We start from the raw sequence: 70,316 nt of genomic DNA, 5'->3' as shown, positions 1-70,316 counted from the left end.
ATGCCTAAAGACTACTCCTTAAACCTGCAGCTAGTTCAGATTGGAAGTTACTATGGCTCGGAGATGCCAGACTATTGGAATGTTCCCCTTAAAGCCTGTGGGCAACATAAATTAGAGCAGCCTTCAGATCTGCACTGGTTGCCCCAGGATCTGAGACCACAAAAGTATCTGGAGGCCACTTTTGTCCATCAACCACAGCTTGGTCAGACCAAATAGTCTGGTCAGGTGTTTCACAATTGACTGGTGCCTCTCAAGGGGTGTCACAAACTGAAATCGTGGAAAATTTACTTCTATTTTGAGTGCAGACATACCCACACACTCTGGTTTTCTACTGTTGCTTGTGCATAAAGGTCTGCTACCATTTTTAAAGAAAATACCATAAAAGTATTTATTGAGATGGTAATTTAGATTGTTAGAGTTTACTTATTAGGGAGTGTCCTCTGTGAGGCTAAGTAATCTGTGTGTATGAATACGTTATAATTACAGAAGTCAAACTTCATTTGATTTCTATCTTAATGTTCTTCAGTGAATTTTCAACAAAAGAGAGATTGTGAAAATGTGCATATCTGAATAAAGGTGAGATATGATAGAATATTACAATCATGCTTCTACTATTAATATTCATATTACTATACAAATACACAAACATCATAATAATCTTCATGATAATATAAATTCATAATACAAATGCCATCCAGAGGATTCATTTGGCACTGGACAATAAAGAGACATAAAAAAGGGTACAGTAGTGAAGACAAAAGAGGAGCCTGCACCAGACTTTTGGCAGCCAAATAGAAATATAAAACTAGAAAGAAACCTTGTGGGAAAAGAAGCAACAGATTTAGACACAAAGTGGAATGTGAGGCAAGAGTAAAAGATGTTAAAGATGACCGAAGTTATGGGCCTCATTGTCAGCAAAGATCAATGCTCTCACACCAGTAAAAAAGCAAAGGGAGGGAAGAAGGTTTAGCAGGAAAGAGGCCCCTCTTCTCCACATCTAACCATTGTGTTGCAGATATTTCTCAGCACTAATGTGCCTGATCCTGCAATGATTTACTCAAATGAGTTTTCCTTGGCAGAAGAGTCCATCAACTCAGGCCCTTAATTCATAATTCTAAAAATACAAAAAAATTCAAGGAATAAATAGCATAACTCTTTACTGCTCTTGGTGTTATACCTCTCTCAGTTTACTATAGCAGTTAGTGAGACTGTAGAGCTTCACTCTAATAGCCCTATCCTGAAATATTTGGGCTTACAACCATGTGCAGAAAATTTGTTATGTATGTGGCAGATTGTGTTTCATCCTGTACACATGTGCATGGGAGGATCTTCCCTGCACGAGTGTACAGGAGAAGCCATAAGTACATAAAAGGTTGTTACAAGGAGGAAGAAAAATTATTCTCCTTAACCTTAGAGGCTAGGACAAGAAATGAGGGTCTCATATTGTAGCAAGGACGATTTAGTTTGTACATTAGGTAAAACTTCCTAACACTCTGGGTGTATCTAGACTACAGAGTTTTATCGACAAAAGTGGACTTTTGTCGACAAAACTATACCTGCGTCTACACTACCACTGAGTTCTGTCAACATAACGTCGACAGAACTCAGTAGTTTTGTCGACGCTGGTAAACCTCATTTTATGAGGCATAACGCCTTCTGTCGACAGAGTTCTGTCGACAGAAGGTGTTATTGCATGTAGGGTTGTGTCTAGACTACAGGGTTTTGTCAACAAAGCAGCTTGCTTTGTCGACAGAACTGAATGTAGTCTAGACCCTCTTTGTCGACAGAAGCTTTGTCGACAGTATCTGTTGACAAAACTTCTGTCGACAAAAGCCTGTAGTCTAGACGTACCCTCAGAGTGGTTAATCGCTGGGATAAATTGCCTTGGGAAGTTGTGGAATCTCTGTCATTGACAATTTTTAAGGGCAGATGAGACAAACACCTGTCGGGTATGGTCTAGATCAGTGTTTTTCAACCAGTGGCACGAGTATCCTTAGGCGTACTCGAGTATCCTTAGGCGTACTCTTGGGGGTATGTCAACACGACAGAAATTTGGAGAAAATTGAATTTTTGTTTTAAGTTTTACAGAGCGTTATTATTTTTGTATTTTTTACACCCAAAAATTTCATCACCCACCCGGCTACAATTAAGTCATTTAAACAAATATGTTGCAATGGCAGAAAAAAAAAGTGTGTGTACCGGGGGTACTTTTTTTTAAAAGAGGTACATTATAAAAAAGGTTGAGAACCACTGGTCTAGATAGTATTTATACAAACTACTAGTGTATTGATAATTTAAAATAATTTTACTCAGTCATTTCAGGCACATGATGATTTCCTTGAAATCTTTTTTGTAGCAACAAACAATTCTTGAAGACCTCAGTCTAAACATTTTATTTATTTATAAATATTGAAGTACATAACAATATTTAATCTTTATTTCACAGCTAATACCTTTATTACATGTATTAATAGCAAGCATATGTTAACATCTTACATTAAATTAGGATGAAAAGTCTAATTTTGCTATTATTTCTCATTAATGTACAATAAAGATTTAGAGAACACACAAAGAATGCTCCACAAGTTAATCTTTAACTAGAGGAACGTGTAATTGACATGGTGTTAACCTGGCACCACATCCTTAAAGCCTTGCCTCCTCAACTTTCATGGCTTAAACAAGAAGAGAGAATTTGTCACTTGGACTGAAGAGGTGATGAGAAAGATGAGATGAGAGCATCACAAAGAGGATAATCCTGTTACTGTAATTAGGGAATCATCACATATCATTTCATCTGTAAATAAAGCCCTTTGTTTTCATGTTATATCTTCTGTGATCAAGTCTCAGAGGGATAGCTGTGCTAGTCTGTAACTTTAAAAACAATGAGTAGTCCTGTGGTACCTTAGAGACTAACACAAGCTTTCATGAGTAAGATCCACTTCATTGGATGAGTTGGAGTAGAAATAACAGAATCCAAGATATGTATAACAGCAAAAGAAGTTCTGTTATCCTCTGTATGTAAACCACAATCAATGCACACAAGGCTCTTTTTTCTTGTTAGCTAAGTTTTATTATATAACATCTGTAATAGAATAGATTATTTTTAAAGGCTATTAAAATGGATGCTTATACAAATTGATATGTACATTTTATAAGCAAAACAGCGTTTCTTATATGATATATTATTTGCACAAGAGGCACCAAATTGTCTGAAATCTGTTATCGTAAAACAAATGGTTAATTCTCAAATCCATGAGTAGTCAAACAGTCCCCTTTGTGGGGGACATGCCAATTCCCAGCTCTCTGCAGCGTTATGCATCTGCCAATGGCTTTGACTCATGTCCAAAGGATTGGAACATTATAACATCCAGGCTATGGGGCTTTATTGTCAAAATAAATGTGCATACCTTTTTCCAATCATTTTTTCGTAAGAGACTTTTCCAAAATTTGACCCATCTACACTGGGCCAAATTTCAGAAATAATCACTCTTTCGGAAGAGCCCTTCTTCCTCGTGGGAGGAGGAAGACAGGGCTTCCAAAAGAGCATGTCTGCTGTTCCTCAAAAAAAAAAGCAGAAGAGCAAACACGTTTCCCTGGATGTGGCAGAATTTTTCTGGTATCCCGGAAAACCCCATAGTCTAGACATAGCCTCAGAGTTGGAACACCTGACTTTAGCTGCCTAGAAAATCACTGGAAGAACAGTGGACCAGACAGGACTAGAGTTAAGCACTTAGGCTCTCTATACAATCCAAAAAGGAGAGAGACATTTATAAGAATGGGATCCAAAAAAGCTATTACATTAGGTGTGGAGCTGCCTAAGGCAGCCAATTGAAGCAGCTGATGAGACAGGCATTTCCAAAGGACAATCCCTGTCTCTGAGTTCAGTACCTAGTTCCAGGCAGCAGGGTGGTGCTTATATCTGGCAAGCAAACCACAACCACAAACCCTTCTCCTGCAAACAGGTCAATTAGGCCACTAAAACACTTCTTGTGAGAATGAGTTAGCCACCTGCCTAAGTCCACATCAACTGACCAGGGAAGGATTGTCTTCCTTGTAACCTTCTTCTCTGTGGTTAGGGTTTTTACCTAAGATGTCAGTTTTCCTTGTTCAATTACCTTCTCTGAATCAGGAGAAGAAAGGCTGCAAACAGTGATCTCCCACCTCTGAGGTGAATGCCCTAACTACTGAGCTTTAGAGAGGCTTTCACTCTTTGGCCCAATTAATTCTTAATTATTCAATTACAGCTTCATCAAGGGGAATCCAGGAGAGCCCTCAAACAGAATGTCCCAGAAATCAATGAGATTGCTTAAATCCTTCTCTTCAAGCAAAAAGGTGAACTGAACCAAGATTTCACACACTCAGGTGTGTACCTCCCACTCCTAAATCTAGACTTCAAGTACCCATCTTCCTGTGAGGATTTGAGCCTGGATGCTTTGCTGAAGCCATCTAACCCATATTTGTATAGCTTCTGTACATATAGTAAAAGTCACACATTTAAAGCAGAAACAACTGAGTTCAATATAAACCCACTTAAACTATAGTATTTTATCAATTTTATTTGTAACTCTTCCTTCCCTCCATCAAAGGGGAAAAAAGATTATGGATCAAAAGAAAATGATCCAAAGCAAAAGTCAGTAGAACAAACAACTGGATAGTTAATTTACTTTTAGGATTTTTCTGTAACTGTGTAGTCTTCAGTTACAATATTAATAAAATGCTTATACAGACAACAGAAATTAATATTTCTACTGTTCAGCAATCTTGAATTCTTTCCTTTGCATATTTAATCAGTATAAAGATCATGGTGATGAAATTATGCCCCTAGTCATGGTGCAGCCCCATTGTCATAGAGGTATGTCACAGCAACCCTTGTCCAATTTTACTGCCTTCATTTGGTTTGTGCAGATGTAATGGAGGTGCCTTGTTGCTGCAATTTAGTAAACAATTCTTTTGATTTAAAAGAAGGAATAAAACTCAGTTTATTCTTAGTTTTGCAGATCTCCTGGAGTAATATAAAACTCTTACTTCAGTCCCTAAACTGTTTATTTTGAATATAAACAAAATCTTACAGAGTTAGAAGGAGCTATATTCATAGTCTATTTCCAGATTAATTCCAATTGATTCCCTCAGGGGATGTCTATACATCAAAGTTATTTTGAAATAACAGATGTTATTTCAAAATAACTTTCCTAGCATCTACACAACCCAACCGCTATTTCGAAATTAAATCGAAATAGCAGAGGGCTTATTTTGAAATTGTTAAACCTCATTCCATGAGGAATAACACCAATTTTGAAATTGCTATTTCGAAATAAGTGCTGTGTAGACACTTATTTCGAAATAGGGGGCATCCAGCTCTTCCCAGAGTGCCCTGGTGGCTACTCTGGCCTCAACCAAGAACACTCTTCTCCCTCCTCCCCTCCCCAGAGCCCATAAAGGAGTAGACTCTGGCCACAGTGCCTGTGCCAGCTCCAAGCCTGCCAGACCCAGTGGCCCCAAAACATGAACCACCAACCCACTGGCAGCCAGCCCTCCACTGCTCCCCAGGAGCAGTCTGCCAGCTCCCAGGAGCCTGCCAGGGGCTGGAGAAGGTGGGTGCCTTCCTGGTCCAGGCCAGAGATCATAGACCTTATTCAGGTTTGGGGGGGGGGATGCCCCTAACGTCCATGATCTCCTCACAAGATGTGGGAACGTGGCCATCTATGGCCAGATAGCTGCCAGCCTGGCCACCAAAGGCCACATGCAAACCCAGGAGCAGGTTCGCATGAAAATCAAGTTGCTCCAGCAAGACCCCCAACCCTGAGCTTCCCCTCCCCCTTCTTCCCCTTGCTTCTCCCTTCCAGCTCCCTTCTCCCAGGTTTCCCCCTCCCCTCTCCCATCCTCTCTCTTCCCCACTCCTGGGGAACTGATGTCAGGGTGTTCTCTGAATTTGATTTTTAACTAGCTTCTGAAAAGGGTATTCTGCTTTGGGACCCAGTTTTCCCTTTGGTCCACTAAATCCTGTATTTGGGAAGTCTGCAGGACCCATCTGTTTACTTAGGGTATGGAAGATGGGGTAGGCTGAGGATTTTGTGGATGAATATGAAAGCCTTCATTTGCATATTTTGTTAATTTATGGGACAGGTCTACAGAGCCAGAGCTGGGCATATAGAGACACTTTTTAGGACCACTAAGAAATAACAGTAATGTTGTAGGGATAACATATTAATGTATTGAAAATGATTCCTCCAAATGGAAGTGACTCCCCATAATTTGTTCCCCACAACTTAAAGTGTTTAGATTTATTATTAATTCTCCTTATTATTATTATTATTTGTTAAGATTGTTAAATGTTTAGATTTATTATTATTATTGCCCCTTTAGAATATAATGTATTAGGTCATGTAACTTAGAACTGTTAAGAATATAATCCTATGTAGCCAGAAACAGCCCCCCCTCTGTGCCCCAAGGCATGCTCAAGCTTGTGCAAGGGGCTGCTTGAAATTGACATTGCAGAGATACATTGTAACAATGCATTGTCAAGGCACTAACTCTGCTATGGGAGCCAAGCCCTGTAATTGACTAAGGGCATTGTTACATAATTGACGCCCATTCTCTTTAAAACATTGTAACTTTACTCAGCACTCAGAGAATGTTTTAAGCAATACCACCCAGAAACTTTTGTAACTACAACTTTTATATTATACAAAATACTGTATGGGAAACATTAATTAGAGAATGTATGTAAGAGAGAGAGAGAGTGCTTGGATGATGAATGAATGGTTCTGAGAGGTGCCAGCCTGAGAATACAGCAACAAAGGGCTGAAGAAGGCGTCAGGTGCCAGTGCAACCAAAAGGTGTCAAGTGGAGAAAACCAAGTACTGGAGGTCCACCTGATGAGATCACTGACGAGCACCTGGCAGCCACCCTGGAGACATCAGCATGATGCAGCAATTTCCATAGACTGGCATAGGAAAAAATTCCTATAAGAACTGGACTAAAAAAATATGGAATCAGAGTCCAAGGTTCTGCTGCCAGCCTACCAGGAGCTTCAGATGCGCATCTGATCACGACTTTGCTCTCCACTACCATCACTTGTGTACAGAGTACCTGACCAGTATTCTGTCACAAGCAACTTCCAGGCTGGTTACTATAACAAATACACAGAACCTGAATGAATGGATGAATGAATGTTTATATGTATATGGGTTAAGTAGTTAAACAACGTTGTTTGCTTCTATCTTTTCTTTATTTTTTTTTATTATTATCTTTACAATAAATGTGGCTTTTTGCCTTATCCCCCTCATAAGATCCTGCTTGCTTTTATTGGTACAACAATGTTGATAACATAGTATGGTGGAGGAGGGGTTCATTCTCCAACTAGATATAGATTTCTGATAGGTAGTCTATTCAGCTACCCACAGGAAATAGCACTTACTTCTTATCTTGCTTGTGGAGTTTTATGCATAATGAAACAACAGTTTTCCTTCAAGGAAAACTAAGTGAGCTGGATATACAAGTCAAGGCTGAAGTAAATGCATCTCAGTGTCCATTGTAAAACCATGAGGATTTGCAAAGCTCCAGTTTGCAACAGCCTGCCAATAAAAATAGGTATCTGAAAACTACAAAGAAAGAATAGTTAAAAATCAAATGTAACATCTACACATTTCAGCCATAACTTATCAGTGTTCCTCAAAGGTTTTCCCCTTTCACATCAAATTTCAGTAGAAAGATTATGATGTGGACCACATCCTCTATCATTGGTTCTTACAAAAGCCACTCATTTGCTAGTCACAGGCTCATAATCTTCCTGTGGCTAACACAGAAATTGTATACTTGGAAAAACAGGAATGTATGCTTAGCTGCCATTTGATGCAAGCTGGCAGCAGGAGGAGAGGAACTGTCTGCTGCCTTCATACACAGGAAAATTTTTGTGCTATTCTAATCAGGATGTTGTGGTTTTGCTTCATCGAATGAATGAATTCATAATGAATATGAATCTTCATATCTTTTAGAAATTGATTTCTAAATAAACAGACAACTTCTTAAAGACATATTGCAATTTAAATAATATGCGACTGTCTCTTCAAAATCACAAAGCCCCAATTTCTTTGTTTAGGCTGGCCTTCCATTATGAGAAGGGGAAAGATTTGTCCTTAAAAGGGTTTACAAGTTTTAGGGGCTCTCTTTTTAGGGCCCTTTTGTTTGCAGAGTTATTTATACCTGATACAAATCAGTGTGAGACTTCACCAGATCAAAACGGTTGGTTGGCACAAGGGAATAGAAATTTGTGGCCTCAATGTTTGGCACTGCCAGTTCCCCTATCAAATTCTGTGTTACAGGTAGCTGTGAGTGCCCTCTGGTTATTTTACTGTTAAGACTCTCATTTTCCTTTGGTATACTAACTGTACTGTTTAAAAAACACAAAGGCTACGTCTACATTGGCATCCCTTTCCGGAAAAGGGATGCTAATGTGAGGAGTCGGAATTGCAAATCTGCGGGGGATTTAAATATCCCCCGCAGCATTTGCATTTACATGGCTGCCGCTTTTTTCCGGCTTGGGGATAAGCCGGAGAAAAGCGCCAGTCTGGACGCGATTCTCCAGAAAATAAGCCCTTTTCCGGAGGATTTCTTATTCCTACTTGAAAGGAGGAATAAGAAATCCTCCGGAAAAGAGCTTATTTTCCGGAAAATCGCGTCTAGACTGGCACTTTTCTCCGGCTTATCCCCAAGCCGGAAAAAAGCGGCAGCCTTGTAAATGCAAATGCCGCGGGGGAAATTTAAATCCCCCGCGGATTTGCAATTCTGACTCCTCACATTAGCATCCCTTTTCCAGAAAGGGATGCCAATGATGACACAGCCAAACAGTATACATTTTTATTTAAACACCTTTCTCCAATTCATTTAAAGGTAGAACTAAAAAGGAAGAAAAAGTACATAGCATGTAAAAGACACTAAAATATATGTTACACAACAGCAACATGCACTGAATATATGATACAAATGCACAAGGCTAATACAAGTCACATTTTACTTTTTTGACCCGCACCCACCCACTCCCACTGAACTGAAGCAAGGTTAAGCACTGAAGATGACGGAAATAGACAAAAAACACTGAATACAGTGGAGCCAGGATGTCCCCTCTTCTCTAATACCATTTGTTTTAGACACAAAAAGTTTTGTGTAATCATATCATCTCAGGAATTACAACTACATACTATACCTGTGGCAATTTTAGGTACCTATCCTGTGATGTACTGAACTTTAATGGGAGTTTAGGGTGCATCTTGCAAACTAAGATTCATATACCCAGATATTATTCAAAATACATTTTTTATCTACTATGGAAGCAATATTGTCAGACTGCAGTTTCTACAGATTGAACTTCCCAAATCCAGGACTCTCCGATCCAGCAAGGAGATGGATGTTGCTGGACCAGAGCCCCAGGAGCGGGAGCCAGCTGGGAGAATAAGGGGTCTGCGGAGTCCCAGCATCAGCGGGGCAGGTGGCCAGAGAGCCCCTGGCAGCGGGGCTGGCAGCAGCCGGGGAATCCCAGGAACCCCCAATGACAACAGGACTGGGATGGCTGAGCAGCCCTGACCAGGAAACACATGGTGGCAATGGGGCCAGGCAGTGGCCCAGGAGCTCCAGCTGGGGAACCCCAACAGTGGGGTCAGGCAGCAGCCCCAGGCCCAGCCCCAGCTGGGGAATCCCTGGTGGCAGTGGGGCTGGCCTGGCAGCCCTGGCTGGAGAACCCCAGGAACCCTGGCAAACCCCCAGCAACCTCCAAAGGTAGCAGGGATGGTGGCGGCAGGGCAGCCCTGCCTGGGGAACACCTGGGAACTCCCAGCATAGCCAGCAGGCAGGTGCCCCAGGCCAGCTTTATTGGGGTAGTGGCAGGGTGGGGAGCCTCACAGAAAGGGAGCTGGCAACGGGGCAGCCAGCAGGAGAGCATTATCCTCCCCGGGTCTGGCAAACTCCTTGGTCCGGGACAGCTCAGGGCTTGAGGGTACTGGACCAGGGAGGTCCAACTTGCATTTGGAAAAAAATGGAGAGACTAGAAATATCAATTTTCTCTTCCTTAATGCATAGAATACTAGAATATTTCATTTGAAGATTACCTGAATTCTAGCAATTTTAGAGGGGAGGCATCTAGCTAGAAGGGAGAGATGTTCTGGATCCTCTCATGTTACTTGCAAGCAGGATAGTCACAGACTCGCCGTGCTGCTGGGGAAGGGAGTGGGCCCCAATCCCATACCCCCAGAAGGGACAGGATCCCAGGCAAAAGGGGCTGCTGAAAGTGCATGTCCCCTCTCCCCAACCCCAGCACTGCTCAGGTCTCTGCAGCATATTGCACAGGGCACCAGCAGCAATTTAAAGGTCCCAAAGCTCAGGGTTCTGCCCACCAGCGGCAGGCCTGCTTGCAATTCACCTTAATCCATAGGGCCTGCCCACAGCCCTCTGCGTCACTGCATTTTAACAAATTAGGTCTATATGTCCACATTATCCCCTCTCTAATATTACTTTGTATATTTGTATCACATTGCCTCTCTCTTATTCATTTCCTCCCTAAGGTAAACAATCCCAGTCTTTTCAGCATCCCTTCATGTGAAAATTTACCATGTAGCTAATTATCCTCATCACCCTCTCTTCTCTCTCTATTTCTGCTCTATTTTAAAGAGGCTGATTCTTTATGATATAAGATTGAAAGAGTTGCCAGTCCATCATGACTATTTCATGAACTCAGAATACAGGTGAAACAAAATATGAAGGATAAGAACAATCACCAATTAAAAGCACATAATAGGAACATAGATGAATTACTGTGGATTGGTTTAATTTTTTCCTACAAGGGCCGTTGCCATTTAGACAGTCTGAAATACAATGTCCTAAGAGTTCAAACTTATACTTTAAAAATTCAATGTATTTTGCTGCTAGATTTAAGTGCCATTTTTAATTGCTGATGAAATGCATTGACCCGTTCTTTCTGAGCTGGCCAATCCAAGATGCAGCGAGATTTGAACATTCCTCTTCTCAAGCAAAGTGCATGATTCAGCTTGTAATCTGGAATGTCATGAAGAAAGATCAGTATGATGGAATCCCGACTTTGCTCAATAGCTTGCTGGACAGCATGATACACCTTGAACCTTAAACAAAATTAGAACAATTAATGTCTCAAAACTACATGATATAAACGTACACAGAGCTAATAGGAATGAGTGACATCCAATAATTTTCTGTGATAGTTCCACAAAGGTCAGTGCAGAATTAGGTCTTTAATTTATATATAGTTAACATTTAACCTTTAAGATAATGCTGTTATTACATAAATACATCACTATTTTTTTTAAATTAAACTAAAAAAAAAAAAATCTGCCTTCCAAGTCAACTGTCTCAATTTTAGTTTCACTTAGTAAATACTGTAATCTTTCTGTCAGCCACACAAATTGGTAGCAGTAAGGCCCTGTCTCAAAAAATTATCTTTGTAAGTTAACCTCATCAATCACTCTCATCTCAAACCTCTATTTTTAGGGAAGATCATCTGAGGAGCAATGATGGTGTGATTTACTAGACAATTAGGTACATTATGAACCAAATTCTGCTTTCATTTACACTGAGGTACATCTGGAGTACACTTAAACCTCATTAATCTGGCAACCCTGGGAAACAGGGTACACCAGACTAAAGAATTTGCTAGGCCTGGGAGGGCACTGTGGGATATTTATGTGGTGCCTCACTAGCAGGGCTCCACTCCCACTGCCTGAAGCTATGGGAGCATCTGGGCAAAGCCTCAGGGGAAGCACATCACTATGTTGCTGTTGCCCCAGCTTTGGGGTAGGGGAAACAGCAGCACACAGAGCCGCTTCCTCCTCACCTATCAGGGTCCGTACCACAGGTGTTCCCGGATTAGGGACACCCAGAGTACAGAGGTTCATGTGTACTGCCATTACATTTCAGAGCATCTACCCCACAGTCACACTCGTGTCACAAAATATAATTTCCCTTGCGTTTTCTGTTTTAAAGAAAGTTAACCACTGTCTTAGAGATGACTGTATTAAAGATTTTCTGAACAAGTGTTATTCATGTACACACAGCATACTCACTTTTTGCACCAGGGATCTTTTAGGAGATGTTCAGTGACAACAAAGATAATCTTTCGACTTCTTTTTATACTATTAATAGTGGCTTCAAATTTAGATATGCCTGCTTCAAAATCTCGTTCCTCTAAACAAAACCTAATTTGAGACTGATCGTTTTTTTCCAGAGGAATGAAGTTCTTGGACACCCACTTCCTGTCTCTTCTTGCATGAATAATGTAGGCATCATAATCAAATTCTTCCTGTTGCCTGTCTATTTCTGTAAAACCAAGTACTCGATTCACTGACACAGTCCAGTAAAAAGCTATCCTCCAGCCTTCAAAATGGATGAGAATGACAATGAAAATGAGGAGCATTATCAAAGTGGTGCTTATTATATACAATAGTTTAAAAGGGGCACTATCTTTGCAGGGTGAAATGTCAAAATGCATCACCAGAGTACTATGATACTTAGATGGGGTATTGCAAAGATAATGGGTATCTAATCCAGGTATGTTTGTTTGGGTCACATTAAGCCAATTAACAAACCAGGAGATGCTTTCACAGGTACAATCAAATGGATTGGAATCCATCTCTAGTTCTTTCAGGTTCTTGAAAACTATCCCAAACACTTTTTCTTCAATAGATGTTATAAGATTTTTCTGAAGGATTAATGAATTCAGAGATTTCTGATCATCAAACAAAGATGCTGGAAGCAAGTTCAAATTATTTAATCCTAAATCCAGGATTCTTAATTGAAACAAACCCTTGAAAACTTGTACTGGAATCTCATCAAAACCATTAGACTTCAAATTAAGTACATGAAGGTTAAGAAGATCTTTTAAAAAAAGGACAGGACTTCCTGGATTGGCATGTTTCCAAAGTCGAGCCAAATTATTATGTTGCAAATCCAAAATTTCAAGTCTGTGAAGTCCATCAAACAAATCATCTTTTAGGTTAGCTAGATTGTTGTTGCTGATATCCAGGATGGTTAGATTCTGTAGAGGGTGAAAAGGTGACGGAGAGATGTCCAGACTGCTACAAGCTACCTTCCGTAGCATAAGTTTTCTAAGGCTTGGAACAAAAGCAAATGATTTGCTTGTCAAAGTCAACTGTTTATTGTAGGAAAGGTAGATAACCTCAATATTTTGCAGACCTTTAAACTCATGACCTGTGAGAACTTGGTTAATTTCATTGAGTCCCAAATCAAGAATTCTTAGGTGTCCCAACCAAGAAAATGCTCCACTTTCTATTTTTGTGATTCTACTTTTTGTAACGTTAAGAAACTGCAGAGTAGAATTAGCAAGTGATGAAAACGTTTTATTAGTTATTATTTGTAAGCCATTGGTCCAGTTACATAGACTCAAATATTTCAGATTGTCCAAGCCTGTAAACATATTAGGAGTAATTTCTTGAAAACTATTACCATCTAGAAGAAGCTCCTCTAAATGGCTTAGCCAATGAAATGCAAAATCATCAATTTTTCTGACATGCGATCTTCTCAGATTCAAATACTTGACACTGGACAATCCATACAATGAATGAGAAGTCAAGTTATAAATCTTATTATCCTCTAGATTTAAATATTCTAAGTTTGAAAGCCCGGCAAAGGACTCATTTTCTATTGTGAGCAAATAATTTTTGGAAAGGTTTAAAGATGTGAGATTTGTTGTTTGCAGTCCTTGGAAGGTTGACTTGTAAATACAAGAAAGCTGGACCTGGCTCAGCGAAAGATTCTGAATTCTTGTGCCTGATAATTCTAAACAAAGTTTCTCTGTGTCATTTTCACTAAGTTTCATGTTGTTCAGCACAAGGCCATACAGATTTCCAATTGCACGTAAACAGCCTGTGTGAAACTAGAAGGGAAAAAAATGAATGATTTTGACATTTAAAGAAAATTCACTTTAAAAAGTTGTTTCACAAAGCCAAAACTTGAAAAGTTCTTCAAATCACTACCAGAGACAAGCAACACAATTTAAAATAACTTGTAGATTTTCAATAAATTCCACAGGACTTAACCAAATTGTATTTGAAAATGTGTTATATTTCTATAGTAATGGTTCAAAATACTGTAATAATGCCATTAAAATGTAATAATTTGTGTAAGTACTGAAAAGTAATTTAGGTTTTTTTCATTAAAGACATGAAAACTAATGGAATTTAGTGTCTAATTCTTATGTAACTCTGAATCTTTACATGTAACCTGGAAATATATGTAACAAATCTCTGTGCCATGTATTTCCTGTGAGTTTTTTTTTACTGATCTATTGTCAAGAAGTGGCAATATGACACTAAATCAAAGGGAACATGAATATACTTTGGCATGCAGGAAAAAAAGTATTTAGACCTACAATAAAAGCCAAGATGAACACAGCGACCTTTTTTTTGCTCATAGTGTGCGCTCATTAAACTAGAGTCCATACATTTGCTTCTACATAATGAATGACAGACACACATAAAAATATTTGTCCTCTTTCTTGATTTGTTAACAGAATCGATGAGTGATAGGCACAAGTATTCATTTGTGCCAGTAATTCAAATACATAAGCCAGAAAGAACTGTTTAACTTTCAGATCCTCCACTGTGTTTGGGGGAGGATGCAGGGGAACAGAAGCCAAAAAAAAAAAGAAAACAAAAAAAAAATCCAATTCTGCTTTACCTGGGAAATGAGTACATTTAACCTGAAAGTCGGTGAGGGTGCATCTACACTAGCCCCTTAGTTTGAACTAGGGAGGCTAATGAGGGCGACTGAAATTGCAAATGAAGTGCGGGATATTTAAATATCCCGCGCTTCATTAGCATGTTCCCAGGTGGTTGCCATTTTGGAAACTGACTAGCCCAGAATAACTGCCCGCATCTACACGCGGCAGAGAAATGGGAGTTCGAAGTAAACCCCTTAACTCAAATTAGCTGTTAAACCTCATTCCACGAGGAGTAACAGCTAATTCGAGTTAGGGGTTTACTTTGAACTCCCGTTTCTCTGCTGCGTGTAGATGCGGGCAGTTATTCCGGGCTAGTCAGTTTCCAAAATGGTGACCACCTGGGAACATGCTAATGAAGCGCAGGATATTTAAATCCTGCGCCACATTTGCAATTTTGGTCACCCTCATTAGCCTCCCTAGTTCGAACTAGGGGGCTAGTGTAGACATACCCCGAGAGAGAAATTTAGAACTCTTGTAATATCATTTTTTAAATCACTTTTTAGAGCAGAAACATATTTTAATGCTGTAATGATTGTAGTGTGCATGTATAGTACATAAAATAGCAGGGAATAAACCTGAATAGCAGCAGCGCAGGGGAGCAGGTGGCTCCATGGGAGCCAGTGCTTGTGGGGAGCCGACTTAAAAGCCAGCTCCCCTGCAAGCACCAGCTTCCTCCTACTGCCTCCCCACCCCCTGTCTCTGATAACGAAGCAGCAGAGGGAAGGCCTTTACGTATATATCCATGAGGGCTAACCAATGAGCCCAAGCTCATCGGTTAACTGTTTAAACAAATACACCAACACATTCCTAGTCTACACTACATTTTAAAATCCAAAGCAGTAAGTTTTAGAGGCCTGGACTATAGACTCAAGTTCACAGGGCTCTACTTAAGGAACTAAAAGCAGCTGTGCAGAGGCTATGACTTGGACTAGATCAGTGGTTCCCAACCTATGGTCCGTGGACCCCTGGGGATTTGTGGCAGTACAGTAGGAGGTCCGTGTGGAGCCTCTTGCAGCCAGCACATCCTGCAACCCGCATTGCTTCCCACAGCTCAGGAAGCAGTGCAGGCTGAGGGACACGCAGGCTGCAGGCACAGCTATATTGTTTTGGGGGGAGAGGGTCCATAAAATTATAACTGATTGTAAAGGGGTCTGTATCCTTGAAAAGGTTGGGAGCCACTGGACTACAGCCCAGGCTCTGAAGCCCTCCCTCACCCAGTCTTCTGACCCTGAACCCTTTGTCTAAAGGTAGCATAAGTCCATTTGTAGACCTGGATTCCGAGACTCACTGCTGCAAGTTTACAATGTAGATGTAGTTTTGGTTACTAATTGTGAACCAGTCCTGTTCCCATTTATTTCAGAAGCCGAATTATGCCCTTCACTTCTACTCTTACTCCATTTACATAATAAACCAACTCACAATATCAAGTAAAAAGTAATACGTATTTTATTACAAGAGAACAGTATTATCTCTGACCAAATTAATACTATTTTTTTCAGTGACTGGCATATAGAAAACATATAGGTCGCATCATCAGCTAGTGTAAATCATTTGTAGCAGGTGAGGATGTGGTCTTGTATTTCTTACCTTGTTTAATGGATTTGATGATAAATCAAGCCTAGTTAAGGAAGTGTTGCTAAGAAAATCTAGTTCTTCTCTTTTTAACTCAGTGATTCGATTCTCTGACAGCACAAGCTCACGAAGGTTCTCCAACTGGGTTTGAGATCCTAATTTTGTTGAAAGCAAACGATTATGGGATAAATCCAGTATGCTCAAATTCTGAAGAAAATAAAAAACAGGTGAGAATACAGTCACAAGTTAGATACCTTTGGAACTATGTGAGCCAGTCTGACATTGAAAATTGGTCATATAACCAGAATCAGGCGAGCAACAGAACAGAAGTTGTAACATGGAGTAACACACACATTGGAAGGCAATAGTCTGTCTACATCAGATGTTACCTATAATGGGAATCCTTAAACTAGATCAATGGTGCGCAACGTGTGGCTCATGACCCCCTTGGCAGGAGAGCGGACTGGCACTTTAAATTAAGGGTTAAAGGGGCTGCAACAAAATGTTCCCAGCGTTTTTTTTTTTTTTTTTTTTTTTTGCGCTACAAAAATTTTCCCAGCCCCTCAAAAGGTTGAGCACCACTGATCTAGATGACCAATCTGGCAGCAGACTGCTGACCTCCAGTACCCTGTAGAAGAGAGCCAAAGGGATATTACACAAAGGGAAAAGGAACAGTTACGTCCAGCCTCAATCACAAGGGGCTCATCTAGACTTCGCTAGAGTGTCGAAAGAGGATATGCAAATTCCGTGGGAATTTGCAAATCTTCTTCCAATTTCACTTTCAAAAGCAGCCATACTGAGTCAGACCAAAGGTCCATCCAGCCCAGGACCCTGTCAGCTGACAGTGGCCAATGCCAGGTGTCCCAGAGGGAGTGAACTGAATAGGTAATGATCAAGCGATCTCTCTCCTGCCATCCATCTCTGACCAACAGAGGCTAGGGACACCATTCCTTACCCATACTGGCTAATAGCCATTAATGGACTTAACTTCCCTTTAACTGCCCTTTTCTGATGTGCCACATCTTTTTTCTGAGAATGTTTATCCTCTGATCTGGCCCATACTTTATCCTTTTCTATCCTCTCCTCCTGACTAAAACCTAGGAAATCTCTATCAATAGACTCTCCTCTAAGAGACGTCTCTGTCCAATCCACGTGCTCCTCTGCATCAATCGGCTTTCCCCCATCTCTTAGTTTTAACAACTGCTCTGCGACCTTTTTAATGTTAAGTACCAGCATTCTGGATCCACCTGTCCCAGCTCTGAGCCATCCCAAACCCAGAGCCACTTCCTGCACGCCAAGCCCCTCATCCCAAACTCCACCCAAAAGCCCATACACACAAGTCCACAGCCATTACCTCCTCCTGCACCAAACCCCAGCCCAAAGCCTGTACTCTCTTGTAACCAATCCCCAGACGTGTGCCCCTCCCAAACTTGGAGCCCCCTCTTGCATCCCAAACTGCTCATCTCTGGGACCACCTACAAGCCTGCACCCCCAACCCAGAGCCATCCCCTCAGTTCCTTGCTCCAGACCAAGTACCCCAACTACTTGCTCCAGCCTGGAGTCCCCTCCTGCATCTTGAGCCCAAACCCCTATTTAGAGCTCTCACGCTCTCCCACACCCTTTCCCCTGTGCAAGTCCAGTGAAATTGAGTGTGGGGGAGAGTGAGCCACTGAGGAAGGAGGAATGTAATGAGTGGGGATAGGGCCTCTGGGAAGGGCAGGGCTAGGGTGCTCAGTTTGGTGCCAATAGAAAGTTGGTGACTACCAGTTGGCACTGTATTTTAATATATTAAACATTGGCACTCAGTCAGAGGCCCAAAGATATTAACAAGGTCACAAGTTATCAGAATCAAAGTCTATTTCCTCAAATAAAAACTGGGAATTACAATACTTTGCCAACCTCACACTATTAATTCAGGCTAGACTGTCATCCTCTAGTGGCAATAGTCACAAAACCTATTTATCTAAATAACCACGTATCTCCACACTCTAGGGGTATGTCTAGACTACAGGCTTTTGTCGACAAAAGTTTTGTCGACAGATACTGTCGACAAAACTTCTGTCGACAAAGAGCGTCTACACTACATTCAGTTCTGTCGACAAAGCAAGCTGCTTTGTCGACATGGTAGTGTAGACGTAAAGGACAGTTTACATGCAGTAACACCTTCTGTCGACAGAAACTCTGTCGACAGAAGGCGTTATGCCTCGTAAAATGAGGTTTACCAGCGTCGACAAAACTGCTGAGTTCTGTCGATGTTATGTCGACAGAACTCAGCGGTAGTGTAGACGCAGGTATAGTTTTGTCGACAAAAGTCCACTTTTGTCGACAAAACTCTGTAGTCTAGACACACCCTAGGATAATCACCAAGTAGCACAGGGGGAATGCCAGGAACATAGCCAAAGGAAATTGTTCTGATGATTTCTCAATTGCTAAGAGAAAGCTTAGCTTGTCAGGGTAACCAAAACACTCCCTTGAGCTATTGTAGATCAGTTTACAGATGAATAAACTGTGGTTACTTTGATCTTTCACAACTACCCAAGGCAGAAGAATGCTGACAAATTCTAAGCAGATGACCATGTTGACTAGCAGCTATCAATTCATATTAACCCCAAAAGCTCATAGAAGCCTGAAAAAGGAAGGAAATTAAGCCCTACAGCTTGGTAAAGAAAGTCACAATTGTGCACATCTGGAATATGAACAGTTGACACACAAAACATAGTACAGGCAGTCCCCGGGTTACGTACAAAATAGGGACTGTAGGTTTGTTCTTAAGTTGAATTTGTACATAAGTCGGGTACCCCAGGTGTCCCCGATTCAGCTGCTGCTGAAACTGACCAGCAGCTGACTACAGGAAGCCCGAGGCAGAGCTGCTTTGCCCCCGGCTTCCTGGAATCAGCCACTGATCAGTTTCAGCAGCAGCTGACTTGGGGACACCTGGGATAGAGCAACTGGGGTGCTGCCAGGTTGGTCCCCGCAGCGCCGAGGTGCGGCGCTGCGGGGACCAACCCGGCAGTGCCCCAGCTGCTCTGTCCCAGGCATCCAGATTCAGCCGCTGTTGAAACTGACCAGCAACGGCTGAATCAGACACGCCTGGGGCAGAGCAGCTGGAGTGCTGCTTGGTTGGTCTGGTAGCGCTGACCCTTGGCGCGGCAGGACCAACCCAGCAGCACCCCAGCTGCTCTTGGGGACGCCTGGGGCAGAGCAGCTGGGGTGCTGCTGGGTTGGTCCAGTAGCGCTGGACTAACCCGGCAGCCCCCCAGCTGCTCTACCCCAGGCTTCGGTGAGAAAAGCCTGGTCTGCTGGGAAGGGGGGGCGCACTAGCTGCGCCCCCTCCCCCCCCAGAAGACCAGGGAGACGCGGAGCGGCTTTTCTCACCGTGGAGGACGAGGGCAGCGGGACCGCAGCGTGTTTCGACGGTCCCGCCACCCGCGTCCTCCGCAGCGAGAAAAGCGTGGTCTGCTGGGGGGGGTGCACTAGCTGCGCCCCCCCCCAGCAGACCAGGGAGACGCAGGCGGCGGGACCGCCGAGACGCACTGTGGTCTCGCTGCCCGCGTCCTCCGTGGCTTTGCTCCGCTTCTCCCTGGTCTGCTGGGGGACTTAAAAAAGTTTTGCGCAAAAGGGACTTTTGCCCGAACAGGAGCAGCATAGTATTTCCACAAAAAGCACTGACTTCTTACAGTAGGAAGTCAGTGCTTTTGCGGAAATTCAAGCAGCCAGTGTAGACAGCTGGCAAGTTTTTCCGGAAAAGCGGCTGGTTTTCCGGAAAAACTGGCCAGTCTAGACACAGCCATGTCGTATTATTTCCTCTCATTTTTACAGGGCCTGATAGGGAATGATATATAACCTCAAGCTTTGCCTCTACCATTTCTCCAAACCTGCCCACTTCCCATCATGGATCTTAGACCCTATATACAGAGAGGTCTCAATACAGGAATAAAGGGATGTAAGGAAGGATGCCACAGAAGTCACAGAAACCCCACAGCACTGACCCAGTGGACCTTCTCTGTTCAATTTTTTTGGAAAATATAAGGGCTGAAGAAGTTAATACTAACAATAGGTTGTTTCTTCTCCAGAGAATAAAGAAGAGTATATTTAGTTTTGGAAGGCAAAACTATTGATCCATAAATGATGGTAAACATTGATTTCACTGTACATTCAAACAGATAGAAAATACTTCCATCAATTATAATAAAAATTTACAGATAGCCAAAGAAAGCAAAATGTTGTTTGAGTTTGATATTAGGCTATTTATCTTGTATATTTTGACATATGAAGTTAACAAATTGTGTTTTAACAGTTATAATGTTGAACTTTTTGAATCTCAACATCTACTGTTAAATTGTCTGGACCCACCCATAATTTCCCATAGCTGCAAACATTCAAAATGATTAAAATAATAAAATATTAAACATCAATATTAGCTGACAAAATTGTTTCAATTGTAATTGTTACAATTGTAACAATTAAAAATTGAATTTTGTGCAAGCCTAAGTGTATTGGACCTTCACAGAGGGGACCCAGGACCTGCTCTGGAGATGCACTGGATTTTAATTCAGTAATTTATTCTCTTCTCCTTTTCTCTTTTAAAGAATGAAGAGCAATATTTCTATATCTTACCTTCAGGTTTTTAAAGGGATTGTTTTTTATTTTTATTATGTTGTACCCTAAATTGAGCTCCATCAGGCTGGAACAGGAAGAAAAAACATTGTCAGTGAGCTCATACAACTGATTATGTTGAAGCTTCAAAACTTTTAACAAGGGCAGGATTTGACACAGTTCTGGATGCAATTTAGAGAGTGTGTTGGATCCTGCATTCAGGTAAGTAAGCTGGCTGTACTTTGTAAAATTTTCAGGTGGTAGTTTGTTCAGCTGGTTATGAGAAATGTCCAACGCTGTTATATTAATTGGGAGATCTGAAGGAATTTGCTTCAGCTTTAGATGACTGCAGTCCGCCACCTGATTTCTGATTTTACATTGGTTCTCAGTTGTTACACAGAGCCAGGAGCAGGTCAACAGGCTTAAAGACAAGCAGGCCCAACTGGAAAGGGTAGCTCTCATTGTTCTATCTACAAAAAGAAAAATGGTAAAATATGTACATTGACACTTACTGTAAAGTAAGCCAGGCTTATAATCAAGTACTTTCAACTATGCTAGATACACTACAAAACAAATCTGATAATTTTAAGTTACCTAAAACATTTACACTCCCCTCCCCATACAGTAGCACTTCTCTGTTAAAAAAAAATAAACTCAGTCACATCCCCAAAACTTTGTTTTTGCTGTGTCAAATCTAATTGGAAATGTTTTAACTTCTTTATTTCAGAGAAAACAGGGTGTTTTAAAAATACCAATTTAAACATGGCCCAAAATTAAAATCCATAAAATCAAGATGTTACAGAGTGGTATTAGCCCCAAATAAAGGAAGAAGCTATTGCACCTGTGATTCACCAGCTGCCTTCTAAGTACGCCTAGGTTCCATAAATAAGAGGTCCCAGAAAGGTCTGTCAGGACAGGTGAGAAGTTGAACTTTTTAGGGACCCCGAAAGATGTTAGTTAGTGTCTCAAGCTAGGTGAGTAACAAGAGCGGTGAAATGTTTGTTCCTAAGTGAAAAATCCAGGATTGGGGAGAGTTTAAGGACAGAGAGACTTGCCTGTGACTTCTAAGGCAGAGGATGGAAGGCAGCGGAACAGCAGAGGGTTTTACCTGTTGGTGTCTCCATGCATAGAGAGCTGGGCCTAGATGACCAATAAGAGGGTATGGGGAAGTGAAGGATGCTGCTTGAGTGAGGATGAACTCTCATTCCAGAGAGGCTGAGGGGATTTCTCCTGAGAACAGTAGGGTTGTACTTTAGCTTGAAGGGATGGGGAGACTATTATGGTGACAGGAGAGGACTGAAGAAGATCTTGTGTGTGTGGTGGAGGATGCTGGAGTGTGCTATGAGGAGGGACTAGTGACTATAACATTTTCATAACTATATCACTGGGAGGGAGAAATGGCCTACATGTGGCTTTTGCTGTGGATTATTTGAACTATGTTTTAATAACGCTGCTCTCCTCACCCAGGCTATTAGTGTATCAATTACACTTGTTTGGTGTACTGGGGACTCTGAAGGAACAATGCTGAAGAAGGGGCACTTGTTGGCTGCGTCTAGACTGGCATGATTTTGCAGAAATACTTTTAACGGAAAAGATTGGCACGGATGCTTTTGCGCAAAAAATGCTTTTGGTCAAAAGCATCCGTGCCCAGTATAGACGCGCTTTTGCGCAAGAAAGCTCCAATGGCCATTTTAGCCATCGGGCTTTCTTGTGCAAAAAATTAAGGTGCCTGTCTACACTGGCCCTCTTGCGCAAGTATTCTTGCGCAAGAGGGCTTATCTCTGAGTGGGAGCATCAAAGTATTTGTGCAAGAAGCACTGAATTCTTACATTAGAATGTCAGTGCTCTTGTGCAAATTCAAGCAGCCAGTGTAGATGGCTGGCAAGTTTTTATGCAAAAGCGCTTGCTTTTGCGCAAAATCTTGCCAGTGTAGACGCACCCGTTCTGTTGCAACCTGATGCTGAAGGGTGTTTTGGGAGGGGTCACCCTGCCACATGGGGATTGTTAATAAAACCTAAACCAACTGAAATCTTTCAGCATCTTAAATATCACTCTTCAAACAGCTCTTTTTACAAAACAAGCACTTCCCCCATGGTCTTTGAAACCTCAACTTTAAAAATCCAGTAGTGAAACTGACTTAATTCTCTCGGTCCCATCTGAGAGAAATATAAAACACAAGTTAAAATGATGGGCATGTTGGATTGTTAACATTCTTCCATTTTTTATATTCTAATGTTTTAGTAAGGCAAGAGATTTATTACCAGCTTATGTCTTTTTTTTAAAACATGTTTGTTCAAACATCCCCTTTTGAAACTCAAACATTTCAGCATTGTACAAAGTGCACTGCATGGGAACTAGATAAGGAAGCTGCCAAGAAAGAGATGAAAGTGAAACTAAATAGAGAATGCCACAAAGGGAAAATACAACGCAGAAGTGGCAACTTTAATCTGTAAATAAAATTCTTCATTGGATTAATCTATGATGTTTCTAGCATCAGAGGTAAGGACATTTGTGGTCTTGCAAGTATATCAGACCAAATTTGCAATTAGGTACACCCATGTATCCATATTAATTTTAGGCTCCGATTCAGTTAGGTGCTTCAGCATGTACCTCACTTTAAACAGATTTATAGTCCCACTGGTTAGAGAATGCTCATGCACTTAGGCTATGTCTACAGTCATGACTGTCCTTCAGGCATATGCAACATACACAGCTGTGCAGGGCACCCAAAAACTAGGGACACCACCAGAACAGCAAGTAAGAGCAGGATGGCTCCCACACATCCAGTGCACACTGCAGGGTTCTTACACAGGGATTATATTAAAAAAGCTGAGTGTACCAGTGTCATGTATTTTGCAGGAGGGAGAGGACGTGGGGGTGTCTGCAGGGAACTCTGACTCTCCACCTCTGTGAGGCAGGCTGGATAACTCAGTATTCTTTGCTGCCTCGTCTCTCTTTCTCTCCCATGCTGTGTATGAAGCTCTGTGTGTGTCAGAAATGGGGAGTAATGGGTCTTCTGGGGGCACCAGTATAATAATATTGCAAAGGTGCATAAATCCTAACGACAACCCTGTCTATACTTGCAGAGTTTTTTGCACTCTTGTTTCACTCGTTATAGTGAACCAGTGAAAGAAAAGTGCTGGTTTGTGTACTCACTTCCACAGGTGTCAGAGAGTGTTTACATTTCCAGCTCTTCCATTACTATCCCACAGTGCAGCTCTCTCCATTTTGATGATGGGTCTTGTGGAAATGAGTGGGTGATTATGGGCATCCTGGGTACCTGCACAGCCCCCTTTCTCCAAACACTGATTAGCTCCAGTAGCTCAGCATTGTTCCATGCAGGGGATCATTTGCTCAGTGGAGCAGGCATTGTTACCTGGCCAGATTACAGGCAGTCCCCGGGTTACGTGGATCCGACTTACGTCGAATCCCTACTTACGAACGGGGATTTTCTCGCCGCGGAGGACGCGGGCGGCGGGACCGCCCAGACGCACCGCGGTCCTACCGCCTACATCCTCCACGGCGAGAAAAGCTGCTCCGCATCTCCCTGGTCTGCTGGGGTACCAGGGAGACCAGCAGACCAGGGCGACGCGGAGCAAAGCCATGGAGGACGCGGGCAGCGGGACCGTGGCGCATTTCAGTGGTCTCGCCGCCCGCGTCTCCCTGGTCTGCTGGGGGGAGCGCAGCTAGTGCGCCCCCCCCCCCCCCAGCAGACCAGGCTTTTCTCGCCGCGGAGGACGCGGGTGGCGGGACCGCCGAGACGCACCGCGGTCCCGTCACCCGTGTCCTCCGTGGCAAGAAAAGCCGCTCCGCGTCTCCCTGGTCTGCTGGGGGAGGGGTGGGGCGCAGCTAGTGCGCCCCCCCCCCTCCCCAGCAGACCAGGTTTTTCTCGCCGACGCGTGGGGTAGAGCAGCTGGGGGGCTGCCGGTTTGTTCCCACAGCACCGAGGTGCGGCACTACTGGACCAATCCAGCAGCACCCTAGCTGTTCTGCCCCAGGCATCCCCAAGAGCAGCTGGGGTGCTGCCGGGTTGGTCCCACTGCACCAAGGGTCGGCGCTACCAGACCAATCCAGCAGCACTCCAGCTGCTCTGCCCCAGGCGTGTCCGATTCAGCCGCTGCTGGTCAGTTTCAACAGCGGCTGAATCTGGACGCCTGGGACAGAGCAGCTGGGGCGCTGCCGGGTTGGTCCCCGCAGCGCCGCACCTCGGTGCTGCGGGGACCAACCTGGCAGCACCCCAGTTGCTCTATCCCAGGTGTCCCCAAGTCAGCTGCTGCTGAAACTGATCAGCGGCTGATTCCAGGAAGCCGGGGGCAAAGCAGCTCTGCCTCGGGCTTCCTGTAGTCAGCCGCTGGTCAGTTTCAGCAGCTGCTGACTTGGGGACACCTGGGGTACCCGACTTACGTACAAATTCAACTTAAGAACAAACCTGCAGTCCCCATCTTGTACGTAACCCGGGGATTGCCTGTATATGTGCCAAGAAAACAGGAAGTAGAATTTCAAAATTCCTGGGGCTTTAAAAGGGAAGGAGTGGATATCTATTTACCAGGCATCAGAACAACAGAACTACTTGCCAGTGTGATCACCTAAGCACTGAGGAATAGTCTAGGCTAAAATCTTTACACAGAAAAAAAAGATGTCTTCACTTGCACATTATTGCAAAAGTATCACCAGTAAAAGCTGTATGCCTATTGTGGAGGTGGTTTTCTTTTTGTGATACAACTTCTGAGTTTCTCAGCAAAAAGTCACAGGCAAGGGTAGATGCTCTAAAAAAATGACTTTGCCATTCTGAATGGCAAGTGCAGACATGCTGGGTACATGTGTGCCTACTGAGTAGGGATTGCTTAAAATACATAATTCTGTGTAGAATCAGTGGCTAAATGCAGTCATAGATAGACCTCACAGCAGAGTTTTGCCCATTTATTTTAAATAGCTTTCAGTTTATTAGAATAGATATTCTGAAGTCAGAGATCTTTTTAATTTATTCTCTATACAACAGAATTGGTTAAATCTTTTTGAAATAGTACCAGTAATGATCAGTTTCTGTCCAATATTCAATTAGCTCATTTGAAAAGATAAAATGAATTTGTTTAAACATGTTAGACAAAGTTTGATTTACAGCAGAAAGAACAAGTTTATTTCAAAAGGCAAATTAAGTTTCAGGTGTTCCCCTGCCAAATTGTTTTACAATAATATTATTTGAATTTTTTCTTTGTTTCTCTTACTTCTTTTCTTGAAATTAATTAAAAGTAGTATTGCTGGATCTCAAAGATCTTATTACAGGGCCTAATTCAATGGAATTCTTCCATATTTATAGTGCTATAACAGACAAGAATTTAACCCATTATGACTATTGGTTCAATTAATAATGCACTGATACAATAGATAAACAATTATGAGATTTTTGTATTATGAATTTTAAAATCCTACCATTTCCCATATTATCCACCTTGTGATATAGCTATACATCATATATATATAGTAGCCCAATGTCTGAGAGTCTGTAACGCTGAAATGCTGGCTGTTCCCTCTGGGAGGCGCTGTTGCCTGAAATGCTGGCTGTTCCCTCTGGGCGGCCCGTGCTGCATGGGGAGTGCAGGACCCAAACGGCCGCTTGCGCTGCTTGCTCCCCCGCGGCAGCCCGGCTGAGCAGCGCAGAAGTCAGCCGAGTGCCATGGCGGGAGGGGAAGAGGGGCGGGGCGGTGATGTACATGGCCAGGGGGCGGGGCCCGGCCATGTATGTCACCACCGTGCCCCTGTTCGCCTCCCGCTGTGGCATTCGGCTGACTTCTGCGCCGCTCAGCCGGGCTGCCACTGGAGAACCCAAATGGATGCTTGCTCCCCCGCGGCGGCCTGTCTGAGCGGCGCAGAAGTCAGCTGAGTGCTATGGCGGGAGACGAAGGGGGGGTGGGGCGGTGACCATTTGGGCTCCGCAGTCCCCCAAGTGAGAGGCAGAAGGGGGAGGAGAAGAGACATAAAGAGGCAGGAGGAGGAAGAGAGCTGGGGGGGGGGGGAGGCAGGAGGAGGAGAAAAAGACGGAGCGAGAGACCGGAGACTCAGGAGAGAAGACCGACGAGGAGGAGAGACCTGAAAATCCCGTCTTATGATGGGCAAATTGGCTAGTTATATATTATTGGATTATGGAGTAATTTAAAATCTAACAAATACAGCGCACACGCCTTAATCAGATCAGGGGAGGGGGAGGAAGGAGAGAGGGCTGCACCCTTTAACCCAAGAACAGTTCCATTAAATGGAGTGAGACTCCATTAAACTGCAAGGGTCTGACTGTGAAGATCCTACTGCAGAATCTGAGGCTGTGTTCACTGCAGATGTAACAAGTACCAACACTCCGCTCAGCGTAACACAGTTTTAGTTAAATATGCCATTTCTGCTTTCTCTAACTCTATTATGTTGTATTGCTTTTTAAAAACTTTCGCACCAGCTCTATTATGTCAGAATATATCGTCCCATGATAGGGCATACAAATCCTGCACTGGAAAGGCAAGGGTTAACCCTGTTTACCTAACTGAGGAGGCCCTGCTGAGCATGCTCCAGCTGGAGGCCAGATATAAAGGCCTGTAGAGCAGCTTACTCTGGGCTGTTTGTAGTAACTCCTGAAGTAGAGCTGCTGGTCTACTAAGACACCAGTGCTAGCCAGAAAGCAGCTGATGTAGATGCCCCAGCCTGGAATGCCACTGAGAGGAAAGATATGGAGAGCACAATGCTAAAAAGTTGGGTAGGAAGTAATCCAGGGGAATTTTGTGGAGAATGGTAGCTTTGCCAAAAAAGCTTGATGTGTTTTGGGACTCTGCTGAGCTGGTAGTGGGCAACCCTACCACTGACAGGGCTTTGGGTTGAGACCTGGTGGAGAAGGTGGGACTAAGTCCTCCTACCTCATTATGCACAAAAGAATAGGGATGTAAAAAAGTTATTTAAATATGTAATTGTGTAATTCCTAAAAATTGACTTAATATATTTGTTTTATACTCCAGAGCCTACAGCAAATCCACCTCCCTAGGAGCAAAGCTGGCAGAGGATATTGGCCCTGCTCCTGGAGAGGAGGCTTTGCTGTAGGCTTTGCAGCTGGCTCCCAGGGAGCTGGAGCGTAACCTGTGGTGGGGGAGTTGGGCCTGCCATAGATGGGGACTGGCTGGAGCAGCCCCTGTCTGTGATGGGCCTTGGAGGGCTGCAGTAGCAGCCCCCTGGGTGAAGCAGGCAGGGAGTGCTCCAGGGTGAGGCTTATCTGGTAGCCATTTACATCCCTATCCACCTAGTTAGCTCCAGGGTCCAATCAAGCATGGTCCTGAGCACCATCTGAATGTCACCGGAAGTTGGGAAGGTACTGAATATTCCAGAACTGAGGATGCTTGGTGCTTCCCAGGCAGCAATTAGCATCTTGCAGGACTGGCCCCATTGTCTAGAGCCTTTGAAACATGCTACAGGATCAGAGGGGTAGCCGTGTTAGTCTGAATCTGCAAAAGCGTCGGGGAGTCCCGTGGCACCTTATAGACTAACTGAAGTGTTGGAGCATAAGCTTTCACGGGCAAAGACCCACTTCGTCAGATGCATGTAGTGGAAGTTTCCAGAGGATGAATACTAATGCCATGGTGTTTTCTGCCTTAAATATCATTTTTGAAAAGAACAGTTTGAGTAGCTTCTCAATATATTATATGATCGTACAGACCCTTTAGAGATTTGAAATATAATAATTCAGCTTTCATACCAATAATATGCTCATTAGCAATTAACACAGACCTGACAGAAAAATGAATGCAATTAACACAGATCTGATGTACATCAGAGAAAAATGTATTGCTAAGAAATCTAGTGTTCAAGATAAAAATGGCATTGCTTATACATATCCTCATCTGGATTTTTAAGTTTGTAATTGTTGTTTATCAATAAAAACTTTGACTATCTAGTTACTGAGAACTTTAGTTTTCCCTAATTCAAAGTTATTTAAAAATAGGAATTTTCCACTCACCAGACTCGGCAGATAATGACTGCTTTAGGATAGAAAGTCTCCCCCCCCTCCTTTTTTTTTTTTTTTGGCTTGATGAGCTCACAGTCGTCCCCTTCCCCCTTTTCTTTTTTTTTGCTTGTTCTTAGGAAAGGGGATTTCACCATGAGAAACTTCCTAAGTAAAATCTGTATCCTACAGGAAGAGCTGAAGAAAGCACCAAAAGGAGAACTGGTTTAGCTGCACTGGTTGCAGCTAAACAGAATAATCTACTTCTCCCTACTCCTCTGATCCTTCATTATTTGCTTTTGTGGGTGTGTATGTTTTAATATACTCTTCCTGTTTCCTTGCATCCTCCAGCTACTTTTATTTAAAGAGACAAGAGCCCCTGTTATCCCGGTTTATTATCTTTGGTTAGTTGTTGGAAATGAAGTATTGCTCTTTTCAGTCTCCAGTAGTTTCCATTCCCCCATTATCCTTCAAAGATATTTTACAATTGCCTTGTTTCTTAATCTCCTCTTTGCCCTATTCTTCCTCACCTTCTGCCCAGTTCTGCTTAATTTTTAGGTCTTTCCGTTAAGTGTGTATACACTTTCTCTGGTGTAGCTCTTTACTCTGACAATATACAGTCGTACTAGTGCCGGGTGCTACTGAGGACGAAGCACTGCCCTGGGAACAGCAAGTTTCATTATACAGAGGTAAAATGTCAGCACTCAGATCACACTAGTGTGAGCTGATTGCAACACTGGTATAGCTGCATTGTTGCTGGAATACAGATTTGTTTTTTCACCTAATATAAACAATACCTCAAAGGGAACAGAGCATGTCTCCAGCTTCTCATACCGAAACATGTTAAAAGTAAAAGTAGTACTCACATTAGATTTCCAGTTTCAGCCCTCCGTTCAGTGAAACAAAAAAGCAACGTTTCAATCCCATGCTTTAGGCATTTGCAAACTTTCTTTCTGCAACATTCGGGGTGAGGCAAAGCAAAGGCCTCAAGGAGTCTTACTCACCAGGCTGGAGCCTACAAAGCATAGCCTGGGCAAGGACAGAAGAACAAAAACCAATGATACAAGTACTTTTCCTCCCCACTCCACTCTTCCCTCCCACATGCACTACTCAGCACCTTTGCTGCCAACTAATTACAGTCCGGAAGTGAGTCCTTTTGAGAGCATGAATTTAATGCTTTTCAGTTGCCCTTTGATTTCTTTCTACCATTACCAGCTGAATAAACAAAAATACAGAGCAGCCTATGGAACAACTCATAAACTCATGCATGGTCTTGTTTTCTCTGTCTCTGTCCCAATGATAGTTATATTTCTCCTCAGAGTTATAGAGTGAGTGAAAATGACTTTGTAATCCGCTGCTTGGGGCACACGTGACAGACCTGGGCTCTAGTCCCTTTTCCAATTACTGTTTGATTTGTTGCCACAGCGTAACAGCATAAATGTGGAGAGCCTGAGGGAGACAGGCATCAGAGTCAAGTGTTTCAGCCCAGAAGGTGGCCTGTAACATGAGCCCCACTACCAAGCTTTGGTCCTGTGCTTCTCCCCCTTCCCCCCCATCTAAGCCATTGCTAGAGACCTCATTAACATGAGGTCCTGACCCAGTTTGGGGTTCCAGCCTACAGTTTTTGAACCAGTAACTAGCCTGACTCCAGGTAGCTGGTTTCTGTTTGTGGATTGCTATGCAGAGCTACATATTTCACTATACCCAGATGGGTTTGCCTGTGCTTGTGAGGGGGGCAAGCTTAGCAGATGCATTTCTAGTCTTATTCTCTAATTAGTAATCAGAGGCAGCCCTTTAACTACTCTTGGCTTTTTTGGATGATGTTTTTTGATGCCTATCACTCCCCATTCATTGGCTAGGAGCCTAGGGGTGTGTAGATTAGGCTGATCGACAGAGGGAAATGAAGCCGCAATTTAAATAATCACGGCTTCATTTAAATTTAAATGGCTGCCGCGCTGAGCCGACAAACAGCTAATCAGCTGTTTGTCGGCTCAGCGCGCTAGTCTGAACACTCCCGTGCCGACATGAAAGCCCTTTATCGACCTTCCCGTTATGCCTTGTAGGATGAGGTTTACTGGGGAGGTCGATAAAGGGCTTTCATGTCAACAGGGGAGCGTCCAGACTGGCCCGATCTGCCAACAAACAGCTGATCGGCAGAGCAGGGCAGCCATTTAAATTTAAATGAAGCCGTGATTAGTTAAATCGCGGCTTCATTTCCCTTTGCCGAACAAACAAATCTACATGGCTCCGTCGACGGAGCCATGTAGTCTAGACGTACCATAGGGCTGTCTCTAGACTGGCCAGTTTTTCCCGAAAATCAGCCGCTTTTCTGGAAAAACTTGCCAGCTGTCTACACTGGCACTTGAATTTCCGCAAAAGCACTGACTTCCTACCGTAAGAAATCAGTGCTTCTTGCGGAAATACTATTCAGCTCCCGTTCAGGCAAAAGTCCCTTTTGCACAAAGCTTTTGCGCAAAAGGGCTAGTGTAGACAGCTCAGATTTGTTTTCCGCAAAAAAGCGCCAATCGCGAAAATGGCGATCGGGGCTTTTTTGCGGAAAAGTGCGTCTAGATTGGCACAGACGCTTTTCTGCAAAAAGTGCTTTTGTGGAAAAGCATCCGTGCCAATCTAGACGCTCTGTTCCGAAAATGCTTTTAACGGAAAACTTTTCCGTTAAAAGCTTTTCCGGAAAATCATGCCAATTTAGATGCAGCCTAGGTGCCTAACTAGGCTCTGTTGGTTCCCTTGTTGTGATTTTTCATGGTGCCTAAAAGTTGGGTGCTGTAAGGTTCAGCATTGCAATGCCTAAGTCCCTTTGCAGATCCCATGTGAAGCACCTATCAGAATAGATGAAGCTGGCCCATTTTTCCCCCTTTTTAAATCTTCTGCCAGATGAAATGCAACATTGATATAGAGTTACCAACTTTCCCTACTGGATGGACTAGATGCCATTTGCAGCAAAGGCATCCAGGACATCCACCTGGGAAAGTTGATAACCCTACACTGATGCCTTAGATATTTCCTAATTGTTCATGTTTAAAGCTGAAAATGTCTGATGCCAAAAGCAAGGTTAGAATTGTGCAAATCTCTTCATCTATAACAGGGGTGGGGAACCTCTACCCAGCATTCAGGAGCCTGTGCTGGTGCTCTGCTGCCCCCACTGCCCACCACAGGTCTGGAGCACACAAACTCTACTAGCCTGGGTCTCCCAAGGCTCTGGTATGCAAGGGGATTGTGGGGAGTGTCTTTTTCTTCAGTAAGGGGCCAGCTCAGTGAGAGTTTGTTTTGTGGTGGTGCTTTTATTTTATTTTGCTTCTGACTTGTGCGTAGCCCCCAACTGATTTTTCTATGGGTCAACGGCTCAGGACCCAAAAAAAGATTCCCCACCCCCGATCTATAAATAAATAATGGAAGAACACCTTTCAGTTCCCCCTCCTAATCAGAGTAACAGACTCAAAATGCAGAAGTTTGTCTTAGTACAGCTATAATAGAATCATACTGATTTTAGTATTAAATAAAAATGAGTCCACTCAAGTCAGAATCTTTCTATAACATTCAAGGAGCCCTGGATTAGATCCATAGTGACAAGATATAAAGGGCTGAACTGATCACTTAGTGAAGTGTCTTCAAATGATAAAAATGAATATTTAAAAAACTGTGCATGCAACTTGGTAATTACACATGAAAAATGGAATAGTTCCATACACAGGAATAGTTAAATGCTCAGTTAGCCAAAACGTGCTCTTGTGCATTCCCCAAGAAGAGGAATAGACTAGGTTCCCCTACTGGCAGCTGTAAAAAGGTGGTATGAGGTTTCTGGGGCCTAGGAATTGAAGGATTAGTGAGCTGGGATCTTGTCTGAGGCTGTGAGGATTATTGTGTGTTTGTGTATTGTGCCCTCATGATATAGGGGTGATTTTAGGGGCATGTCTACACTAGGAATTTTTTTCAAAATAATTAAATTAGAAATAACTCCTGAAATAACTATTTTGAAATAAGCTTATTCTCTGAGGAAATCAGGACTACAGATTTTGAAATAATGGGCTCGGTAGTGTGGACACTCTGCTTATTATTTTGAAATAAGGGGGTTTATTTCAAAATAATTCCCTAGCGTTGACCAGGGCAAAGTCACCTGGCTGAAGAGCTAATGAGAAGTGGCAGACAGAGGCGGATACAGGGCAGGGCGAGCGGGGCGGCCGCCCCGGGCCCCACGCTTCAAGAAGCCCTGCGCATGTGCCGTGGCAAGGGGGGCCCCCCCCGCGATATTGTGCTGCCCTGGGCCCCGCAAAATGGTCATCTGCCTCTGGTGGCAGATAACACAGGGCTGAAGTGACTGTCAGCAGGAGGTGCTAGCTGAAGGATTCCCATGAAGGGCATGCCAGTGGTGAGTCGCTCTTCTAGGTTGTCTGAGACATGACACATATAAGAGAGATGGTTACTGTGTAAGGTTTATCACCCTCCTTGGCTTGTTCCTTGTGCCCCATCATTCAATAAAATTCACTGGTAAGAACTTGAAGTGTGTGTTTGTAGGAAATGACTGATGATTTCAGACTCCATGGATGGATACAAGCCCTGAAAACCTGATACTTGTCCTTGTAAAAACAAGCTCTGAACTCTGCCAAGTTGAACAGCTCAGATTCTGCATATGGATTATGTGCCATTTGCTGCCTGCAAATGAACTGCCAAGCAAGATGTTTTCACTGGAATTATTAATTGAATTACTCTGAAGTCAGAAGAAATTGTGTACTCTCAATAGCAGAAGAAAACTGACAAACAGAACAAGAATAGATCCCTTGTTATACATTTCCTTTAGTTCTAAAACTCTGTTCCTCTGCAAAAAATCTAATGATAAAATATTCACTTTGACATTCATATTGCAAACAGTTAAGTGCATACCATAGCTTCTTTAAGACTGTCTCACATTCACAACACAGTATTCCTCAACAGGAATCAACAGAACTCTTTGTGATAGAGTGCCATCTTGTGGCTTGGAGAGGTTGCTACAGCATATGTTTGGCATATATGTATCTCTTGACTTCAGAGGGTGCTTCTATGTTGCCCTTATGCAAAATGGTGTCTCATTAAGTATGCAAATGAGGCGTGGCGATATTCATCACCATGCCTCATTTGCATATGTTCTTGAGCAAGAAAGCGCAATGTAGACCTAGCCTATGTGTAGTATTTTTCCTACCAGTTTTACTAAAGTGACACATGTAAAGCAAGGGCACATGAAGTGAGTTGTATGCTGATTGCACACAACATTAACCGTGAGAGCCATGTACTCGCTCAGCATCCAGTCAAAGCGCTGTTCTGGTTCACTTGGCACATCACACAAATTCTAGGTGCACAAACAGAGTTTGCAAAACTACCCTATGTTGGTTATGACATTCTTCTGGCCCATTCACTAGCCCAGGCTGTCCATCCCTGGATCTAGGTATCTAACTGGTCAACCAGCCTTTAAAATGTCTGTTTTCACTTTAGCCGTCTATAAAACTGTTAATACTTAGCTGTCTCTCAGGGTACAGTGTGAAGTAATTATGCCATCTTGTGGCTTTAAGATGTTGCTACAGCATGTGCTTGTCACATATGTATCTCTGGCCTTTCTGTAAAGAATCTCAGATAATTCTTATTTCCACTTGATGGAAATCTTTCAAGAAACATCTATATGATGACAAATCAGAGAAATAGGAAATCACTCAACCATTTTTAGTGCCAGGGCTATTTTTTAACATTCGCCAGGCACTCCTTAATTCTATCTGCAATGCTCCAATTAAGCCTGCCTCATAGCCACCCAAGCCACGATCTTTCTTGCAGTTTCCCAGGCTTCTGCGGATGCCTGGATGCCCAGGCCTTCCTCCCTGGGAGGGAGCACCCGCACTACCACCTCTGCTGCTATCAGAGGAATTGCTGCTGTGGCAGGAAGAGGAGGCCATCACGGAGGTGCTCTTGCTGCTTTGACCATCACTGCTGCTGTTGTGTGGACCAAGCTTTGTTTCCATCCTTGTCTGTCACAGCTGTGGCAGTCAGTGTTGCTGCCAGTATTAGGGAACAGCAAGGGAGCAAGCCCAGACCACCCTTCCCCAATCCGTCTGCTCTTCCACTACAACTGTCATTCTAGAACTGCCTCTATTTACCAGCGCAGCTCAGCTATTCACCCCCACCTTGTCTTCTCCCTGGAACCTCAAAAGCAGCTAGGTTCACAAACACAGGTGATTGAATGTCCTCCCTTCCCTCTTCCCTTTGGACTTGTCCTCTCTTCTCCAGCTGCTCTAGGCTGCTAGGCTCTCTCCCACTGTTCCCCCATAGCAGTTTGCCCCCTTTTCCTTTGCTGACTGCCCTGTCCGCCTGCAGCTGACCACTTTTTTTCTTTCCTACCCCCCGAGACCTCTAGAATTTTTGTTAGTTTGCCTGCCCTGCCCTAGGCCTGTTTCCAAGCCATAACTTTCACCTCTACTGCCTGATATTTACACCTGCCCCTTCCCATCCTGCTTGACCTTAGTAGCCATGCCTCCCAGCATTTGTGAACTCTCATTTTCTGTTGATCCCTCTTCCCCAAAGTTGCAATAGCCCTTCCTCCATCCCTGCCATTGACGGCATCAGCTGCGAGGGTGCCAGTCAATTGGCCCCCAGAGTGTAGCTTAAGGGTCCATAACTGCTGTGCCCATTGTACTGTCATCTGCACCTGATGTCTCCTTTACTTCCATCAGTAGTTGTCACGACCCCTTACTCATCCTGACCAGGAAGCATCTGGTATCTGGTTCACCTCACCTATGTGTGAGAGTGGTCACAGGTTGTGGGGCCCACCATGGCAGTCTCCAAGATGTACAGGAGGATTATCTTCTTCCTGGCATTGGAGGCTGCTACCCAGGAAGCAGCGGAGAAGGGTTTCATGGTGGCTGGCCTCTACATTCCCTGTTGAGCTCCTGGAGGATCTGAGTGCACAGGTAGTTTTTACCTCTGTCCTCATACTTTTTTCCCCAATGTTGCTCTTCCTCTCCACTCTGAGGAAGCCTTTATCCATTATTAGTCCTCTCCCAGTGGGTTATGAAGACCCCACCCTCACCACATCCTCTTTTCCATTTGCAGCTGCAGATCCAGTTATCCCTGGCAGTATGTGACAGAGGTTCTCAAGGGACCTTTTCTGGTGCACTATTCTCAGAAGGAACCTGGTGTTTCCTCTGTCAGGCTGCAAAGCACATCCAGAGGGACTGCCCCAAAGCCTGGTATGGAGGAGTGCCTAAGATCCCTGAGGCCTGGGAGGATACCCGGTCACTGCAAAAGATCTCGGATGCCTGGTTCCCACTGTTAACCCCCTCCTCTTCTGCCTGCATTCATGCCCTGGGGGCGGCTCCCCCATTATGCCTAGACAAGTGGGAAGGCTCTACCACTGCAGTCAGGTGGAACTTGCAGAGGAGGGGATGGCTGGGCCATCACTGGGCTCGGGAGAGGGCTTGTCCGGGGAGAGACCTCACTACTTATCTACTTTGAATGCACAGGATTGCAATCCCTTTTCCAGCTCCTCCAGAACCTTTTCCTAAGGTTCTGACTGCAATTTCCCCCACATCTCCTGATTTACACACATTCTAATTGTGGCAAAACAAAGTCAGGAAACCTCTCCATCAACCTCATACTGGCACTGGCCAAAGTGGCCATTTATAAAACAGGAAGATGGTACTGGACTGGGAGATGCTGTGCAACTGTGGGGACTGGTTCTGTTCCACCCTTAAATCACACAGCTGGGCAGAGTTTCTCTCAGCCACCTCCAGTTGCTGCTTAGACACTTTTGAGGAGCAGTGGTGCTCTCTGGGGTTCTTTGCTCCAAGTCCTCCTCCAGTTCCCTATTTGTGGCTCCTGTCATTCTTTTCTTATTTACTGCTCCACAAAAACACTTGGGCCTCAGGATTAGTTATTCCTCTCCTTAAGCTGGATGTGGGGAATGATAATTAAGAAAGGACTTTTTTTGACCTACTCAAACACACCACCACTAGATGGCATTCTTAACTCTGCATACAGTATAGCTGGCCAATATTATAACGAATGAGCACAGCTGAGGGATATATATAATTAGACTCCAAAAGACAACCAAAAAAGCCCCAGACTAACAAGAACCAAATTAACTGAGTGTCTGAGGCCTTGGTCTCAATCTGAGTGTTGTGAGTGACCAGGCCAGTTGCAGGAATAGGGCCTTCATTTTTAAAAATATTAGTGCAAGTACAAAGAAAATCCATCCTAGTAGTTTTAATAAGCATACATCTACCGTATACAAAAGCAGAAGGGATTTTAATCAATCACAGCTGAGACTAGGACAGTCGTCAAATCAATAGACTCTGGGCATAATAGTGTACTTTTCACTGTCACAACTCTTATTGGCACCAGTGAGAGCATACTCTGAATTGCATCAGGAGCAGGTTTATGCACCTGTCTCTGCTCTATTTTAACAGCTTTGTGCCAGTGTAATTCCACTGTAATCAATGGAGTTATACACTATGGCTGCGTCTAGACTGTCTACATTGGCCGCTTGAATTTGCGCAAGAGCAAATGTACAAAATCAGTGCTTCTTGTGCATATACTTTCATGCTCCCGCTCGGGAAAAAGCCTTCTGGCGCAAGAATACTTGCTCAAGAGGGCCAGTGTAGACAGGGAAGAACTGTTTTGCGCAAAAAAGCCCTGATGGCTAAAATGGTGATCGGGGCTTTCTTGCGCAAAATCGCGTCTAGACTGGCCACGGATGTTTTTGCGCAAAAGCATCCGTACCAATCTAGATGCGCTTTTGCGGAAATACTTTTAACGGAAAAACTTCTCCATTAAAAGTATTTCCGCAAAATCATGCCAGTCTAGATGCAGCCTATGACAGTGGTAAAGCTTATTATCCTTGTGTGATGGGATATACTTCTCACAGCAGTCCTGCAGGAGCTGAAGTAGGCCAGGTGAGCCCAATGAGCTAATTAAGCTGCAAATATGGGAGATTTAGACTGGGTGTGGAGGGAGATAATTAGAAGGAAGTTCAGCTGTGAGGGAATGGGTGGGACTTGTATAAAGCTGGAAAGGTGACAACAGCATGGAGGACAGCCTGATGAAAAGGAGGAATATGATTGTAGGAAGTAGTTTGGGTATGAGAGCAATAAGTTTGATGATGTCAATGGGGTCTTGAATTCTTTGCTACAGAGCTGTGGATTGAGGCGTGCTGAAGTTCTGCATCCTGGCCATTGAAGAGCCATTGCTAAGGAGAGTGGATGCAAAGGTGATTGGAGTCCTTTCTGGAATGACAGAGTTAGGGCAGTAGGCACAAGGGATGCCTAATCTCTCGCGGGGGGGAGAGAGACCATCCCAGAAGGTGGCACTGATGAGTGACTTGGCTAAACAGTCAAGTCATGAAGAGAAAGCAGCAGCTCCCAGAACATGAGGGACTGCAGATCCACAAAGAGATGGAATGTACCTGCAGAATTGGATATTGGTTTGGCACCACTCTTCTCCAGAACTAGAAGGAGGAGGTGTTACTAGAAGGAGGAGGTGTTGTCTAGTGGTAAGTAAATCATCCCATTACACCAGGGGGTATGTTTCTTGACCTCTTGGGATTTTGTCTGTGTACCTTTCTTAGATTGTACTTTAAATTTTGTAGACATTCAGCTGCAGGCCAGAAATGACCATTTTGGAACTAGTAAGCTGTTAGAGAAGGCACTGCTCTCCCTAGCAGTTGATAGTTTGCTCTAGACACACTTTTTTCTTCTGCAAAGATGACATTCTCAAACACCTGGGATCTGGGTTCAGTTATGGGTTGCTTGCTGATTCTTATTTCCAGAACTGGCTTAATCTGGATTCTAAATAAACCTCCCCAAAATTGGAAAGTACATGTTTTGATTCTGCATTTTGACACCCCTTCACCTGTAATTTTAGTTCACTAAGCGTGTGTCTTCACAGCAAAGTTATTCCGCAATAACGGCCATTATTCCGACATAACTATGAGTGTCTACACAGCAAAAACGCTGTTTTGAAATTTCAAAATAGTAGAGGACTTATTCTGGCTTCCATAAACCTCATTTTATGAGGAACAGCACCTATTCCAAAACATCTATTTTGGAATAGGGGCTGTGTAGACAGGGAATAGCTGCTATTTTGAAACAGAGGGCCTTCAGCCCTTCCCAGGATGCCCTCCCTCCCCCACCAGGCAGACAGGCATGTTCACCTCCCCAACCCTGATCTTGCGGTCAAGGAAGAAAGTTCTGGCGTGCAGCTTCTGGAACACACTTGAGTTATAATGACATTGGAAAAGGTTCAGAAAAGGGCAACAAAAATGAGTAGGGGTTTGGAATGGATCTCCTATGAAGAGAGATTAAAAAGACTTGGACTTTACAGCTTAGAAAAGAGGAGATTAAAGGGGGATATGGTAAAGGTGTATAAAATCATGACTGGTATGGAAAAGGTGAATAAGGAAAAGTTAGCTACATATTCCCACAATATAAGAACTAGGGGTTAATGAAGTTAATAGGCAACAGGTTTAAAACAAACAAAAGGAAGTTTTTCTTTACTTACTGCACAGCCTGTAGAATTCCTTGCCAGAGGATGTGGTGAAGGCTAGGACTTTAACAGGTTAGGTCCATCAATGGCTATTAGGTAGAAATAGTGTCCCTAGCCTCTGTTTGTCTGGAAATGGGTGACAGCAGGGATCATGTGAGGATTAGCTGTTGTGATCCCTCCCTCTGGGGTATCTGGTATTGGCCACCATGAGCAGACAGGGTACTGGGCTAGATGGACCTTTGGTCTGACCCAGTATGACTATTCTTATGAGTTCCTAAACACACGTTTGTCATGCACCTTCCCTGGCCACCCAGGGACTGGCACTGGTGGTCAGTCAAAAAGCCTGCAGGACCATTGAAAAGTACCTGGGGCACAGCTAGGGATGTGTGTCCTGTTGATATCCTTCCCTTTCTTCTCTTCCCACCCTCCCCCTGTTGGGGAAGCCCAGGGTGCCTAATCCGGTGGTGATAGCATTCACATCTGCAAGGCAGATAACTCTGAGCAGCAGGATGCAGTTGATCGGCCTGACCACCTGCAGAAGGAGACAAACCGAGAATCACTGAGGTGCCAGGGCACCTTCAAGTCCCCTCCCTCTTCATCCTACTTCTCTCTTCCCCCTTCTCCCCCCACACCAGGAGCAACTCCCTCCAATTACCTCAACACCTGACAGTGCTGTGTGAGGGCAGGACTGAACAAACCCTCCTGGGGAGGGGGCTTGCCCCACCACCACCCTTTTTTCCTAGGGAAGCCCAGTCCATCCAAAGTCAGAGACCTTTGCATTTGAATCTGATCACTTGAATATTCTCAGGTCTGAGCACTCCATCTGGAGGAACATTAAAGCTTTTCAGGGCTTTGAAAGAGGAGGGGTGCATGTCTGCCTAGCTAGACAGCGCAGCAGAGTGGCATGGGCATTGTGGCATACTTCAGCTTGTCATGGCTTTAGTTTGCCTCCGAGGCTACGTTTGCACTGGCAGCTTCTTGCGCAAGAACTGTTTTGTGGAAGATTTCTTGGGCAAAAAGTCTTCCACAAGAGTGCGTCTACACTGGCATGTGCTTTTGCGCAAGAGCGTCTATGGCAGTGTGGATGCTCTCTTGTGCAAGAAAGCTCTGATGGCCATTTTAGCCATGGGGTTTCTTGCACAAGAAATTCATGTTGCCTGTCTACACTGGCCTCTTCTCTTGCGCAAGAGCTCTTCCAGGGCTCATTTCTCATGGGGAGAGGAATAACTCTTCCAGAAGCCCTGTTTTCTGACGCTGTACTGTAAATTTACTTGCACAAGAACGCGCATGCAGAGTGGGCATCCGGCAAGTTTTTGAGCAAGAACAAGTGTTCTTGCGCAAGAAGCTGCCAGTGTAGATGTGGCCCAATGGTTTGACAGTAAATGTTGCCTTTTGCCATCAAAAGAGTGTAGTTTAGATGAGGCCTTAGGCTGCCTATGTTTTAGTACTAGCTTTAGACCTATATCTGCCTTCAGTCCTCAGCACACAGATAAGTGATAAATGTCTTAGAAATACCTTACTTAGATTTATTGCCTAGCTGGGATGAGGGATGTGTGTGTCTAACAGCGAAAGCTAAAACATTTCCAAAGATACAGCAAATAGATAAAATATTGCTGACTTTCTTCCCTTTTGGCTATACATATTTTTGCTACTAAATGGGATAGCTGTCAAGGTACATTCATTTTGAAGCTTGCAGTCTTGATGATCGTCTTTAAAAGGCTGTTGGCCCTTTTTGCTTTTCTTATGACTGTTTGATTGTGGGATTTTTCTTCCCCATCTTCTTTCCCCTTCCTTCAAATTGTGTGTGGGTTTCTTTCACCTACTTGGGATTTATCGGTGTTACTGTAAGTTGTCTGGAAAAGGGACTGTATATCCATGTGTTTAGACACAGTCTGAAATTATGGGATAGGTGCCACAACTGGAACTGAGAACTGACTTTTTCCCCCATCCTATGAGAACTTTCCAGGTTTTTTAATGTTTTTCCCCATCTGTACCAGAACAAAACAGAACTTTCAAAGTTTGGGAAGTTTGAAAGAATGAGAGCTAAGTAGTCCTTTAATCTTTCCAAATGAATATTTGATTTCTATAGAGTGAACAGTTTCAACAGGAGGGACTGAAAAGGACCTATGCAGCAGCAGCTAGAGTTGCCAGGTGTCTTTAAAAACAAATCAAAACAAACAAAATACCAACACTAGAATAAAAGGGACCCTGGCAACTCCAGTCAGCATTGGTGACTGGGGTGTTAAAAATCCGGTTGGCGCAGGGCTGGCAGGTTCCCTACCTGGCTCCGCACAACTCCCCGGAAGCAGTGACATGTCCTTCAACTCCTAAGTGGGGATTGGCCACAGGGGCTCTGTGCTGCTTGCACCCCAAGCACCACCATGTTTGGGAGCTGTGATGGCAGCACCTGCAGTGTGCAGGGCCACTTGGTCATGCCTCTATCTAGGAGCTGAGGCACATGCTGCTTAAGGTGAGAGCCACGCAGAGACTGCGCTTTAAAGCCCCCATCCTGAGCCCTCTCCAGCACCCAAACTTACTCCTAGAGCCCATAGCACACATTCTGTCTCAGCTCAGTTTCATTAGTCTTTATTTCTGATGTAAGTTTACAATGCTAATGGTGAGGTGGGTACCAAACTTGTATAGAACATGAAGAACTTTGGGTTTAAGATGCATGCTGTCCCTTAAAAAGAGGTATTAACATAAAGGGATGCAAAAACCCCTGTGCAACTGCTAACACGGGGGCTACGTCTACACAACATGCTTCTTGCATGTTCTTACGCATCACAAGTGATGAGCTTTTGCGCAAGAGAGCACCCATACTGCATTGGAGCTCTTGCGCAAGAAAGCTCTGATGGCCATTCATCAGAGCACCTGTGCTTTTTCCCATAGCGTCCACACTTGCCTTTTTGTGCAAGAACTCTTGCACAAAAGGGAGTTATGCCTCGTAAAAAGAGGTTTACTTACGTCAGGAAAAAAACCTCTGTTCTGCTGTTTTACTCTTGATTTCCTTGTGCAAAAGCATATTTGGGGTGTGGACACTCCACGGGTTTTTTGCAGTGTAGATGTAGTCTGGATGTTGCTGCAAGAGTAGAATTTTCCTAGCAATTGTCACAGGAGTGCTAAACCCAGCCCTTCAAAAAATCATGCATCAGATCCCCTAAATAAATCACAAGTCTGGCTTCAAAGAAGTAGGTTTTAGTTTTGTGGTGAGAAGGTAGGTATTTTGTCTTCTGGTTCTTGAGTTATTAGTGTTCATACTTCCAATTTTTTCCTCCATTTAAATTAAAATAGCACCTTAACTTCAGGTCCCAGGTCCTGGAATCATTGTGGGGTTTTTTCCGTAATCCCAAATAGTGATTAAAATCATAAGTCAGCAATACCTGAGCCATAAATACTTTTTGACAGGTATTCACACATCCAGTTAGGCAAAGACTAGCTTCTAATTCTCAAGGAAATTGTTCAAGAGCAATTCCATGTGGATCTGTAACTACTTGCCTTACTAAATGGGCAATGAGAGTAGTGGCTTGCTTGAGTGACTTCTGGTCATGCAACTTGAAGCTGCCTGGCCAGGCTGTTTGATCTTGTCCTCGGTTTTCAACTCATTTTAGGGAAGAAAATACAGAAAACCTCCTCTAAGTCAATTGTTTTCTCCCTTCTACTCTCCACCTATGTGCCCGACTTCCCATGAGGCGGTGTGTATTGGGAATATAACAGTAAGACTAGATCAAATTATACATAGAAAACCACTTTCTTTCTAACCTAGACATTTTAAAATATGAGATACTGGGGTTACATATAGACAGATATCCAGGGCAGTAACTCAAGGAATAAATGATATTGCTGCACAGAAAACAACTCTGTAATCACATGGGGGCGCAGGTCTTTTAAAAATCTTTAGAATGGTTTTAAATGCTGTTGTCTGCCATTACCACTGTGCCCCATTCTACAGATTTTTTTTTTAAATCACCAGTTTTTAAATGGTGATCAGAGAAAGGGTCAAAGAATATCAGAGTGACTTGTTCTGTCAAATGAACAAAACCTTCCGTGTGCACAAACTCATTCTCTTAACAATACAGGATAGTCCCTGGAAACGCTTCTCAGAAAAATTCTCTAACAAAGTGGATTATTCATTAACATTTTAAATATTATTCATATTATTCATTAACATTTTAAAAACTCTTGCTTCAAACTTTTCTCCCTGGTATTTTCTCTGTGAGCATTGCAATAGCTAAGTTGAAGGTACAAGGTTCATAGAGGAGGGCTTGTAAGAGGCTCCCAAACAACATGCTTGAAATTCCTTCTTTTTTGTAACAGGAGGAGTACAAAACTACAGTTGAATAATTAAGCTATTGAGCGAGGGTTTATGCATAAAAGACTGTAATTTGTAAGCTGTGCCTTGAGTGTCTGGGTTTGAAGTGATTTGCATATTTTTTTCCCTTGCATTGTAGGAATACCATGAGAATTTGTTACCCAGGTTTCACAGGACATGTTTTTCATGGATACTTTCCAAGTTTATCTTTAGAAACACTGAGGTAGTGTGTCTGACAGGCATCATTATTTTGATGTCTATATGGCTTATGAATACAGGTATTCATGCAACAGTAAGTCAACCTGCACTTCCTTAAACAGAATCACATTGTATGTTGTATCTGTTACATTAAAAATTAATGATAATGATTTATGCAAGAAAACTATAAAGGCTCTGATAAATACAGATAACTAAATCCAATCACTAAAGTGTTTGACAATTTAAATCTATTTTTCTTGCAAAATAGAGCCTTAGGAGGCAGTTATCTCTAGCAGTTCCTCTGTTTATTGTATAGAACCTTAGTTTATTTTCTGTTTTCCTTGTAAGTACATTTGATAAATTCATTTTTAGTAATGCAACGCTGGACTGACCTTGTACTCATGTTTGTTTCTTTTGTATTTTCCTTTCATTAATGAACTAAAACATATTTATTTAAAGCTAACACTTTAGATTTTTCACTTGAGCTATTGGTACCCATGTAATGACTTTTTAAAAAGCATCCTCTGAACTCCTTGTTCTGGAATTTCAGGTTTCATGTACACTCTCTCAATACCCAGTTTATAGTGACTATCTGAAAGTGTCAGTATGGGCAATGCACAAGGCCAACTGGACATCGGTTGTCTTTTTATACTGAAAAGTAAAACCTCATCATTGGAGTCACTGATTTTGTATTGGCCCAATCTCAGCATGAAATGAGGTCCATCAAAGATTTGTTTTGATTGCAAAGGCTATACTCCATACAATCCAGACTCTGTAAAAGTTCAGAGCTGGATCTGGCCCAAACCAAAATTCCAATCTCTAACACACAGAGTTAAAGGGACTATATAAAGAAGGGGAAATAGTTCTCACAAAGTTATTTTTGTTTTTCTGTCTCAGTGCTAACTGTATGTCAGAAGTCTTAATCTCTTTTCTTGCCTTTTTCTAAACATAATTTGTAGGGTAGACTTGGGGAGAAAAGGAGGGAGGCAAACTCTGGCTCTTTGCCCTGGCCTTTGTTCACCTAGCCTAACAACTCTATATGCATCTATCTAAATGCTGGCTTTTAATTTTCAAACTGAAACAGCTTAAGGCACAGTAAAAAAAGTGAAGATAAAAAAGCAGAAATATCTTGCAAATCTAAAGCCACCTCCATAATGCTCCACTTTAGAGGTTTTCTCAGCAGAAGGAGAGTGGGAGGTAGCTACCTGTTATAGACTGAGCAGTACTGCAGAATGTATGAGAGATTATACCCTACCCCCCACACAACTCTGTGGAAATATTGCACAAAAATCAACAGAATATGGCAGGCACAGGGCATTCTTCCAGGAGGGGCTGACAAGTTTGGAACATAGTCCCACCTTGGTCCAAAATAAATGTTGTGACTGTTGGAGTACACAGCAAGGCTCATCTATATTTTTTCCATGGTCTGAGGAAGGGAGTGGTGAGAAGGATACTGATTGGATTTTAAATCTGTTTCTGGTGTGGAGAATTAAGACCAGCCACTTGTTCTATGTGATCATCTTTAATGTAGGGTAAACATCTGTGGCTCCCAGGATAAGCACTCCTATCCTAACTGAAAATGTACAAACTGATACCCTGTACATACTATACGCAGGAATAATGTACCTCCTTCAGGGTGAAATGGGAGCCCAATAATCCTCAGTCTTACAATCAAACAGTACTTACAAAGCAGCAGATTGTTTGATAGTCTCATAAAACTAATTCTTCTGCACCTACATGATCCTGTTCGAAGTAGCAGGAGGCATGAGTATATACAAGGCTTACATAACATGCCCGCTGCCCAGCACAAGACTCTATTTCCCTAAAGGAGGCATACCTGGGGCTGCCTCGTGTATGATGCCCCCATAGGCTATATTAAACAGACACACTTTCAGGACTCACACAGCAGTTATAACTTGTGCACATCCCCCCTCTGTCTGTAGATTAATCTGATGGACATGGCAGATCATATGCAACGGAGAGAATTTGGGCACACTGGGGACTAGGCAATAGTCAAGTTATAGAATTAGATCCCATGTTTCCAAAACTGGCAGCATGGAGGAGGCCCTCTTAGCCACTTGGATATCTTACGTAGTACCGACCTGTCAGCTTTGCCAATAGCAATGGTTCTGGCTAGTACCCACCAGACTGTGCTAGAATGGGTATAGCCCTGCTTGGAAAGCTGCTGTCACTTGCTGAACAGACACACCATTCTTCCTCAGTGAATATCCTTTTCCTGCTGGTGTAGTAACTTTGCCAGTGCAGCCTGTCACTGGAGTGGGCATTCTAGGCATTTGGTTCCAAAGCACAAGCATCTCCCAGTTGAGTTAAACAGAGTTCCCTTGGCTAGTAGCAGCAAACCAATACAGGGAATAATAGCCTAGAGGGAAACGGAGGTAAATCTTGGTTGAAGAGACGAGTTCTTTCCTCGAGTCCCCTGGGTGCCAGTGGTTCCTCTTGTTTGTGGCAGTTCCTCTGTTGAAGGCTCTTCAGACCTCTCATTTGCAATAGGTCACAAATTGTACAGCAGACCATGCTCATAGCAGTCTCCATGCTACAGGGACTTGAGTTGGTAGGTGAGTGAGTTATGAATGTGTTCCAGGCACTGCATTTAAAATATTGAGTGTGCACCATTTAGTCTGAGCTCTGATTTCTAGACAGAGGGAAGAGTAGGGTCTGTAACTGAGGGACCTCCCCCTTTGAGGACTGGGAAACTGTGGGTGTGATGCCATATGATCTCACCAGAAGGCAGACTGGGGTGGAGGAGGGACAGGCTGTTTTGATGGAAGGCAGAAAGCTGGACTACAGTTAGGAACTTGCTGGAAGTGGGTAGACCAACGCTTGGTTAGAGCTCAGGAACTGACGGTGATACAATGAGAGAAGCTGCTGGGAGCCCACCTACAAGGAAAGGGGCTGAAGTCTAAGACCAGTGGGGCCAAAGATGCTACGTCTGTTTCAGCCTTGGACTAAGATTGTCCTCATTGGAAGGGGTGGAACACTTGAAAGTTGTTTAGTCAGAAGGCAACTTACCTCTATGGTTGGAACAGGCCAAAAATTGTTGAGGAGAGACTGAGGCAGTGCACCACAATGCCAGGTTTTGCTGAAAGGGGGTGCTTCAAGACAAGGCCCATTACAAAACTCGCCATCTCTTTACCACCATCTTTTCAACAGTGTGTAACTTATGCGTGTATGTGTGTGTGTTTGGGGGGAATGAGATGACCAAGAACGCTTGCATTCATGACACTAAGTCATTGTGTACGTGTGGTATCAAGCAGATGATGTAGTCTCTAGGGCTTAATTGCATGTCTGTTGATATGTCCTGTCCTGTCTCAGGTATTAATACAAGAAAAAGCTAAATAAAACTCTACCAGAGTGTGTATGCAAAAGAGAAAAAAACCTCAGAAGTCAGCACATACAAAGTAACATTTCTGATAAGTCTAAGTGGAAATATTTCCTAACCTGATGAGACAGCTGCATGAAAAATGACTCAAGAATATTCTGAAGGAAAGATTAATTCTCACATAACAAAATATCTTTCTTTCAAAACCTGAAGGAATGAGCTCTCAGTTCTAAAAGAAGAGGACTTTTAGGAAATATTGAGACAGTATAATTCTGTAAAAAGCTTCATTATTTATTTGGAAGCAGAGCACCATGCATCAAACTAATAGTAAAGAGTAAAGTTTGATTAGTTTACATGAGAAGGATTTAAACTGGTGGTAGAGCCACCATTTACTACCTCCATAAGAGTAGAACAGGAGAAGTAGTAAGTAAGGGGTTTTTCCCCCTTGAAAGGACTTCCCAAAGCTAAAGCAAAAATTGGAACAGAATGATTCCATCAATGCTGTCTAATTGTTGTATTATCCAGATTTGATCTCAGAAAAGAAAATGGAAAAAACTTTTCTTACAACTAGTAAGAACTAGGGCCTATATACCTTATCCTATGGGAGCTGAATAAAAGTATGAAGGGTAACTGCTGAGATGAATGGATGCAGGTGCACAGTAAACTTAGTTGCATGTCCCATTTGTGCTCATACAACAAGCTTAGATTCCTTACAACTGTATACTGAGTGCCAGCAATTGACTAATCTATTGTTTTCAGTCTCATTTTGTCCAAAGCTGAAAGTGTTTTGGCTTAGTAAACCTGCTTCCAACCTGATTGTACATGGTGTAAACTAATTTTCATTATTCTGATTATTTTGTTAATTTTTCCTCTAGCAAAATACCATGTCTGTTCTTCTACTTAGAACTTGTGGAAGTAAGCTGTTGACAGAGGTGATCTTGGCATATCTACAGTGTGATTCAGGTGGCACGTGATGAGAATTCATCACTGAATTTGATCCGCTAGTTGGATTATTGGTTCCCTAGTCTAGGCTAAGTATTGATGGGAGTGAAGCCTAGTCTACACTTGAAATTTAGATCAAACTTGGATCTATTCTCTAAACAATGAGTCTGCACCACCAAGTCTGTTTAAAAAGATTGACTTAAGGACCATTAAAGTTGATTTCTGTACTCCTGCTTCCGTGAGGTGTAACCACTAAATTCGACCTTGCATGCTCAACTTTGTGGTAGTACAGACACAGCACAGAAAGTTGACATTCTTGGCTTCAGGAAATGTCCTACAGGGACGATCTGACCATGACTTTCAATTCTATTGCTCTCCAGGTGAACAGGAAAAGCAGTGGGGAAAATTTGAATTTCATTTCTTGGGTGGCCAGCATAGTGAGCAAAACTCTGAGCAGGCAGCAAACTTGACAATAAGCTCAATGAATTCCATGGACTCCTAGGATCGCAGATGAGTACCAGCAAAGAGCATGCAGAAGATCCAGGACTTTATTGCTGTTTGGGGAGAAGAATCTGTCCTTGTGGAAGTATGAACCAGCAAAAGGAACACACATATCCATGCGAAGGTGGCAAAGGGCATGGAGGAGAGAGAATATGCCAGGGATGCCCAGCAGTGCTGAATGAAAATAAGAGCTGAGGCAGTCGTACCAAAAGGAAAAAACAGGTAAACAGATAGTCTGGAGCATTGCTGCAAACATGTCACCTCCTATGAGCAGCTACATGTGAAGGAGGGAGGGACTCAACCAATTTCCCTAGCCAATCCATGGATTCCTCCAAGGACACTCAGGCAGCAGCATGGAGGACAGTATAGAGGAGAATGGTCAGCCAGCAAATGAGGCAACTGAGGTCACAGAAAGCCAAGAACTTTCTGCAATCTTGGAGACAATCCTCTCCTCCCCTCTCACAATCTGGCACCGATCCAAGGAGGGCACTTCTGGTGAGTTTACAATTTGTTTTCTTGCAATAAGCAGATTAAGGCTATTGGGTGTGATCTGTGGCCGCCACTGTGCTTACGCAGTAGGGAGTCTCTTGTTAACATGTCTAGAGATGGAGCAGGAATTCTCCCTGCACATCTCCATGAAACTCTAAGAGGAACTCTCTGTTCCTTCTCACAAGGATTCTGGGGAGGTCTGCCTTATTCCGTCCTCCATGCCAAGCCAGCAGTAAGTGGCCTGGCAGCATTGCAACACAAAGAATTGCAGCATAAGGTCCAGGTTTCTGGCCACATTCAATTGGCAACTGCTCCCTATCACTGTGTGATTTGGAGATCAGTGATATGTTGCCTGGTGACCTGGCTGAAGCAGGGAAAGCCATTAGCTAATGCCTCTGCAGTAAATCTCCATTTGCTTTATTGGGGATGAACACATCTTAATCCTCTACCCTGCTGTCACACCCGGACCTCCTCCCACCCACTCCTGTGGGAAGGGAAAGTTGCACACTCCTGGCAACCGGGAATGCTGAACACATGGATGCCATGTGACCCCCTGCCATGCTCTGCTGGCACACCTAGACTCCCTCCTGCCTGCGGGTTCATGCCCTGGCCTGTCCGTTACCCAGCTTCTCTCCTAAGTACTCTGAGGTGTACCTGATGCACAGTGGCCACTTAAAAACATGTGTGACTTGTACATAACATATCCGTATTGTCTTCAGACAGACCTTCATTTTGTTCCAAAAATTAGGCTTTAAACTCTATAATGTATCTCCTGTAAAGTCTGCCCTTCTCTTTTCATTAGAGTGGGAACAGCAATGAGTCTGCTGTACACTGCCCCAACCCTGCCAACTGTCTGCCTGGCACAAAGCAGCAGATGAAAATAGACTACGAAGGAGACTTTCAAGGAGCAAATGCAATCCACCAACTTGGACTGGGAGCGCATAAGTGAGTAGAGGAATATACTGCTGGAGGAGAGGCGCGTGGAGCATCAGAAAAGGGGAGCATGCAGGGAACGGGAAGTGAAGCACCAGGAGAGAATCTTGTTGTCCATTGCAGCTGTGATGGATCACATGGCAGCTTTCCAGGATGCCTACATGAACAGGCACCCCCTCTAGACCTTGCAGACCAACATTTCCCTCCTCACAGAGTTCCATAGCTGCCTCCTCCCTGGAGCCCTAGAAAATGGGGTGAGGGTCAAATCAAGGATAGCCTTTTGTTTCATGATACGTCCCTTGGGGTTGAGTGTGAGGCTATCCTTCTCACAATTGTGATCACCCCCCCCCCCCCAATGTTCTCACTCTGGCTTCCTTTTCTGTCCCTGCTGTGTTCCCTAAATAAAAACACATGATTTCTGAACAATCGTGTTAAAGGGGGGTGGGGTGGCTAAAGACAAGTACTCTGAAGGCAGAGGCATCTCACTGAGCAACATGCATGACTCTCAAAATTGACCATTCATAAAACTGTCTTTCAAAGCCTGTCTAATTTGCACTACCCTTCACTGTGCTCTCCTTATTGCCCTGGTGTCAGTCTGATCAAAAATCCCTGGCTAGGTGCTCTGCCTCTAACACACTGCTGTTGGCTATCTTTCCCCCTTACTCTCACAAATTATTATGGAGCACACAACAGGCACCTACCACCATGTGAATGTTGCACTTGCTGAAGTCTAACCTAGTTAATAGACTCTGCAACCTTCCCTTTAATGCCCAAAAGCACATTCTACCACCGGTCTGCACATGCTCAGCCTGTAATTGAACTGCTCTTTACCGTGATTCAAGCTACCCATGTACAGCTTCGTGATCCACAGGACTAAGGGATAGGCTGGGTCACCATGGATCACTACTAGCATTTCAGATTATAATTTTCCAGTCTGGGAGAAAGTTCCAGCTTGCTGAAGAGGCAGGAAAGATGTCATGCACCCTTCCCAATCATCCAACACTGCTGTTGGTGAAACGTCCCTTATGATCCACCAGCTCCTGCAGCACCATTGAGAAATATCCCTTGTGGCTTATGTACTCCTTGGCAAGTCGGTCAGGTGCCAAGATGGGGATGTGTGTTCCATCTATTGCCTCACCACAGTTAAGGAACCTGTGGTGTTTTAGATGCTGCTTGTAATTATTAGAACTGGGAGCACTGGCTGTTGGGAATCTGGAAGCACAGGAATCTGGGTGGAGGAGATGGGCCAGGCCTGAGTGAGAGCTTGCTTCAACTGTTATTCTCACAGCATAATTGGGAATGAATTTTGCATACCAGGAGGTTAGACCCAAAAAGGAACGTAAGGTGTACAAATCTGTTGGAGGAGGAGCATTTGAAATTGCTAGGATATGATCTGGATCAGGTTTTAGTCCAGCCGGTGAAATTGTATGCCCCAGAAAGGAGAGTTCTGTTTGTCTAAATTTGCATTTAGACATATTGAGCTTGAGGCCTGCTGTGCTGATGCAGTTTAGTACATGTTGCAGATTATTGTCGTGCTCCTCAGAAGTATTTCTAAACACGGTAATATCACCCAGATAGCACTGAACTCCATGTTGATTCTTCAGAATCAATGACACTTTTTGGAAGGCACTTGGGGCAGATGCAAGACCGTATGGAACCCGTTTAAAAGGAAATAGTCCCTCATGTGTAATAAATGCTGTGAGGTCTCTGCTATCTTCATGCAACATAACCTGGTGGTACGTGCTCTGAAAATCAAGAGCAGAAAACATCTTTGCTCCACGGAGTTCTGCAAATACTTCTTCAATGTGAGGAAGAGGATGCCTGTCAATCACAATAGCTTTATTTGGCTCCCTTAAGTCCACACAAAGGCGAATGCCTCTATCCTTCTTCTGTGTCACTACTATAGGTGAAACCCATTCCGAGGAGTCAGTCTCTTCAATAATGTCTTTTTGAACAAGTTTTTTAAGTTCCTATGACTGAAAATGGTAAGCACCATAACTTCTGTCATACAGGCATCACATTATGTCGTATTTTAACTTTATGCACAAACCCATAAGCACAGCCTAGTTTCTCCTCAACCTGGTCTTGGGTCGCAGCTGAAATTGGTATGTGTACTGCAAGAGTGCTTTGCTGAGGAAGATCAATCCATCCATTAACTACCCTGAGGTTTAAAGAAGCCCATAAATATCTACCAAGGATAGGAATGCCTTTGTGGACAATGTAGAACTCTGCATTTACACAGCAATCACCAAAAGTCACTGTTGCTGACAGGCAGCCATGTACAGGCAGTCCCCGGGTTACGTACAAGATAGGGACTATAGGTTTGTTCTTAAGTTGAATTTGTATGTAAGTCGGAACTGGCTCCAGATTCAGCAGCTGCTGGGCAAACGAGCAAAGCCGCCCAGACGGCGGCTTTGCTCGGGTGTCCCTGGTCTGCTGGGGTGGTCCAGCGGCTTTGCTGGACCCCCCCAGCAGACCAGGGAGACCAGGAGAAGCTTCTGTCATTGAACCATTATGAGAATTACTACGGAGAAGTTCAACCTTGGTGTGGACAACGGATGCACAAGCTCGTTTGGAAACTGTGAAAGACTTGTTTGTACATAGTCCAGTACTTGCACTATTCAATCCTGCATTGCCCACAATTGCGACTACTGATGCTTCTGATTATGGAGTTAGGGCCGTCCTCACACAATTTCATGAGGACAACACAGAGAGGACTGTTGCATTTGCTTCAAGGACACTGAGTGATGCTGAGAGAAAATATTCTACAGTTGATAAAGAAGCACTTGCTTGTGTCTGGGCTACTGAAAAATGGAGAACTTACTTGTGGGGCCTCGTGTTCAAGTTGCGCACAGACCACACAGCCCTTTGACAACTTTGCTAACCACAAAAGGACTTGGAAGAGCAGGGGATCGTATTGCTAGATGGTCTGCAAGACTACTCTTTCAATTATGAACTGGAATATAAGCCTGGAAACCAAAATGTGATAGCTGATTGCCTTTCTCTTCACCAGGTGGTCCACCGGAGAATGAAGATGAAGTAGTTGCGCTTATTACAAGCACTAAATTTAAATTAATGGAGATTGCTTATCTCCTAGAACTGGAAGGGACCTTGAAAGGTTATCAAGTCTAGTCCCCTGCCTACACAGCAGGACCAAGTACCATCCCTGATGAATTTTTGCCCCAAATGGCCTCCACAAGGATTGAACTCACAACCCTGGGTTTAGCAGGCCAATGCTCAAACTACTGAGCTATCCCTCCCCCCACAAGAGTTACAAGAGAGCAATTCCAGGCTGCTTGTTCAGCATGTCCAATTCAACAAAAGCTACAGGAATTTCTGACAAAGAAATGGCCCAGTAACCTTAAAAACTTTGACCCAGTTTTGCTGCCTTATTTTAGAATTCAGGATGAACTTTCTTTGCTTGATGGCTATGTGCCACGAGGTATACACCGGCTACTTGTGCCAGAAGAATTACAGCCAAAACTCATACACCTGGCACACAATATTCATCAAGGTATTGTCAGAACCAAACGACGACTATGAGATCTGTATTTGTGGCCAGGGATGGACTCCCAAACTGAAGTGATCATAAAATCCCGTGTCACTTGCCAAAGGCATAAGACAGCAGTGACATGTATCCCACCATTACAGCCTGTTCCTCTTCCTGATTCTGCATGGGAAAAAGTTGTGATTGACATCGTAGGACCCTTTGGAACTGCTCCAATTCATTATGCCATCACTTTAATAGACTATTTCAGTAAATGGCCTGAGGTAGCATTTACATAGCAAGTTTCTTCTGCTACAGTAATTAAGTTCCTCTCTACAGTTTTTAGCAGGGAAGGTAACCCCAAAGAACTGGTTTCAGATAATGGTAGTCAATTTACTTCTGTGGAATTTGAAACTTTTCTAGCAGAGAGAAACATTTTCCATAGAAGATCATCCCTGTATTACCCTCAAGGCAATGGGGAAATCGAAAGCTTTGAAAGTTTGCAAACGGCTAAACAGGAAGGGCGCTCATGGATAACCTCCACTACTGATTTCTTACAAGCTTACAGGGCTACACGACATGCCACCATGCAAAGATCACCCGCAGAGTTACTGCATGGAAAACAGATGAATACTAAACTGAACATTGCTGGATTATTAAAGGCAAGACCTGATGCACCACATGAGGATGCTGTGAGAATAACAGCTGAAGCAAGCAAAGTATAAGGCTTTCACAGACAAACGGCGGAGTGCTAAGGAACCGAAGTTTGAGTGTAGTTCCTTGGTTAGAGTAAGAAAACCTGGAATTTTATGCAAAGGGGACCATAAATTCACATCTCCTCTTAAAATAATAGAGAAGAAAGGACCTTATACTTAGCGACTTTCTGATGGGTGGGTATGGAATGCTTCTTATCTTGCACCTGCCTATGCACCAAGAGGAGATGATGCCACCACCCAGCCTGCATTGTATGACTTCACCGTAGCACCAACACAACAAGACATTGCACTGGAACTGGGGTTTGAGAGATGGTCTGTCAGACATAGACGACCACCTGTCTGGACTAGAGACTGTTATGTAGTATTTACAGTGTTTTCAATGTAATATTTCTGCCAACAGTATAGTGGCTTGTTTCATATTTGTTGCTGTGGTTAGAACAACAATGTTTATTTTAAGAAGCGGGAGAGCATCTTAAGAGAGGAAGGAATGTGGTGTTTTAGATGCTGCTTGTAATTATTAGAACTGGGAGCACTGGCTGTTGGAATCTGGAAGAACAGAAAGGAGGGGGGAGGAGATGGGCCTGGCCTGAATGAGAGCTACAGAGGGGAGTAGCAGCAACTTTGTAAAGAGGTTTCACCTTTGTTAAATAAAGGCCGGTTGAAGTTTGTTACTACCTTGCTTGCATAATACAACAGCACCCCAGTGCGGCTATGTCCTCCATGTTTCCCAGAGTCACTGCCCTCCGCAGCGGAAGGGTATTGAATGCCTTAGCTACTTGGATCACAACAGCCCCCTCTGTAGATTTCCCCAGTCTGAATTAATTCCCAACTGACCAATAGCTGGCTAGTATTGCAAGCTGTCACAGTAAGTCTAGTTCTGGTATTCTTGTGCTTCAGAGTAGGAGAAAGCAATTTGCAAGTTTTTATGAAAGTGGCCATATGCATACGGAAGTTCTGCAACTACTGCTGATTGTCCCATAGGATCAAATGCTGGTAACATATGCCAATTGCTCAACTCAAGTGCTTCCTGAGATTTTTCTTTGTTGCGGTGGACCCTGGATGTGCTCTGGACGTACCCAGCATTAGGTGCACCAAGGTTAAAATCACTATCAGAATGCTTTGATTCTCAACAGGATCCACTATAGGTTTCATGCTTCTGCTGCTGTGGCATCTGCACAGCTAACCGAATGAAAAAGAGGCACAAAAATATTGTTTTCCATTGGTCTTAAGTGGGGGAGGGGAGGAAATGAGTGCATTATGGGATGCTCACAACATGACCCCAGAACCATCCATAGTACAGCTCTGGTCCCTGCATGCACTGGGAGCATAACCCAGAATGTGAAGGGGCACTGGCCCTGTGGGATAGCCACCCCTAAGTTATTGGTAGCCACCCTACTGGAGATGCACTACAAACTACATCAGATTCTTGTGCGCTATGGAGACATGCACCTTTGACTTGACAAAATTGGGTGCAAAAAGTCAGCCTTAATAAATTCAACCTTATCTCATAGTGTAGACATGGTCTGAGAGAGTTCTCCTCTCAAACAATTACTTTCACTGTTGGTTTAACTGGAAATCTGCCAATCTGAGCCTCAGCCAAAAGAAACTGAATTCAAATACATTTTATCACTCAATAGCTGTATGAAAAGAGAACAGAAGGATGTTTTCTTTAATCAACATTGCTCTGAAGTGTGTTGGGGCAGGAGAGAAAAACACTGACCTTCAGATTTCTTTGTGGGAGAAAAGGCGTTGGCAGGCATTGTCAAAGTAGGCAGCCACACCCAGTCATATCTTTGCCTGCACTACTTAAAGAAAACCATTGATTTCAAACTTGCCTTTATATAGTACAGTACAATCCATGAACTGAGAAGTTGTCATATTACTTTGAGCTCTTGGCTCTGCACTGTAAGTAAAAGAAGCCCCAGCCAGTAAAGGAACATGTTACATACCTAAGCAGGTCAGATGAAAACAATATGTATTTCAGTTGACTAAAGTGGTGCTCACAGTACATGTTCAATAATATAAATATATGGAGATATATCTATCTCATCAAGCTGGAAGGGACCTTGAAAGGTCATCAAGTTCAGTCCCCTACCTTCACAGTAGTACCAAGTACTGTCCCTGACAGATTTGCAGATCCCTAAATAGCCCCCTCAAAGACTGAGCTCACAACTGCAGGTTTAGCAGACCAATGCTTAAACCACTGAGCTATCCCTCCCCCCATTTCAATTAGGGCTGTATGTAGGTTTCTGATGTGTGCAATTCTGTGTTTTCAGACCCAGAATGAAGAATTTTGAGCTGAAATATTAAAGGCAAAAATAATCCTCTGCTGTGTAAAGTGTCATTGCTCCACTGAAGTCAAGCTATGGCACTTTATGCCTGATAAGCTGTTCAAAGGGGCTGATGCTGTTTCACTCTAGTAGCTGAAAGAGAAAAATGCCCCGTTAAAGGGGTAGGCTTCTGATCCCCTGTGGTATATCTGAAGAGTGAGAGATCCCAGACCTTGTCTCTTTTCCCTGCCTGGAAGTTTGAGGAACTCCTGGACAGTGTGGTAGAATGGGACAAAAAACAGTATTTTTGTAGCTCAGAGGATCCTGCTTGCTGAATATCCAAGGCCTTCTACAAACAACAGAGGTGTAAGAAAAATGTGAAAGGAATCCTCTTTAATGGAAGGTATTAGCCCCCCCCCCCAATTATGAGGGCTGCTACCAGCTCTCCCTTTAATATTTTATTATATATTATTATATATCTGGTTTAATTCAGCAAAGCTCTGTGGCATTATGCCAGTTTATACAAGCCAAGGATTTGACTCTAAGTAATTAATGACCAACAACAATTTCTGAGAATATGCTCAGTGATTTGGTTTGGTTTTTATTTCCTTGACTAATCTAGAACAAACTGTTCAACTGAAGTCTAGAAATCTTGTATTCTTCATAAGACCAAATCAGATCTCTAGAGATGACTCATTCCTTTACTGCAGACAAGATAAAAGGTAGAGTGTACCAAGCTGAAGTCTAATTCCATTTTAACATAAATACAGTGGCAGATTTAAGGACTAAAAGGCTTGCTGGTGTCATACTATTAAGCTTTCTCTCTCATGCTGCTTTCGGAGCTGAAGATTCCTTCTTTTCTCCCTAATCTCATTTTCTGGCTGTTGTCCAATTCCTCTGATTCATCTCTCAAACTTGTAGCCTTTGTCAAGCTTTTGCGGGGAATGAGAGAAAAGTCTTTGCTTTTTTTCTTCCTTATTTGTTAACAGAGATTCTATTTTGAAAAAGCTTGATTGCCTGATTTCCAGGAATTTGAGCAACTGTAGAACAGAGATGTAATACAATGTACTTCAGAAACTGAGATCCAAACATGAAGCTATCTGATGATCTACCATAAAGAGAGAAGAAAAATGTAGGACAATGTGGCACTTTAAAGACTAACAAGATGGTTCATTTTTTTTAATTGTATCCTTTGGTATATATGGTTGTGACTATTTTCTTCCACTATTTGATCTGAGGAAGTGGGTCTGGCCCACGAAAGCTCATCATCTAATAAACCATCTTGTTAGTCTTTAAAGTGCTACATTGTCCTGCATTTTGCTTCAGCTACCCCAGACTAACACGGCTACATTTCTATCATAAAGAGAGAGTGATATGTCCTACAGAAATGCCATTTTATTTACCTAATTGTGGAAATATTTGTATTACAGACATTTACTTGTAAGCAGCTGAGTCTAAAAACTTTATTTAACAACAAAGTCTCATGAGAAAGCAGCATTTTATTGAATGCTGTTACCTACAACAAATATAAACCAAGTCAGCTCTATAACAAGTCTAGTTTGGGAAGCTGAAGAGGCTGCTTACCAGAAGTTGCACTGTAAAGAAAAGCTTGCCCTAAAAATGCATTAGGACTCAGTTGCAAGAGCTCCTTTGAGATGCTTTGCACTGTTTTCTTATGAACAGCCAAGATGTAGATATATCCATGACAGATAACATTTAGCAAACTTCTAAAATTAGATTCAGAGAGGTAGCCAAGGTAGTCTGTAACTGGAAAAACTTAAACAATGAATAGTCTTGCGGTATTGTAAAGACTTCAAAACATGTAGATGGTATCATGAGTTTCTTGGGTACAATCTACTTATTCAGATGAATGGAGTATTAAAAATCCAGTTCCAAAATAAATAGAGGATGGGGGAGGGGAGAAGGAAGGGAAAAATAGTGAATTAGAGTGTTCATGTTACATGAAGCTGATAAAGAAGGTGCAAATTGTTCTTAAGTACCCATTGTTTGGTTAGTTAAGTCATTAGGATGTGGAAGGTAGTGTGCTAGCCAGGTAATGTCTTTATTCATACCTTTGTGATGGGTCCCAAATATGTAAATGAAGTTACATTCTAACACTTCCCTGTGTATTTGGCTTGTTAAATTGGCCTGAAACAACATGGTGACTTTGAGATCCATTAATGAGTGTGTGGGCAAGTTGAAATGTTCCCCAACAGGTTTCTGTGTGTTGCCTTTTCAGAAATCTGATTTGTGTCCATTAATTCTTTCCTGAAGAGACTGTCTAGTTTGGCCAATATACATGGCAGAGGGGCATTACTGGCATTTGATGCATAGATCACATTAGTGGATGTGCAGCTAATGAGCCTCTGATGTGGTGGGTGATGTGGTTGGGTCCAGTGATGAAATCACTTGTGTAGATGTGTAGACAGAATTGGCACTGGGGCTGATTGCAGATGTGGGTTATCACACTACGTTCCACATCCTAATGATTCAACCAATCAGACAATGGGTACTTAAGAACAATTTGCACCTTCTCTATCAACTTCATGTAACAAACACTCGAATTCACTATTTTTTCCCTTCCTTCTTCCCCCATCCCCTATTTATTTTGGAACTGGACTTTCAATACTCCATTCATCTGAAGAAGTGGGTTGTACCCACAAAAGCTCATGATACCACTACATGTTATGTTAGTGTTTAAGGTGCTACTAGACTTCATTGCTTGTTAAGTTTTTCTAAAATTAGATCTGCAATTAGCAATATAACTTGAAAAGATCAAATTGAATCACATCCTAACCAAAACAACCGAAGAGCCAGTACTAATGTGTTGTATCTGAACTCCAGCAAACTGAGTAGAAAGACCCTAATGCATTTTTAGCCCTAAACATTGGTCTTCTGTGAAGCAAGCAGAGCTCTTACCAAAGCACTAGTTGTACAAAAATGATTTACTTTTCCATAATACACCGGCACTAGAATGTCCCTGCAAGAAAAAGTCTTCTCTTACTATGCTAGTGTTTGCAACAAAGAATCTGGCTCTTTGTGACGTGTCAGTTCCCTACTTTGTTACCCATTTGAAAATTTTAGTGTTTACCCTGTATCATGCTCTCTGGTTATAGCCCAGTTTTGCCAAATTGATCCTGCTCAAGTTGATTTCAATGGGATTAGGGGCAGGATAAATTATTGCTTAGGAGAAAGCCCAGGTCAGTACACATTTTGTACTAATATAACTATTTCAGTGTGAAGTGTGTGGGTATTTTTAAAATATAAGAAGTTATGCAGGTCAACCTCTAGCACAGATGCAGTTTAGCATATTCTCTTTTGTGTTCAGGAATAAGTTTTAGTGGTACAAATACAAGTATGCTGGTATAACTGTGTCTACACTAGGACGGTTGACTATTTATGCAAGTTATTCTGGTATATTTAGCATTATAGAACCTTCTTGTGTAGACAAGGCCTAAGAATAATATGTAATAATTGTTTTTTCTAGCATTGGTAATCCTCATTCTATGAGGAAGAAGCCTTTTTGAGAAAGAGCTCTTCCACAAAAAGGCGTGTGTGGACGGGGAAGAGGGAGTTTTTCGGAAGAAGAGGAAAGAGGAAAAAGCACAGGTGCTCTGGTGGCCACTCCATCCATAGTAATCACACCTTACATGCGAGAGAGTGTCCATTCAGTCTGGACACGCTCTCTTGAAAAAGCAGATCACTTTTTCGATGTACTTTTGCAGTGTGGATGCTCTCTTTTGGAAGAAATTTTTTCGGAAGATCTCTTCCAAAAAAAGCTTCTTCCAAAAAAAGGCTGTAGTCTAAACATAGCATCTGTCTTGCTTTCTAGAGTCATAGCTTTCATTTAATAAAAAAGTTTCTGCCATCTATAGAGAAGCGCAATTTCTCTGAGGTACTATTGAGGCAAAAGCTTCCCTCCAGGGAATCAGTCCTGCAAGCTGCTGAGTACCAACTTCTGCTGACTTGTCTCTGTTCCAGACCTTGCAGAACCAGGCCTCTAGTGAAAGAAGACAGTGAGGAAAGGGCAGGGAAGGTCAAAGAAAATCTTTGAACTTGCAAACATACAAAGTAGCATGGCTTTGTCATTGCACATAGATTGGTATATTTCTGTACATGAAAGGAAATAAATTATAGCGGTATAACTGCATCCCTACTAGGGTTTGTATTTTCCTTTTTTAAAAAATTCATTCCAACCAACATAGTTATATCATTCAAAAATTTTGCATAGCACTTGATTTGTTCCAGATTAGGGCATACTTTTCCAAGATTTTTGAGCAGCTGTGAATTTGTTTAAGTTGAGCAGTGTGCCAGCCACTCTCCCCAGCATGCCCCCAGTAGAATTGGACCTGAAGGTTTGTTTGAGTTTAGATGAGTTAGGATTTGCCTCCACTTGAAGCTGGTTATGGTTTAACTTGAATAATTTCACATTGTGCCTTGCATGTATGCACATTTTTTTGTTGTTGCAAGTCATCTGCTGTTTTAATACATTTTAAACTCCCCTGGAAAGAAGGTTTACTGAGGTGCAGGATGAGTTTATATACAACAGGGTTGGTGTGGATGCATTTTAAATTCAATATTCCTTGGAAATATGGCATGAGAGCCTGAGGTTTAAAACAAGAAACCCTGACTTGTTAAACTTGGCAACAATTTGTTCAGTATAGGGTCTTCTGCAATATAGGACAAAGGCAAGGGATGCAAAAAGAACACTGGGGAAAATTCAGTTTGGACAATTCTGTCCGAGACAGAACATCAGAAATGGCTGCCCGTCGCAGGGTGCCATAGCCTGTAATACCTCTGAGGCTGGTATAGGGGGCTCTGTCTGTGAGGTGGAGTGTTTTCCATATAAGGGCATGTAAATTAATAATCTTCCCCTGCTCGCTCCACCCATTGCAGTAACAGATCAGCCAGTGGGCTGACTGGTGCTCAGGCCTGCTACTCCACCCACTGCAGCAAAAACCAACCTATGGGGTGATAAGTTCACAGGCAATAAAACAGGCAGGCAGCCCCTCTCTCACTGGGGATTCGCATTGAGTGAACGCCTGGCCTGATCACCCAGACGCCTTGCACCCCCCCGCTCTTGAGTCTTACTGAGCGTACTCCGAGTTGGTCGACCCGAGTGGAGACAGTTTATGAGCGTGTGACCGGTACTTGTGTTCCTGCTGTCTCCAGAACTGGTATAACACGCCCCCCCCCCCCCCCATCATCCCTATCCTAATTGATTTTTTAGTTGTCCTTATTGCTTGCCAAGTGACAGTGGCTAAAAAGTTACTAAGTTAGTTTATAAATAGTTGTAGTTTAGATTTTTTACTGTTTCCTTGTATAAAGTTGTGTAAATAGTCAGCCCTATGGATAATACCAGTGTTAATTCAACTGTTCCTAACCCCTGGGCAGTTATTGGGAATTATTGTGATTTAGAAAAGCCTCAGGGAATTGTTTTGTGTTGTCTGGCAATCTGTTTAATTTTTGTTCTGATGATTGTCTGGCGCCATCAAAATAAAATCAGTTTGTGCTTTTTGAAACCCCCAGTTGTGGTCTCATCCTTTCCGGCATCCCTTCGAACCTCGTGTATTACGGGGACTGACAAATTCCAGGTTAGCTTGGTGGATCACTGAAATGCAAATAACTTCACAACTTGTGGGATGCATAAATTCTATTCACCATTCTTGGCAGCATTAAGGAAAGTGACTTGTGAGCAGTATTATTCATTCTAGTGTAAGGAAAGGTATGAGTTTCAAAAGTTCTGTCTAGACTATTATTACACATCCTTATAAATAGTACCTGAAAGCCTCAAATGATGCAAAATTTGTATAGGACTAACTATATTAATCCTGTTAAGCCTCTGAACTGGGTGGTTTCCAGAAAGCTGAGTAAACTCAAGTCTGAATGCTTATGCATTTAATGAAGTGTTATACCATTTTCTAACAAACCTCAGTACCTAGTACTTACTAAATATTACATCTTGCATATCCTTTGTTTATCCATGCCCCTTCAGCTTGTCTTTGTGCATTTCTCCCTTAATTTAATATCAATTTTACAGTTAAATGACACATTCTAAATAGTATCCTACTCCATACCCTTTTAAAGAACAAAACCCAGCCCTTCAAGTAATACGGACGCCATTACAGAACATTCGTGCCTGTCTCTTGAACCTTGACCCTGCAGAACAGAGTATAGTTCACACAGCAGCTTCTACACTCTCAAAGAGCTTCGAAGTTTTCCTGAGAGCCAAATTGATTTTCTAGTTACAGGGTTTGAAGCAGAAGTAGAGAAAATGGCTACTTTAATTGAGTTTTATATTTTGCCTTGATATTGTGGCAGCCATCAATTGGCATTTTTCTGTGGAATCTTCAGACACTTTTTCCCTATTGTGCTGGGCCACACATATTTGAGAAAGATGTGAAGGTTTATGAATCTTGCACACACAAAAAAACAAAAAACAAACCAAACTTAGATTACTTTCTTTATTTTGCTTGCATCAGTAAAGGGATGGTGGTGGGGGAATATAGGCATCCCCAGAACAAGGATTAGTATTCACCAGGGAAAAACAGAATTTGAGAGTTTATTTTGTTTACAGAGAATCTTTACTCTAGATGCCCTGCTCTGAAAGCAGTGTTGCTACCAGCAGCCATGCAGAAGTAAGCGTGGTATAGCATAGTATTGACATCCTTACTTCTCCACTGCTACTGACGTGGCACTGCCTTCAGAGCTGGGCAACTGGTCAGCAAATAAGTTTATTCTTGACATTCACTCTCTTTTACCAGCTTCTTGTCAGATATGATTTGACTTATGAGAGAAGATAATATCCTCCCATGACACTGAGTCAGGCAGAAGGGGATGTAGGTGGCAAAGCAATCACGTATAAAAAACCTAGCAGGAGTATAAAGAACAAAGAGTATAGGTCCCTCTTTGATCTTACAATCATAAGGGGGATGGTGGAGCAATCCTGACAAAAATGTGTGGGAGTTTGCGTTACCACTGCCAAGGCTCTACCACTTCTTGCCTACCTCTGCTCTAAGTGAAACCAGTGATAGCAGTTCCACTGATTGCACTGATGGCAAGCGTGGGTTGGTGGATAAATGGAGGACTTCTGTCTTGAGCTATCAATACTTGTGGCTTCTTGAAGCTTGTGTTGATTGACTTCTTCAGAACTAAACTGTAATAAACAGCCTGAAAGAAGTCTAACTAACCCTGTTCTTCTAGCAAGGATTCCTCGTCCTACTGTCTTAGTAGTGGTATTAAGTAGTAATACATCATATGCTAATGAGAGAGATAATATCATTGAATTTTAAGAAACAATTGTGAGTTCTAATTAAAGGGGCAATGCTGCAGCCACATTCAGCTTCCACAGTGCCAGTACATTCATCTTCTACAGACACCTCTCTACCAATGATGCACTTAGCCTTAAATTTCTCAAATGTTGCTGAGTACTGCATGTTTTACAAGTACCTCAACAGAGTGACCCCTCCATGTTACTGACTGTGATCGGTCATTGATTTCTATAATTGTGTCTGAACCCAAATGCTAGCTGTGCATATGGAGACTTGTATATTAAACACCTATTGACAAGTCAAACAGGCAAAATTGTTAGTCCACTCTAACTAATTTGGCAGTAGATCTGTATTAAAAACTTCAAAGGGATACAGGAACATTTAGGTCAATCATTCTTTTCACCCAAGAGGCCTAGTGTAAGTGAGTTAAGCAATACACTGTCAGTTGTAGAAAAGCAACTGCTCTAATGAAATGATAGATGCCACAAGCAGCTTCCCCCTCCTAAAACTTCTCTACCGTATATGTGGACAGTACCAACCACAAGGTTGCAGTGCTATTAAATAAGGTTTCACCAGCCAATGGGTTAAGTTAAAACCTCTTTACACTGATTTTTGAGTCCCCCATTAAGTCACACTCAAAACAACTCTAATTGAATCTGCTCAGAAACTGGCACCAGGTGTGCAGAGGTTGGGTGTTGATTTAGTTGTGGAGGTGGAGGAAGAACACACAAACTGAGAACAGAATAGACGTGGGGCTATGTCTACACTCGCGGCTTCTTGTGCAAGAAATATGCAAATGAGGCTAAGCATGGAATATCACCAAGCCTCATTTGCATACCTAATGAGCCGCCATTTTTGCAGACGAGCCTCTTGTGCCAGAAGGAGCTGTCTACACCGCCCCTTCTTGCGCAATGCTGTTATTCCTGAAAATAATCAGCATAGCAGCATTTTTCAAGAGGGTTTTTCCTGCGCAAAAAGGGGCAGTGTAGGCACAAGAGCCTCTTCTGCAAAAATGGCAGCTCATTAGGTACGCAAATGAGGCTTGGCAATATTCCACGCTTGGCCTCATTTGCATATTTATCTCGTAAGAAGCCGCGAGTGTAGACATAGCCAGAGAGAGCCAAGCTGAAGAAGTAGCTCTAAAATGTGTGACTGATCGTGCAAAAAACATGGGGGAGAAGTTTGTTTCGGTTAGGAAATCAGACTAAAATGAGGGCTCTTGGTGCTGTGAGCAAAAGAAGCTGTTTGCTGCTATTTGATATCTTCTGCATTCAGAGACACAGGACTCCCTCTGTACCTTGTAAACCAGGGGTGGGGATCCTAAGGCCCAGGGACTGGAAGTGGCTCCCAGCTTGCCTGGATCCGGCCCCTGAGTCTTGGGGCTCCCCACAGCATTGGGGAGCCTGAACTGATGCTCCAGCCCTTTACTCTCCCTACCCTGCCACCCTTCCTGGGGCTGGAGCACACAAAATCTACTAGTCTGGGCCTCCCTAGGCGTGTGAGGGAAATTCCCTCTCAATTGGAGCACGTCAGTCAGGGGTTGGTTTGCCTTTTTTGCTTCTCACTTGTGTGTGGTTCCTGACTGGTTTTTCTGTGTGTCAGCAGGCCTTGGCCCAAAATAAGGTTCCCGGTGTTACCTGGGAGACTGAGGTAAACAATTGCTGTGCAGCCTAAGCAATTAATTAAAGCCTAAGGCTGTCCCCCACAGAAGACAGATTCGACCTAGTGGTATGTATCTAATCACCGTTGGAATGGAACCACAAATCAGGCCAGAGACAAAATTTAGGGCCAAACATATATTTTGAAAATAGGAACATGCATCAACAAACAACAACACAACCGTAATTGTCCCACCCTATCCCAGAAGAAAAGAGAGATAGAAAGATTCCCGTACACAAAAGAAATATATTTTACAAACTTGGAGGTGGTGATGGGTGCCTGCGACCTGCTACCCTGTGGCTAATTTGAAGCCGTAGAGGAGGATCAGCAGGGAGATCCCTCGATGGTAGATCAGTCTGGATTTCGGAGCAGTCCTCGAGCTGGATCCTCACCTCCACGTGGGTTGACACCTTTAGGATCCACTGACACCAGTCCTTTGGCTAGATGCACAATCCGTAGGCAGGACATGTAATGGATAACAACAGTTCCAAAGTCCTACAGCACCCATCCCAGTTTCCTTAAAGGGGAGGCTTCCCTAACACCTCAGTAGAACACAGCACTATGACTGGACTCAGTTAGTCCTAGTCAGATCTCCTCAGGGATGACGACACACAATCACGAAGGGACGGAGAAGAACCAACCCGAGCGCTCCTCAACAGAGGGCTTATAAAGAGTCTAAGGTGGGAAAACTGGGTTGGCGTGAGGGGTGCAGAAAATAGGGTGGTATGCATACAAAAAGAGGGTTGGGTGCACAACCTAGATGCACACGAAGCATATTGGAGAGGAGTGTACAGGTATAGGGCCATGTGCACAGACTAGGGGGTGGAGTGCAAAGCCTTTTGTGGTGATGCACGCTGTATAATTTTGGCGGGGAAAACTGTTGAGGTAAAATGGAACCCAGCAGACTCCATTTTGGATATGATCTTTCCTTAGCCTGGGTAACCCACCGCTGTGTAAATAAACAAAGATGCATCACGCAACTGCCACCAGTTTTATTCCTAACTGGAACACCACCGTGGTCCCAAATTTTGACTAGCCACTGTGGTCTAAAAGGGGCAGTAGTACTGTGAGGAAGTGTATGCAAATATGTAAAAATCAAACAGAACACACCCTGCCTTTGTACACTTGACAAGTCAGTTTATAGTGCCAGAAATATCTTACAATGAATCATGTTTGTGAGAGAGAATATGTCAATTTATATAAGGTGGCATAAATCACTAAAACAATTCAGCTGTTTCCTCAATATGCACACATAGTTTTAAAGTTTTCCAACAGTATTGTGTACTTCATTAATGTGATTCAGGCATAATGGCCATAAAACCCTGGAGTCCTCACCTTTCACTGAAAGGCAAAGCAATGGGTTTTCCCCCCCAAGTTAGCGTTTTTTTTATTTAGGAACAGAGCAGGGATGATGCATTTGCAGTCCGTTGATACTAAACAGTGATTATACATCATTTATGAGCTAAAGGCTATGACAAGATTCCTTATTCATTCTAGGAGACATAGTATCTCAGTTCACTAAGCTGCTCTTTACCCTGGGGCCATGGAGTCTTCCACACTGAGTGTTACCTTCATAGTAGTGAAGGTAACCCTTGAGCAGTTGGGCTAATAAGGCTCATAGTTTGCACCTGATATGGTTAAGTCCATGTGGAGAGGAATGTTAAGGGGTCAGGTTGCTTTGTTCTTTCTCCTACTTGTCAGCTGATTGGGAGGGAGTGAAACAGAACTGCTCAGAGGAAAAACACTGAACCTTATGGATATCTGCACTATAATATTATTTACAGCAATTCAGTTTGAATGCACTGCTGTGCATGTGGTAGGAGGTATATTATCAGGTGTAGCATCTCTGTAAAATGATTCCAGTTAATGGTAACTGAATTTACTCATCTGTTACATCCATCCTGTTCATGATTTATTATTGTGTCATTAATATTAGAAGCATTAACAAACTTCTTTATCATGGGCTAATTCTGTGGGCCACTGAAATATCCATTGGAGTAGAGGGTGTCTGTTGTGTTTTAGGGTTATGCTTAGAACCTGTACTACTGGCTTGGCTCTCAAGTATGCATTATATAACACTTCTAACTTGTTAGCAAAAGATGCTACCCCAGTATATATGGATCAGTTTCAACAGCCTGACAGAAAAGCTTTAGCAATAGTATTGAGGGATACCTTTGCAGGAAGACTGAAGTAGTAACTAGCATCACATCCTTATCAATCCCTTTTTTCTTCCCTCTTCCTTTCTTTCCTTTGTCTCTATCTCCTCCCACTACACCAAACAAAATAAAACAAGTGATAATTACAGGGTTATTGATAGCCTGGTAGTGTGCGCCCCTAGCTTCACAGGCTTTTACCCAACATGTAGCAGTGGGGCAAAAGTTAAATTGTGACCTAGATTCACTTCAATCCAGACCCAAGAGGAAGTAGCACATGTCTTCCTTTGCTCCCTCCTCTGCTGGAGATTGCAGCCAACCAGCATAGGCACTCATCAGAGCACTGGGATTGGGTTGTTCTCTGATTCATGGCCTCTTGAAAGTTTCCTGAGGCAGGATCACAATGGTGCTCCCTGCAGAACTTATAGCTGTTTTATCAGTCAAAGTGGAAGAGCAATGAGGGGGAAGGAAACAAATGACTCCTGGTCACCACAGCCTCCACTGGCACAGAAGTGGTACTTATACCTTCTTTCCACTGCAGAGATAAGCCTGGGCCTATGGCTATAATGGTAAAATACATTGTGACCCTGGGACAAATGTGTCTGTGATGCAGTGTATATCAAATATGCTGTATTAACCTCCCCACAAACACACACTGCTACTGAAAGGGTTAAAAGGAGAACTCAGTGATGGCATCTGGTGGTAACTACACAGGTGCCAGCCAGGTTCAATTAAGGGTGAGATTCAGCTGCAGAGAACCTGGGTGATTAATGTACAGAAAGGGCATTGAGACAGAAAGGGAGAACCTATGCAGAGTGCAGGCCTTTGGAGCCTTTCTTAAAACAGGAACTCTAACAGTGTACAAGAGATATGAAAAACTTTAGGGATGAAGTGTCCTTTTCCAAAGGGATGGGAACTGGCTCTTAGGAGAAAGCTCTGGGACCTTGCTTACTATCACAGTTGGAAAGGATTCTGCAGAGCCTGGAAAAAGAAATGAAGACAAGCTGAGGTAGGAAGAAGTCCAGGGAGCATCAGTGTCTAAAGGAGCAAACATGAATTGATCACTGTAGTGTTTGTGAAGTAGAACCACAGTAAAGGGAGAGGCTAGGTTACCCTGTGGGCCATGAAGGAAGGAGGGGAGTGCAGCACACTCCCCTGTATAAGAGAATATTGAAAGCTGAAAGACAAAAGCTATAAGGAACCTTGGACCTGGAGTCAGAATCTGAAGGCCTGGCAGAACAGCACTAAACTATGTGTTAGGACATTATTACCACTAAAGGGCTGAGACTGAGTGTGACCTGCCAAGGCAGAAGAAATAGCTGACTGGTGGAGCAGTGCTGACTGGTGAGTCACTCTTAGTCTCCTTTTCTAATCTGTTGAAGATTTCTTTAAGATGATATAGAATGTGAAAGCCTGGCTCCACTGAAGTCAGTAGTAAAACTCTTACTGAGTTTTGTACGGTCAGGATTTCCCTCCCTCCCATGCCCATGTGTACTCTAGTAACTGCTTGAAACTTTTTTTTTTTTTAATGTGGCCATTTTATAGTCAGCTAATCAAACTGGAAAAGAGAGCAGTGCAACTTTTCCAAGTTTGCCCCTTGATATGCCACTCACGGGTGATTGGATATTCATAATATGATAATATGTGCTCTTTTAAGTAACTCATTTGGTAGTCACTCGGTGAGTTTTGGATACATGGGTACAGCTGGGCTCTTTAATTTTGCTTCCCCTTCACTGAGACTGATAACTTAACTGAGAGCTTCCCCTTAACTGAGAGCTCTGTCCGAATCATTCCACCACAAGGAGTTTCAGATACACTCCCTTGGGGTCCTGCTTCTCCCCTCTGGCATGTTGGTTCTATGGTTTGGAGTGGGCAAAATAAGTGAAGTGTTCTCCCAAGTGCCATGCACTCAGAAGCGAAATGAAATTCCATTCTAGAATAAGATCACCCCTCGGTGCTTTCTTCTACAATGAAATAACTAGTATAGCTATTTAAAATCACCAGTGAGCATCTGAATTACCATTGCAGTTAGATGAATGAAGGTAAATAATACCTTTCAGCTATTCCAAGCTCTCTCTGAAAATTCAGGCACACATCACTACAACTGTTATGCTAGGCTCCTCATAAGGTGGTCCCATTCAAGATCTGACTACAGTATAACAAACATATAATGTCATGACATGAACCTAAATGTTTGCAATGCTATAGTCTAGAATAGATCCTCTCTGTATAGAGCAATGGAAAAGTTGTTGTGGTATTGCACACAGAAAACCTTATAGCTCAGAATGCAATTACTTTTTCAGGTTGCCATTACAGCACTGAGGTGAGAACAAAGCTATTTATAGCCTCTTAGTTACAGAGGGTGATCCAAATAGTCTGGTCAGTTGACCAGACAGCTATTTTCCAGGTTTTAAACTTGGCATTGAAATTATGTTTTACAAGAAAATTAAGAGTAAGTTTGAAATTGCTTTAGTTGCTGTGTATAACTATCCTAACCTCTCTTTTACATACTCTCCTTTAAGAAAACATGAATGGCCTGATTTTCAGTAGTGTCCATATTAATGCACAACACAGCTGAATGTGTAGATGACTTCTATTCATGCAAATGTGTGCACATGCACACCTAGGCTTATCTTAA

General features: G+C 43.1%; 1 protein-coding gene and 1 long non-coding RNA gene across 3 annotated transcripts; one reads left to right on the top strand and one right to left on the bottom strand.

The window, feature by feature from the left end:
• Positions 1-10,799: 10,799 nt before the first annotated feature.
• Positions 10,800-30,203, bottom strand: TLR3 (toll like receptor 3). Its single transcript, XM_006128459.4, has 5 exons — positions 29,762-30,203; positions 20,948-21,396; positions 16,346-16,537; positions 12,084-13,912; positions 10,800-11,126 (listed from the first exon to the last, which is right to left on the bottom strand). Exons 2-5 carry the CDS (start codon positions 21,386-21,388, stop codon positions 10,898-10,900), a joined length of 2,691 nt encoding a protein of 896 aa, XP_006128521.2. The 5' UTR covers positions 21,389-21,396; positions 29,762-30,203; the 3' UTR covers positions 10,800-10,897.
• Positions 30,204-37,627: 7,424 nt separating this feature from the next.
• Positions 37,628-50,988, top strand: LOC142829454 (uncharacterized). Of its 2 annotated transcripts, none has more exons than XR_012903870.1 (3): positions 37,628-38,136; positions 48,580-49,195; positions 49,992-50,988. It is a non-coding gene; the product is annotated as an uncharacterized LOC142829454 (long non-coding RNA). The 2 variants fall into 2 exon arrangements; XR_012903869.1 differs by lacking the exon at positions 37,628-38,136 and adding an exon at positions 38,392-38,418.
• The last annotated feature ends 19,328 nt before the right edge of the window (positions 50,989-70,316 follow it).

This window comes from Pelodiscus sinensis, chromosome 5, assembly GCF_049634645.1.
Source record: "Pelodiscus sinensis isolate JC-2024 chromosome 5, ASM4963464v1, whole genome shotgun sequence".
NCBI classification, from domain to species: Eukaryota; Metazoa; Chordata; order Testudines; family Trionychidae; genus Pelodiscus; species Pelodiscus sinensis.
The sequence above is the reverse complement of the archived record's forward strand: the minus strand, read 5'-3'. Positions and strand labels throughout refer to the sequence as shown.

Coding starts and splice junctions, on each gene's coding strand:
- TLR3 (XM_006128459.4), bottom strand. CDS start 21,388: ATGAGAGCTACCCTTTCCAGTTGGGCCTGCTTGTCTTTAAGCCTGTTG. Junction 16,538..20,947: donor ATCCCTTTAAAAACCTGAAG/GTAAGATATAGA, acceptor TATTTTCTTCAG/AATTTGAGCATACTGGATTT. Junction 11,127..12,083: donor AAAGATCCCTGGTGCAAAAA/GTGAGTATGCTG, acceptor ATTTTGTTTAAG/GTTCAAGGTGTATCATGCTG.